Here is a 72,089-nt window from a genome sequence, read left to right as displayed (position 1 = left end):
AGGAGAGAAACTTGAAGCAATCCCATTAAAATCAGGGACTAGACAAGGCTGCCCCCCCTCCATATCTTTCAATACAGGTCTTGAAGTCCTAGCTAGAGCAATGAGACAACATAAGGAGGTCAAAGGGATACAAATCGGAAAGGAAGAAGTCAAACTATCACTATTTGCAGATGATATGATAGCATACTTAAGTGACCCTAAAAACTCTACTAGAGAACTCCTACAGCTGATAAACAACTTCAGCAAAGTGGCTGGCTACAAAATCAACTCAAGCAAATCAGTAGCCTTTATATACTCAAAGGATAAGCAGACTGAGAACGAAAGGAGGGGAAATGACACCCTTCACAATAGACACAAACAGCATAAAGTATCTTGGTGTGACTCTAACCAAACAAGTGAAAGACTTATATGACAAGAACTTCAGATCTCTGAAGAAGGAATTCGAAGAAGATCTCAGAAAATGGAAAAATCTTCCATGCTCGTGGATTGGCAGGATTAATATAGTTAAAATGGCCATCTTGCCGAAGGCAATCTGCAGATTCAATGCAATCCCCATCAAAATCCCAACTCAGTTCTTCATAGAGCTAGAAAGAGCAATTCTCATATTCATCTGGAATAACAAAAAAACCAGGATTGCTAAAACTATTCTCAACAGTTAAAGAACTTCTGGGGTATTCAGTATCCCAGACCTTAAACTTTACTACAAAGCAATAGTGATAAAAAAAATGCATGGTATTGGTACAATGTGAGGCAAGCAGATCAATGGAATAGGATTGAAGACCCAGAAATGAACCCACACACCTATGGTCACTTGATCTTCGACAAAGTAGCTGAAAACATCCAGTGGAAAAAATATAGCCTTTTCAACAAATGGTGCTGGTTCAATTGGAGGTCAGCATGCAGAAAAATGCAAATCGATCCATTCTTATCTCCTTGTACTAAGCTCAACTCCAAATGGATCAATGACCTCCACATAAAACCTGACACACTGAAACTAATAGAAAAGAAACTGGGGAAGACCCTTGAGGACATGGGCACAGGGGGAAAGTTCCTCAATAGAACACCAATAGCTTATGTTCTAAGATCAAGAATAAATAAATGGGACTTCATAAAACGATAAAGTTTCTGTAAGGCAAAGGACGCTGTCAAATGTACAAAACATCAACCAACAGATTGGGAAAGGATCTTCACCAACCCTAAATCTGACAGAGGGATAATATCTAATATATATGAAGAACTCAAAAAGATAGAACAAAGAGAACCAAATAACCCCATTAAAAAGTGGGGTACAGAGCTAAACACATAATTTTCACATGAAGAACTTCAGAGGGCTGAGAAGCACCTTAAGAAATGTTTAACATCATTAATTTTTAGGGAAATGCAAACCAAAACAACCCTGAGATTTTACCTCACACCAGTCAGAATGGCTAAGGTCAAAACCTCAGGAGACAGCAGGTGTTGGCGAGGATGTGGAGAAAGAGGAACACTCCTCCACTGCTGGTGGGATTGCAAGATGGTACAACCACTTTGGAAATCAGTCTGGCGGGTCCTCAGAAATCTGGGCATGACACTTCTGGAGGACCCTGCTATACCACTCCTGGGCATATACCCAGAGGATTCCCCAGCATGCAATAAGGACACATGCTCCACTATGTTCATAGCAGCCCTATTTGTAGTAGCCAGAAGCTGGAAAGAACACAGGTGTCCCTCAATGGAGAAATGGATACAAAAAAAATGTGGTATATTTACACAATGGAGTACGATTCAGCCATTGGAAGCAATGAATTAATGAAATTTTTAGAGAAATGGATGGAGCTGGAGAACATCATACTAAGTGAGGTAACCCAGTCTCAAAAGATCACTCATGGTATGCACTCACTGATAAGTGGATATTAGCCTAGAAACTTTGAATACCCAAGACATAATCCACATATTACATGATGTCCAAGAAGAATGGAGGAGTGGCCCCTAGTTCTGGAAAGACTCAGTGCAGCAGTATAGGTGAATACCAGAACAGAGATGTGGGAAGGAGTAGATGGGGGAACAGGGGGAAGGAAGAGGGCTTATGGGATTTTGGGGGGTGGGGAGCCAGAAAAGAGGAAATCATTTGAAATGTAAATAAAGAATATACAGAATTAAACATAAAATAAAATAAAGGAAAAAAGAAATTACAGTATTAAATAAGTATTTAGATATCCCATTCTGAGAGTGTAGATACAGTTTTGCTTGTTGTCAGAACAAACGTGAACATTAAAATGCAAGTAATTCTTAAATTACTAACACAGAGAACTCGAGTTTAACAAAGATTGCAATAGTTAATGACCTGAGACCTCTATCAACTGTAGGCTAAACCTAGTGGATAGGCCTATACATGATAATAATTATGGATAGCAAAGCCACTATAGAAACCAACATATTTATCCTGCTTTTAATGTTCTGCTTTTCCTTTACTATAACCTACAAATTTTTGTACTATATAAAAACAAAAACAAAAATCTCTGAACTTGGCAGCCTAAAATTATACAGTTTTATTTCCATGACTCTTTGAAAGTATTGATTACTTTTCATTTGTATGCCAAAATATTATTTATTATAGCTGTATCTATAGACATGCAAAATTTTTTCAATGATCATTACTTACTTACCTGATAGGTGCTTTTGGTTGTTGCATGTAGATTAATTGGAGCAAGCAACCACCAAGTATATGCAGTTCATGTGAACAAACTCCCCAAGTATGAGACTTCCTTAATGTTGACTAGAAACTTCTCATCATTTATATTTTGAATCTCACATAGTATTAATTCATCCACAGTCTTCAGATCCCAACTGATACAGACTGGTCCAACTCAAGAGATTAGTAATAACCTCTATGCCTAAATATCATAGTGACAGGAGACTTGGTTTCCATCATTAATCTAAACCATTAAGATAATCAGCATTTCAAAGACAATAACTTATGTAAATGGAAATGAGAAGTTAAGAAAAGAAAAATTAAAGTCAGAAAATCAGATACTGATTAATTTACATTCTTAAGTTTAAAATTCTTTTTAAAAACGAACCTTTCTTTATTTTATTTTTTATTTTTATTTTAGATGATAAATGTTTTGCTTACATGTATGTCTGTGTAACATGTGCATATCTGGTTTTCACAGAGGCTAGAAGGGGGCATAGGATTCCTTGGGAATGTAGTTACAGATGGTTTAAAGTATCCACACATGGATATGGGGAACCAAGCCCAACTACTGTGGAGAGTATCCAGAGCTTTTAATTGCTTGGCCATCTTTCTAGTCCCTCATGTCTTATTTTTTAGTGTATCAAATTTTTGATTACTCAACTTCAGCATAATGGAAGAAAAACTAGTTTCTTTTTGGTGCATTGGATTGCATTTCTTATAATATCTCACTGAGTTTCAACTGCACTGGTCTTTAATTAACAAGATATTCAAATTAACTTTTTTCTCTTTTGATATAAAGACAAACTAATATTTGTGCTTAAATGTGTCATTGCAAAACAGTTAAAATGTTCCATGGTAAATGAACTTTCAGGGGTGAATTCACAGTCTGGATTAAATTATGCCACACAAGTACATCTTAATTGTGTTTTATCAAAAATCAAAATATTAGGAAGGAATGAAGACATTTAAATTTGAGATTTTTGCTCTTTGACCAAAGCTTGCATTCACATGGAGAACAGGTTACAGAATGTGTATGTAGCATTCTATTTATAGGCATGATTTATCTTTCAGGAAGTTATAATATCAAGCGGTGAAATTCGAGACAATTTTATATAGAATATAACTGATCTATTAGGGAATATGCTCTTGATTTGATGGAATTCATCGCATCATAAAAACTTATGTGGGGACAGTGTATTTCCCCTCCAAATACCAAAGAATATAAAACATTTAAAGTTGTTAAATATATGCACAATAAAATTATCAAAATTGGAAAGTTAAAAGTTTGGAAGGAGTGGGCTTTGCTCAGGTAAAGGCTCAATAGAGGCCACAACAAAGGAAAAAGGACAGGGGAGATGTTGGGGGGGGGAGGTGAGACTGTGTTGGGTAGAGGGGCATATGCATGGTGGCAGGGGGTGGGAGGAGGGGTAGGGAATCATTAAGAAGGGGGTGTTTTGGAAGGAGGGAATTGGGAAAGGTCTTACCATTGGCAATGTAAATGAAGAGGATACTCAATAAAAATAAATTTAAAAAAAAGTTAAAACCTTCCAGATAGCTTTTTTGTTGCCCCTAAAGTACAAAGATAGAGATGGGATCACATGTGGTGAAGGTGAGGCTACACTTCAATTACTCACCTATTCGAGTATGAAAACCATGAAGACAATAGATGAATCGCTATTCAAATTTTCAGACCATGACAATAAATAATTCATTCTTGCACCTTTGAAAACACATAGGAGGAAATCAATAAACAAGAATTGCTTAAGCTCTGTGTATGGAAAACAAAGCCTTTATTTTATTTGGAATGACTACATACTTTCTCATATACAAATGCATTTATCTCTGTCACACATGTGTGTGGGTCACATTCGTCAAGCTCAGGGGCAGATGTGAGGCACAGGCACTATGCAGACACCAGGTGGTGACTGACTTAAACTCAGTGCTTCACACAGGACTTGACTGACACTTTTAAAAATCTTTGTGGGTTTATATCTGCTTCTTTGTAAGTGGTTACATGTATGCATGGATGCTTTATAGAGAGAGTACTAAAGAATATAAGAAGTGTTATAAATAAGCAAAAGGAATGAGAAAAATACAAGCACCAATAGCCTATAAACTGGAAAGATTTTTATTTTTGTGTTTTATTTACATACCAGTGATTCAATATAAAGAAAAAGTATTCATTGTCTTATAAAATTCAAACTTTACTTTATGTTAATGATACTATTCATGATATCTCCAATTTAAAAACATGTTTTTAGCCCCGAGAAAATGGCATATACTAAGCATGTAAAAATTGTGGGTTTGATCTATAGCACAAAAAGAATTAATTACAGAAAACTAATAAATACATATTACAGTAACTAATAAATACATATTAAATAAAAGCAGGGATTATTTTTAAGAATTTTTCAACATTTTCTTTCTCTTTTAATTTTTTATTAAATTATTTTATTTATTTACATTCCAAACATCGCCCCCTTCTAGGTCCCCCCTCCCTGAGTTCGTCTATCCTTCTGCTCTTCCTCTCTAAGAGGGTGCTCACCCATCCAGACACACAGCCCCACCTCACCTGCACCAGGATCCATCTTCTCTGAGGTATCATGTTTCCATGGAATTAAGCATATCCTGTTCCTCTGAAGCCATACAAGGCAATCCTCTGATACACATGTGCCCAGGGCTATGGACCAGCCCATGTATGCTCCTTGGGTTTTGGCTTAGTCTCTGGGAGCTCTGGGTCCAGGTTCCCCTCACCACTACTGGGGGATGTTTTAAACTAGATTAGGCATGAAGGTTATTATATGTGGGTTCTAGGGATCAAATTTAATATATACAAAATCTTTGTGTCAATGCCTCTTTTGACATTGTTATTCTTCCTCTGGAATTGCATGCAATCCCCTTCAGCTCCTTCAGTCTATCCTCCAACTCTTCCATATTGGTCCCTGACCTCAGTCCAGTGGTTAATTATACGTATCTCCACTTGTCTCCGTCAGTTGTTGGTATAGCCTCTCAGAGGACAGACATAACAAGCTCTTGTTTGCATGCACAATATGGCCTCAGTCATGGGGGATTTGTTGTGTGCACATGGGATGCATCCCAAGTTGGGCCATTCACTGGCTAGCCTTTCCCTTGGTCTCTTCTCCATTTTTGTCTGTGCATTTGCTTTAGATAGGAACAATTCGGATACTTTAAAGATAGGTGAGTAGTCCCCGGCCCCAACTGGGGGCCATGTCTATACAGCAGGTGGTCTGTTCAGTGCCATCTCCACACAGTTGGGCATTTCTAATATCATCCCCATTGAGTCCTGGTAGCCTTTCATATCCTAGATCGCTGAGACTTTCTAGTAGTCACCCCTGTTCCCTAATTCCCACTGATATATATTTTGACTCATTCTCCTGGTACATAGGGTGTCCTTACTGTCTCTTCCTATACCTGCTCCTGCTTTTACCATCCCCCTTTCTGGGGATGCTTTAAACTAAATTAACCATGAAAGTTATTATATGTGAGGTCTGGAGATAAAAGGTAATATATACAGGAAAACTTTGTCTAAATTTTGTGAAGGAAATATAAATATTTTCTAAATTAAATTACTGTAGTAAAGTTAAATAATCTTGTATTCACAGGTTTTTCTATATTTATCTTTATTATGCATTTTATTTGATTTTTAATTATTTTTATTCAGTCAAGTTGTTGGCCCCAGTCTGACATCCCACAGTTTCTAATCCAATTCCTCTTCCACCTCATCTCCAAGAGAATGCCCCCTTGCCAGGCCTCCACACTCCCTGAGGCCTCAAGTCTCTCAAGTCTCTCAAGGGAGCACAGCAGCTCCCACTGAGGCTGGACCAGGAAGTCTTTTGCTGTACATGTGTCAGAAGCCTCAACCCAGCTCATGTATGCTGCCTGGTAGATGCTTCAGTGTCTGAGAGATCTCAGGGTCTGGGCTAGTTGATACTGCTGGTCTTCCTATGAGGTCGCCCTCCTCCTCAACTTCTTCCAGCCTTCTCTCATTCAACAACAGGTTTCCCTGACTTCAGTCCAATGGTTGGGTTTAAGTATCTGCCTCTGTCTCAGTCAGCTACTTGTTGGGCTTCTCAGAGGATAGCCAGTCTAAGGTCCTGTCTATAAGCACACCACAGGATAAATAACAGCATCAAGCCTAGGATCCTTGTGATGGATCCTGATTTGAGCCTGTCACTGGATCTCCTTTCCCTCAGTCTCTTCTCCATTTTTGTCCCTGCAGTTCCTTTAGATAGGAACAATCCTGGGTCAGAATTTTTGATTGTGGGAAGAAAACTTTCTTCTGGAGTTGGATTCTGAGTTCCCTCTGCTCACTATTGGGCATTTTATCTAAGTCCTTCCTTTAAGTCCTGAAACTCTCTCACCGCCCAGGTCTCTGATACTTTCTAGAGAGTCTCTACACTGTCTACCTCCAGAGGTGGCATATTTCTATTCATGATGCTGGCCTTCAGTGCTTCTCTCCTGTCCTCCCATGCCTAATCATGTTCCTCTTTTCCTGTCTCCTCTCCTTACTCATCCTGGTCCCTTACTCTCCTTGCCTCTCTTGATTGTTTTCCTCTCCTTCCCAAGTGGGATTGAAGCATCCTCACTTGAGCCCTTCTGCTTGTTAACCTTCTTGAGTTGAATTGATTGTAAACCAGGTATTCTGTTCTTTTTGGCTCATATTCTCTTATTAGTGAGTACATATCATGCATGTGCTTTTAGGTCTGAGTTATCTCACTCAGCATAGCATTTTCTGGTTCCAACCATTTGCCTACAAAACTCATGATGTCCTTGTTCTTAGTAGGTAAAAAGTATTCCATTGTGTAAATACACCAAATTTTCTGTATCCATTCTTCATTTGTGGGTCATTTGTGTTGTTTCCAGATTCCAGCTATCTCAAGTAAGGCAGCTATGAACATAGTGGAACATGTGCATCCGTGGCATGTTGGAGCATCTTTTGGGTAATGCTGCCGCTTCAGGTAAATCTATTTGCAACTTTCTTAGGAAATTCCACATTGATTTCCAGAGTGGTTGTCCCAGTTTGCAATCTTACCAGCAAAGAAGCAGTGTTCCTCTATCTCCACATCCTGGCTAATATGTGCTGTCACCTGAATTTTTGATCTTAGCCATTCTGGTTGTTGTAAGATGGAATCTCAGGGTTGTTTTGATTTTCATTTCCCTCATGACTAAGGACTTTTTGTTCATATATTTTTTAACTTATGTTTTCAATTTTATTTATTTATTTATTTTATTTATTTTTTATACTCCAGATGTTATTCCCCTCCTGGTATAACCCTCTAACTGTTCTATATTCCATACTTACTATCCAGTCCCCTGTCTCTATGAGGATGTCCCCACACTCCTCACACTCCGCCGTACCTCTAAACTCCCTGGGTCCTCCAGTCCCTTCAGGGTTGGGTGCATCTTCTCTGACTGAAACCAAACCGGGAAGTCCTCTGCTGTATATGTGTTATGGACCCCACATCAGATGGTGTATGCTGCCTGATGGTCATCCGGTGTCTGAGAGATCTCGGGGATCCAGGTTAATTGAGACTGCTGGTCTTTCTACAGGGTCACCCTCCTCCTCAGCCTCTTCCAGCTTTCCCTAATTTAACCACGGAGGTCAGTAGCTTCTGTCCATCGATTGTGTGCAAATATCTGCATCTTTCATCTGCTCATTGGGTCTTTTGGAGGGCAGTCATGATAGATCCCGTTTTGTGAGCGCTCCATAGCCTCAGTAATAGTGTTGGGCCTTGGGGCCTACCTTTAAGCTGGATCCCACTTTGGGCCTGTCACTGGACTTTCTTTTCCTTCTTTAAGTGCTTCTCAGCCATAGGAGATACCTCTGAAAATTCCGTGTTAGGTCTATGCACAAATTTTTTTGATTCTGTTGTTTAGTTTTTTGGAGGTTAGCTTCTTGAGTTCTTTATATATTTTTAATATTAGTAGCCCTCTATGGGAGGTGGGGTTAATGAAGATTTTTCCCCATCTCCATGTTGCTTATTTGTCCTACCAATTATACCCTTAGCCTTACAGAAGCTTTTCAGTTTCATGACATCCCATTTTCCCATTTATCAATCCTTGATCTTAGAACCTAAGTCATTTGAGTTCTGTTTGGGAAATTTCCCCACAGGCCAATGAGTTTGAGGCTCTTTAATCATTCTCTTCTGTTAGATTCAGTGTACCTGGTTTTATGCTGAGGTCCTTTGATCACTTTGACCTGAGCTTTCGTGCAAGGTGATAAATATGGATCTATTTTCATTCTTCTATGTACCAACTGTCAGTTAGGCTAGCATCATTTATTAAAGACACTTTCTTTTAGTCATTGCATATTTTTGGCTTCTTTGTTAAAGATCAAGCGTCCACAGTGTGTGGTTTTATTTCTTCAATTCTATTCCATTGGTCAACCTCTCTCTCTCTCTGTACCAATACCATGTAGTTTTTAATCACTATTGCTCTGTATTATAGCTTGGGATGAGTAATGGTGATTCCCCCAGCAGTTCTTTTATTGTTTTTGATATCCTGGGTTTTTTCTTTTTCCAAATGAAATTGAGAATTGCTCTTTCCATGTTGTTGAAGAATTGTGTTAGAAATTTGACAGAGATTGTGTGAGACCTAGGATATTGGTATTAGTCCTTGGTGTTCGGATAGGATGCATAAGATTATTTCAGTCTTCTTGTATATGTTGAGGCTGGTTTTGTGACTAATTATATGGTCAGTTTGGGAGAAGATATCATGAGGTACTGAGAACATGGTATATTCTTTTGTTTTATGGTGAAATGTTCTGTAGATATCTGTTAAATCCATTTGGTTCATAACCTGTATTAGTTTAACTGTGTCTAAACTAAACTGTATTAGTTTAGTTTCTGTTTCAATGACCTGTCTATTTGTGAGAGTGGGAAATTTAAGTCTCCCATTATTTTTGTGTGTGGTTCAATGTGTGTTCTGTGCTATAGCAAAATTTCTTTTACGAATATGGGTGCTCTTGCATTTGGGGCATAGATGCTTAGAATTAAGATCTTTCTCTTGGTGAATTTTTTCTTTTGTGAATATGAAGTGGCCTTCCCCATCTTATTTGTTAATTTTGACTGAAAGTCTATTTTATCAGATATTAGAATCTCAACTCCAGATTGTTTCTTAGGACCATTTGCTTGTAAAAGTATTTTGTAGCCTTTTAATTTGACATAGTTTCTGTCTTTTTTCATTGAGGTGCGTTTCTTGTATACCGCAAAATGTTGGATCCTGTTTGCATATCCAGTATGTTAGCTTATGTTTTATTATTGGGAAATTGATTCCATTTATGTTGAGAGATATTAAAGAGATGATTGTTAGTTTCTGTTATTTATTTTGTAGATGGCATTGTGTGTGTGTGTGTGTGTGTGTGTGTGTGTGTGTGTGTGTGTGTGTGTGATTCTATCCTTTTGGTTTGTTGTGATATGATTAATTTCTTGGTTTTTTGTTTGGTTGTTTGTTTGGTTTGGTTTTTAGAATAAATAACCTCCTCATGTTGTAGTTTTCCTTCTAGAATCTACTGTATGTCTGGATTCATAGGAAAATATTATTTTAATTTAGTTTTGTCAAGGAATATTTTGGTTTCTACATCTATGATGACTGAGCATTTTGCAGGGTATAGTAGCCTGTGTTGGCATTTATATTCTTTATAGTCTGTGTAATGTCTATCTAGGATCTTCTAGTTATCTTTAAGGTATATGTTGAGAAGTCTGGTGTAATTCTAATGGGTCTGCCTTTATATTTTACTTGGCCATTTTTCCTTATAATATTTTCTTTTAATATTATTTCTTTGTTCTGTGCACTTAGTGTTTTGATTATTATGTGATGTGAGGATTTTCTTTTCTGGTACAATCTATTTGGTGTTCTTTAGGGTTCTTAAGCATTTATGGTCATGCCTTTCTTTTGGTTGGGGAAGTTTTCTTCTATGACTTTGTTAAAAATGTTTTTTGGTTCTTTGAGCTGAGAATCTTTGCTCTCTTGTATTCTGATTATGCTTAGGTTTGATCTGTTTTCCTAGATTTCCTAGTTGTTTTCCATTGTTAGTTTTTCATGTTCTGTATTTTCTTTGACAATTGTGCCAATATCCTCTATGCTATATTCCATGCCTGAGATTCTCTCTTCTATCTTCTGTACTCTGTTGGTGAAGCTTGCCTCTGTACCTCCTGACCTCTTTCTTCGGATTTCCGGTTTCAGGGTTGCCTCTATTTGTGATTTCTTCATTGTTTCTACTTTTACTTCTTGGACTGCTTTGTTCAATCCTTTCACCTATTTGATTGTGTTTCCCTATTATTCTTTAAGGGATTTATTCATTTTATCTTTAAGTGCTTCTACCTGTTTACATATGTTTTACTATATTTCTTTCAGTGAGTTATTTATATCCCACATACAGGATTCTATTATCTCATGAAATAGAATTTTAGGTTAGGATTGTGGTTTTCAGGTGTATTGGCATGTCCAGGATTGCTGAGGAGGAAGAACTGGGTTCTCATGGTGCCAGAGTATATTGGCATCTGTTGCTTACTGTCTTATGCTTACCTCTCACAGTCTGGTTATCTCTGTTCTTAACTGGCCTGGGTGTTCCTGTCTGGAGCCTGCAACCAGGTTCACTGGGTTGCTGCAGGTCTCTTGGGAGCAAGCCAGGGAACTTGGGTGCTAAATATCTCTTGAAAGACCTGCAGCCCTGGCTGCAGCAGATCTCCTGGGAGGTCTTCAGACTGTGGGGGTCTTAAGAAAGGCATATATACCAATGATCTATTGCCCTGGCTGCAGTAGATCTCTTGGGTTGCCTTCCTACTATGGGGGTCTGTTGCCCTAGGTTCAGCAGATCTTCTGGGATGTCTTCTGATTGTAAGGTCTTCAGAGGAGCAGACGCACTGATGATCTCCCCAGGCAGAAGGTGCAGTCTACAAGGAAGGTGAAGTTTGGATGGAGATGATGGGTTCCAAGCCTGCTGGGCTCCTTGGTGGTATCAGCTGCTATTATTTGGGAGGGTCCCTTACCTGTTTCCCTGAGTATAGCACATCTATCTCCTGGCAGGCCTTCAGACTATGGGGTCTCTGGAGGATCAGATATGCTGATGATCTGTGCAAGTGGAAGGCACAGGCCAGAAGGCTTGTACTCCTAGTTTTATCAGACCTCATTTGTATATACTTGTTGCACTCAGACAGCATATTTATGCCCCTGTGTGTCTCATGTTTCTGAAATACTTGTTAAATTTTGGTCTATAACTCATTTTACAGGATCACAAAGAGAATCATTAAATGTATCATGTTTGACTTAATGCTGCTTATCACAGTCCTAGGAAACAGAGATATGCTGTTATGAATATCAGTATTCTCATCTTTGTGATGATGTCATTTTCTATTGATTAATGTCTGTCAATTATTTTCCATTCACTTACTGATGGACTTTCGTCAGCTTGTCATATTAAACAACAGGTCACTAAAGATGAAAATATGAATGAAGAAAAGGACACAAAATATATTCACATCTAGGCTTCAAATATAGATAAAACATAGTGACACCATGTAATCTCTCAGAAGAGCTAAAATAAAATGACTATGCAAAATATGTACAAGGTTGTAGAATAATCAAGTTTCAAGATAATTAAAAAGAATGTAAAGTATTACAAATTTAGGCAACAGGTTCTTAAAAGACTGAATGATTATCAACAGTTTGATCTAGACATTTCTTTCTCAGGTAGAGAATTGAAAGCAGATATCATGCAAAATCTACCCCATGGATTTTCTTTCTTTAATTACTTCTCTAATTTTTGAGGCTATAATATAATTTCATCATTTTCCTTTCATTTTCTTCCAAAATCTCCATGTACCTCTTCTTGTTTTTCAAGGAAAACCAGACTATTTCTGGTGCTAATATTTTCTTAATCACCTGTAAATTTTTTTTTAACTTTTGTGCAGGGTTAAAGTGTCCTGGGTAGTTTTCCCATTCATTCCTGCAAAATGAGACAAATTATATAAATCTATACACAAAATGGAATATTACAAAATAACTGAATGTGATGAAAAAATGACCCATAATTATCAATAACTTTCAAAAATAGCTGCAGTGATTCATGCATTTGTATATATATATATGTGTATATATATGTATATGTATGCATATATAAAAATAATATATGACTGTATTTTTATATTATTTTAAGAAATTCACCCTAATGTCTCAATTTCAATGTTAACAGTAGACACTGGAATCTAAGAAGGGAAAAGAAAAAAGGACAATATACAAGAGAATGTGAGATTATGTGTATGTAACTTGTCTTCATTTCATATAGTTTCATGTTTTATTCATGGAAAAAAATAACAAATTGATAAAACATATGTTGTTTATTCTACATTTTCTCTTTCTCTCTCTCTTTCTCTGTATATATATATATATATATATATATACATATATATATGTATATATATATATATATATTGAATTCCATGTAGTCCACATCTTATTGTTTTATCCTAACCATTTCTACATGTAAGTTTCTTTCATTACAGCTGATTTTAATATTCCTGATGAGTCCTGCTACTTAGGATGAATCATTCCATTATACTTAATTATTCTTTTTGAGATGCCTATTTATTATTGATGTCTGTTTGGCACATATCATTAGGTAAATGAATGATAACTCCTTTTTTTGATTCTTTTAGTAAGAAGGCTTTCAATGTGAAAAATCATGGGCCATATATGTAATTAAATACAGAGAGGTAGACATAGGGCTTAGATTATAGCCATGAATATGTGTGTGTATATAAATATATTCTATTTTCTAACTCAGCCTGAGGAGTACTACCCAGAACTTTTCAACCTCCATGTTTGAGAAGCTACACATGTCGTTTATACAAACAGCCTGTGCTGTTCCTGTTTAGAACCCAACCAACTGCAACAACAAAATTGTTCATATAATTTCTGAGAACTGATTTTAAAAGCAAAAACAGTATGAAAGTTCATAACAGTTTTATCTTCTCCAAAATTGTTCAGTGGTTAAGGACACTGACTGCTCTTACAGTGAACCCAATTCTAATCCCAGCACCTACAGGCAGTTCACAACTGTCTGTAACTCCAAGATCTGACACTCTCATGTTGACATACATGCAAGCAAAACACATATGTACACAAAGTTAAGGTAAATACTTTTAAAAAGATAAACACATAAAGCAAAACAAAATAAGAATTACAACCACCAACAAAAAATTCTCTTGTATACATACTACATTACAAAAATGCTTTCCAATTATAATTGTTGAATTCAATGCCCACACAGAGATCTTAAAAGAAATCCCCAAGCACCATAAAAGAATTAAAGTGGTTTAGAGAAGACACAAAAGCAAACTACTCAGTGATGTTAAGGAGAAGGAATGCTTCAGTGAGGCCCAAGAAAACACAAATATAAGGCAAAAAGCTATAAACAAATGAAATAGAAAAAGCTAAAAAAAGAGCTGAAAACACCATTCAAAAGAAAGAAACATTGAAGAGAGTTCAACCCAAAATGAAGGTAGAACTGAACAGGCAATATAGTGATGTAATGCAATAGAACTAAATAAGTCATATACTATACCTCCAACAGAACAAATTTTTGTGAGATTAGTAATTATGAAGTTTTAATGAGAATATATAAAACAATTTATTTCACAACTTAAGTAACTGTTGTTTCCAAGTATAGTGATTATCATACTTGCCTCATACAATTTAAGGAAGTGAGTTAGAGGGCCAACATATAGAAAGTTCATTAATAATGTGTAATCTGTTCAACTTTTCAGAAATGAAGAAAGAATTCTTTAAAAAGCATGTCTAAAATTTCTACTCCCGTATTTTTTTTTACTACTAACAAACAATGCAATGGAATGATGTTCTGAAATCAAAAGGAAATATTTCCATTTGAAAGAAAAATGATAATTAGTGAGTACATTAAATAAATCAGATGAAGACAAATTTGACGTGATTTTACCTATATAAGAAATGAGGCAATCTTTGCTCCTGTGTCTGAGCAGACAGGTGCAGCCAGGTATGCAGGAAACACCTGAGTGTAAGATCACTTGGAGCACAGCCCACCAGGGTCTCACCTGCACCCAGGAGCTGGGCAGCTCTGCCACACCCATCTGTGCACCTAGTCTGCCAGGGGACATTTGCTCTGCAGGGAGTCCCGCAGTTAGAAGTGAGGTCACCATCTTCACTTCTGCAACTTAGTGGGCTGTTACAGCTAGGAATTCAGGGAACATTCTAATGAAATATCACTTGGGATTTAGTCTGCCAGGGCCCCACCTTCACACAGGAGCTGGGCAGCCCCACAGTACTCTGCCCTGGGGACAAGCACCAGCCAGTGACAGCAGGACCAACTAACACCAGAGATAACCAGATGGCAAAAGGCCAATGTAGGAACTTTACTAACAGAAATCAAGGAAATATGGCACCATCCGAACACAATTCTCCCAAAACAGCATGTACTGGATACCCCAACACACCAGAAAAGCAAGATTTGGATTTAAATTCACAGCTCATAATAACGATAGAGGGCTGCAAGAAGGACATAAATAACTCCCTTAAAGAAATACAGGAGAACACAAATAAACAGGGAGAAGCCTTTAAATAATTATAGAAAAACACATCAGATGCAGAAGATATCATAGAAAGCATTGACACAACAAAGAAAATGCAAAATGCAAAAAGCTCCTAAACCAAAACATCCAGGAAATCCAGGACAAAATGAGAAGACCAAACCTAAGGATTATAGGTATAGAAGAGAGTGAAGATTTCTAACTTAAAGTGCCAGTAAATGTTTTCAGCAAAAGAAGAGAAAAAAACTTCATTAACCTAAAGAGATGCCCATGAACATACAAGAGGCCTACAGAACTACAAATAGATTTGACCAGAAAAGAAATTCCTCCCATTACATAATAACTAAAACTCCAAGTGCACTAAAAAAAAAGAAAGAATACTAAAAGCAGTAAGGGAGAAATGTCACTTAACATATGAAGGTAGATCTATTAGCATTACTTCAGATTTCTTTCATGAGACTATGAAAGCCACAAGATGCTGGGCAGATGTCATACAGACCCTAAGGGAACAGACATGCCACCCCAGGCTACTATACCAAGCAAAACTCTCGATTACCATAGATGGAGAAACCTACGTATTCCATGACAAAAAAAAATTTACAAAATATCTTTCCACAAATCTAACCCTTCAAATCATAATAAATGGAAAATATCAACAAAAAGAGGGAAACTACACACCAGAAAAAGAAAGAAATTAATGTTGTTTTAAGAAACCAAAAAGCCGAGAGCCACACAAACATAACTCTACCCCTAATAACAAAATTTACAGGAAGCAACAATCACTTCCCCTTAATAACATTATATCAATGGATTCAATTCTCCAGTAAAAAGACATAGACTAACAGAATGGATACATAAGCAGGACCCAACATTTTGCTACACATAGGAAACTCACCTCAGGCACAAGGACAAATACCACCTCAGACTAAAAGGTTAGAGAAACAGTTTTCCAAGCAAATGTTCCCAAGAAACAAGCTGTGTAGCCATTCTTATATCGAATAAAATTAACATTCAACCTGAAGTAATCAAAAAAGACAAGGAAGGACACTTCATACTCATTAAAGGAAAAATCTACCAAGATGAATGCTCAATTCTGAACATATATGCTCCAAATACAAGGGTACCCACTTTCATAAAAGAAGCTTTATTAAGCTCAAAGCACACATTGCACCCCACACAATAATACTGGGAGACTTCAACACTCCACTCTACTCAATGAACAGATCAGGGAAACACAAACTAAACAGAGAAACAGTGAAACTAACAGAAGTTATGAACCAAATGGATTTGACAGATATCTATAGAACATTCTATCCTAAAACAAAAGAATATACCTTCTTCTTATCACCTCATGGTACCTTCTCCAAAACTTCCCATATACTCAGTCACAAAACAGACCTCTGCAGACATAAGAAGACTGCAATTATTCCATGCACCCTATCAGATCACCACAGACTAAGGCTGGTCTTCAATAACAACAACAACCAAAAAAACAAAAACAAAAACAAAAAGCGGAAAGCTCATATACCAATGGAAACTGAACAACATCCTACTTGGTCAAGGAAGAAATAAAGAAAGAAATGAAAGACTTTTTAGAATTTAATGAAAATGAAACAAATTAAAGACTTTTTAGAATTTATTGTCCCCCCAAATTTATGGGACACAAAAAAAGGATTGCTAAGAGGAAAACTCATAGCTCTGAGTGCCTCCAAAAAGAAACTGGAAAGAGCATACACTAACAGCTTAACAGCACAGCTGAAGGCTTTAGAACAAAAAGAAACAAATATACCTAAGATGTGTAGACAGCAGGAAATAATCAAACTCGGGGCTGAAATCAATCAAGTAGAAATGAAAAGAACAATACAAAGAATCAACCAAACCAGGAGCTGGTTCTTTGAAAAATACCAACAAGATAGATAAACCGTTAGCCAGACTAACCAGAGTGCACAGGGACAGTATCCAAATCAGCAAAATCAGAAATGTAAAGGGAGGCATAACAACAGATACTGCGGAATTAAAAAAATATCAGATCCTACTACAAAAGCCTATACTCAACAAAATTGATAATCTATATGAAATGGACAGTTTTCTAGACAGATAGCAGGTACCAAAGTTAAATCAGTATCAGATAAATGACATAAACAATCCCATCACTGCTAAAGGGATAGAAGCAGTCATTAATAGTCTCCCAACCAAAAAATCCCAGGACCAGATGGGTTTAAGGCAGAGTTCTATCAGAATACAAAGAAGACCTAATACCAATATTCTTCAAATTATTCCACAAAATAAAAACAGCAGGAACACTTGCCAATTCATTCTATGAAGCCACAATTGCTCTTATACCTAAACAACGCAAAGACACAACAAAGAAAGAGAACTTTAGAATAATTTCATTTATTAATATCAATGCAAAAATACTCAATAAAATTCTGGCCAACGGAAACAAGAATATATCAAAGTGATCATCCACCATGATCAAGATCAAGTAGACTCCATCCCAGGGATGCAGGGATGCTTCAATATATGAAAATCCATCAATGTAATCCACTATATAAACAAACTCAAAGGCAAAACCATATAATCATTTCATTAGTTGCTGAGAAAGCATTTGACAACACCTCTTCATGATAAAAGCCTTGGAAAGATCAGGAATTCAAGGCCCATACCTAAACATAGTAAAAGAAATATACAGCAAACCAGTAACCAACATCAAAATAAATGGGGAGAAACTTGAAGCAAACCCACTGAATTCAGGGACTAGACAAGGCTATCCACTCTCTCCCTACTTGTTTAATCTAGTACTCTATGTGCTAGCCAGAGCCATTAGACAGCAATAGGAAGTCAAAGGGATTCAAATTGGAAAGGAAGAAGTCAAAATATCACTATTTTCAGATGATATGAGAGTGACCACAAAAATTCCACCAGAGAACTCCTAAACCTGATAAACAACTTCAGCAATATGACTGAATATAAAATTATCTTAAACATATCTGTAGCCATCCTATATTCAAAAGATAAACAGGCTGAGAAATAAATTAGGTAAATGGCATCCTTTACAGTAGCCACAAACAAAATAAAGTATTTTGATGTTACTCTAACCAAGCAACTGAAAATCTGTATGACAAGAACTCCAAGTCTCTAAAGAATGAAATTGAAGAAAATCTTAGAAGATGGCAAGGCCTCCCATGCTCATGGATTGACAGGGTTAATAGAGTAAAAAGGGCCATCTTGCCTAAAGCAATCTACAGATTCAATGTAATCCCCATCAAAATTCCAACTCAATTATTTTTTCATAGAGTTAGAAAGAGCAATTTCCAAATTTATCTGGAGTAACAAAAAACCCCAGATAGCAAAAACTATTCTCAATAATAAAAGAACTTCTGGTGGAATCACCATCCTTGACCATAAGCTATACTACAGAGCAATAGTGATAAAAGCTGCATGGTATTGGTACAGTGACATGCAGGTAGATCAATGGAATAGGATTGAAGACCCAGAAATGACCATCCAGTGGAAAAAGACAACATTTTCAACAAATGGTGCTGGGTCAACAGGCAGTCATCATGTAGAAGGATGCAAATTTATCCATTCTTATCTCCCTGTACTAAGCTCAAGTCCAAGTGGGTCAAGGAATTCCACATAAAACCAAATACACTGAATATAATTAGAAGCAAAAGTGGGGAAGAACCTGGAGTACATATGCACGGAGGAAAATTTCCTGAATAGAACACCAATAGCTTATGCTTTAAGATCAAGATTTGACAGATGGGACCTCATCAAATTGCAAAGCTTTTGCAAGGCAAAGGGCACTGTCAATAGGATAAAACAGCAACCAACAGATTGGAACACACATGGTATGCTCTCTCTGATCAGTGGATAATAGCCCAAAAGCTCAGAATACCCAAGGTACAATTCACAGACCACATGAGACTCGAGATGAAGGGAGACCAAAGTGTGGATACTTTGATCCTTATTGGAAAGCGGATCAAAATACCCATGGCTCACACACAACCAATAGAATGAGTGTAGGGTTCCTAGTGAAGGAGCTAGAGAAAGGACCCAAAGAGTTGAAGAGGTTTGCAGCCCTTCAGGAGGAACAGTACTATGTACCAACCAGTAATCTCAGAGCTCTCAGGGACTAAACCACCAAGCAAAGAGTACACATGGAGGAACCCATGCCTCCAGCAACATGGATAGCAGAAGATGACCATTTCAGACATCAACAAAAGGTGAGGCCATTGTTCCTGTGAAGGCTGGATTCCCCAGAATAGAGGAATGCAAGTCAGGAAATTGGGCTGGGGTGAGCAGGGAGAGGGGGATGGGATAAGGGGTTTTGGGGGTCATAGCTCAGAAAGCAGATACCATTTGAAATGTAAATAAAGCAAATATCTAATACTAAAAAAAGGAAAGAAACTTAGAAGAGGGCATAAAAATTGTTGGTTTTGTTACAATCAAATACATATTATACAACTTTAGAATGACTACCAGTTATTACAAAATATCATATTCTATATATAAAAGATAAATCATTATCATAAAATTACTTACTATAGTTCATTTTATAGAAAAATGTGCCCAAGTTATCATTTACAAACATATATTCTGTTCCAAAAACCTTGGATTTATAAATTTATATGCAAATGTTTCTTTGTTAATGAAAACTTTATTGTTATATTTTGTTAAAATCCTGCGGGAGGGGGAATCTCTTGACAACATGGAACTTTCTGAATACTGGCAATAGAATAATAAAGGAGACTCCAGAAACAGCTACAAGTTGAGTGGCTAAAAATAAAATCAAATAACATAGCAAGCCACAGCTTAGAGTCTATGAGATTTCAAAATAACGTAAGGATTTGTATTTTATTATTTGGTTTTACTGTGGAGGCAAAAGTTTAAATAACCTATGGCTTTCACTGCAAAACAAATTCCTCCTCTCTGCAAACAAATAATTTAAAAAGAATTTATTACAAATCAATGGAGCAACATACCTCTGGTTTATTCCACTTGTTACCACACGTTTTTTTAAAAGTGCTGAAAATGGAGGTGAATTTATTACTGCCCATTAAATCTGTAACAGACCATGTTAATTGGATGTCACCCTTTGTTTCTTGCTCACATACTTACCGGCATTAAAGACCATTTGATTTAAGCACACCCTAAAGAATGTGTGGTGTATTTCTAATTTTTAGTAGCTTATAGATAAAGTGTGGGTTCTATCTCCATTAAAACATAGATATTTACAATGCAGTAAAGAATCATTCATCTTTAAAGAACAAAATAATATTTTCCCTTGTAAATTACATTAAATAACCATGTTTTTCTTTGTCAATTGAATGTCATAAATTTTAACTTTCTAGATCTGCAAATATGTCAATGAACAATTATTGGAAAGACATTGAAATTGATTCATAATGTTTTATGAACATAGATTGCTGTTTTCATAGTAGATTAAGAATATAGATATGACAAATTATAAATCATATACAGCATTTAAATATATAAGTAGAAAAAAGCAGTTTAGTTGACACATCTCAAACACTCTCATGATCTCTTACATTGCATTACTAATTTATTTCCTTATTCTATCCTGTTCTACAAAAGATATGTAACTTTATGACAGTCTTGATACACGTGTATCAAAAACTATTCCATCTTTTCAATCACTATTTAGGCAAAAAAATGAATATTCTATCCCATCTCCTACCCCCTGCTTTTATGAAGGTGCTCCCCCACCCATACAACCACTCCCACCTCAGGGCCCTGGCATTCCTCTTCACTGTGAAATCGAGTCTTCATAGGACCAAAGGCCTGTTCTCCCATTGATGCCACACAATGCCATCCTTGGCTACATATGGGGCTGGAGCCATGGGACCCTCCATGTGTACTCTTTGATTGGTGGTTTAGTATCTGAGAGCACTGGGGAGTCTGGTTGGTTGATATTGTTGTTCTTCCTATGGGGTTGCAAAGCCCTTAAACTCCATCAGTTCTTTCTCTAACTCCTCCATTGGCATCTCCATGCTCAGTTCAGTGGTTGGCTGTGAGTGTCTGAATCTGTATCTGTCAGACTGTCAAAGCCTCTCAGAAAACAGCTATAACAGGCTTCTGTCAGCAAACACTTCATGGCATCCACAATAGTGTCTGAGTTTGGTATCTGTATATATAGGATGGATCCCCAGGTAGGGCAGTCTCTGGATGGACTTCCCTTCAGTCTCTGGTCCACACTTTGTCCCTGTATTTCCTTTAGACAGAAGTCATTCTGGGTTAAAAATTTGGAGATGAATGGGTAGCCCCTGCTCCCAACTGGGGGCCTTGCATAACCTCAGAATAGCAGCTTCTTCTTGATTTCTGCTTTAATGTGGCTAGAGTTCCTTTGCCATAATTTCACTATAACTTAGATTTTATCTCTGCTAGTGAAGTATGTTTCTTAGTGACAACCAAAATGATGGATCCTTTTAAAAAATCTGGTCTACTAATCCGTGTTCTGATTTGAGAACTGAGCCACTTGATATCCAGTGTTAATATTGAAAACTGGATGCAGATTCTTGCCATTTTGTTGAATCTGTGGCATGTGCTTTTCAGTTGTTTTATTTAATCACAAAACTAATACTATAATTTTTCAACTATGAGCTCTTTTGTCTCCTCTTCCTCTTCTTCCTCCTCTTCCTCCACCTCCTTCTTCATCTTCTTCCTGAAGTCTTTCTTCTAGTATCTTCTGTATGTGCTTGCTTAATTAAAATTTCTTTAACATATTTCAATGTAGGGCATATTTATTTGTCTTTTTATTATTATATACAGTTTTGTTGGATATAGAAGCCTGGCCTGGCATCAAACTCAGTGTATATTTTTTCTAAGCTTTTGAAATTTACAGTGAAAAAAAGATACTTGGCTTGCCTATATCTGTAACTTTATCCAAGAATAATATAAAAACTGAGGAAGAAGAAAACACCTCAGATTAAAGGCACAGAAAATATTTTGAACAAAATCATAGTAGAAAATTTTCATAATATAAAAGAAGTTTATCAAATTATAATATGAATATAGACAAAAAATAGACAAAGCCAGGAAATAAATTCCCCTCTTGATTCAATAATAACAAAACACTAAACCATAAAAATAAAAGAATGAATATTAAGGGGCAAAGTCAAATTAATATAAAATCAGATCTATTAGATTAGCACTGAAGTTCTCACTGGAGAATCTAGTATCCAGAATGGTCTGGACAGATATTTGACAAATTAGAAGAGACCACAAATGCCAGCTAAGAATGCAATGTACCATAAACTTTCAATTAAAATAGATAAAGTAGTATGTTATATAAGTCCATTTTAATACAAGATTTATCTAAGACTTTTGGAAGGTTATAGAAGGAAAGCTCTAACCTAAAGCAGTAAACCACATCCAAGAAAATACAAAGAATGAACCATTCCAGAAAATTGAAGAGGGAAACACACACACACACACCACCACCACCACCACCACCACCACAACCACCACCACCACCGCTACCACCACCACCACTATCAACAACAACAACAACAAAAACCACGACCACTACAATGACAACAATGGAAAAACAGGAATCAGTAAATACTGCACATTGATCTTTCAATATCAATCATCTCAATTTTCCCTAAAAAAAATAAACTAACAGAATGGATACCAAAACAGGATCTATATTTCTGCTGTTTCCAAGAAACACAGTTTAACTTTAAGGATAGACAATATGTCAGAGGAAAAGGATTAAGAAAGATATTCTAAGCAAAGAGAACCAAGACACAAGCCAAGGTAGTGATATCTGGTAATATAGACTTCAAACCAAAACAAATCAGAAGAGATAGGGAAAAAACAGTTCATATTCATTAAATTCAAACAAAAATAACTTCACCAACGTATTTGTCAGCTTGCACAAAGCTTAAGTCCAAGTGGATCAAGAACCTCAACAAAAAACCAGATACACTGAATGTAATAGAAGAGAAAGAAGGAAAGATCCTGGCACTCATTGGCATAGGGGGAAATTTCCTAAGCAGATCTCCAATGGCTCATGCTCTAAGAACAAGAATTGATAAATGGGACATCATGAAACTGGAAGGCTTCTGTAAGGCAAAGGACATAGTTAATAAGACAAATTGGTAACCTACAGATTGTGAAAAATTCTTCACTAACCCCACATCCAATAGAGGGCTAATATCCAAAATACATATAAAGAACTCGAGAAGCTAACTACAAAAAAAAATCAAAAAATGAGGCATAGAACTAAACAGAGAATTCACAACTGAGGAATCTCAAATGCCTCAGAAGTACCAAAAGCAATTTTCAAAGTCCTTAGTGATTGTCGGGAGCCATAATGGAATAAGCTAATATACTAGCAGGTGATCATCCTGAAATGCCTGCTTCAGATTAGTATAAAATTTGCGACAGGTGAGTCCCCATTCAGCAAGGCTTTGGGGGACTAATTTTAGGAAGGATTCCTGCTAGTAATATGCTTTTCCTGTTATTATTAAGCATATATAATAATCAATAAGTAATAGCACACCTGTTTGGGGGCATATTTCTGTAGATCTACGACAATATACTGTCTTATAGTGATGCTATGTAGAAAAATAGTTGAGTTAAGTTTTAATGATGATCTTATAAGAATTCCTAAAATTATATCTGTGATTATTAAGTTCTTTTTATACTGGGACTGCTACTAGGATCTTTTTCTGATAGTCAAACCTGCAATGAGAACTCTGCCAGTCTCCCAAGTGTCACAAGTTAATCACTCTTAGATGGCAGCCAGACTTCCTTCTACTCAGAGTACTTTCCAAGAGGTTGTAAAACAATTAACCAAAGGACATAAAAAGAGAACTAGGACATATTATAGGTGTTAGGACAGTAAAATATTGACTGGGTTTATCTATACAAAACTTCACTTATAACTTATGGTTTTAAACTTTCTATGAACCTGTAGAGAAGACAAATGATAGTTGTCTAGCTAGATAATTACTCCTAATGGATATGCATGTAAACATTCTCTGTTGTAAACTTGTATTTCAATGTATGACTTGGTATTTTATGTGAATTTATGATGAAGTTTGTAACATGTGATCATGTATTCCGAAAGATGTTTAAGGGATGAGCACAAAGAGAAGAGAGACCAGAAGTATTTAGGTGAGAGGAGCAGAGCTGAGAGAAGAACTGAACTGAGGAGAAGTTTTAGTCAGAAGAGAACTATACTAGAAGGAGAATGCAGAGTGGAATAACTTAGAAACTATAGGTAACATAAAATAACTAAGAGAACAATGTACAGGAGGCAGAGAAAAAGAGGATAAAAGATGTTGCAGAGAGCAGAAGGAGCAGGCAGGTTTCTCCTTATCATGGGACAGGATAGGTCCCATGGTAAGGACAAAACAGGCTTAGTCTTATTAAGAAAAACAAAGCCTTTTTCTTATAAATATGGATTTAATTCATTTAGCATTAAAAGAGTGGAAGCTTTTTCTTTCTTGATGCAATAAATATTGGAGTCCATTTTTCATCCAGAATGAGTGAGTTCTTTCTGTACCAGTGCTTGGTCTTTTGCTCCATATGCATATGTAAGTATGCATATGTGTGTGTAAGTATGAAATTGTGAGAATGCATGCAATCTGGGCCCAACTGACTGTGTAAAAATATATATGTTTGAAGCTGTATGTATGAATTTATGTGTGATTATGCATATTCACTTATGTAGAAGTTTTTCTTTCTGCAAATGCTATTCTCTTCTCCTGGTTCAATAGTTTATTGCTCCTAACTTCCCCCTAGACTAACAAGCAAGAGGCATCTAGACAGTAGGGAAAATACTCTTACAACTAATTCTTTACTTAGTCTCCTGCAGTTTTAGGATGAAGTGTTAAATGCCTGAGACTGCTGTCTTTGGCTTCAGAGAAACACAGAAGGCAGCTCAGCTACATTAGCATAGTAACTTAGATAAGTAAACTTTTTATTATTCAATTTTATTATTTTTATTATTAAATTTTAGCAACCCTAAATTTTCTGTAAGACAAAGTCTTACCCTAGAAGTTCCAAAGACAAAACCTTACCTGTGCAGATGCTCCTTCCCCCTCCACTGCATCAAGAAGAACCAAGAAGAGAGAAACACCTCTGCTGGGGATGTCTCCTGGCAAGTGATCAGAGAAATGCAAATCAAAACAACCCTGAAATTCCACCTTACACCAAACTGAATGGCTAGGATCAAAACCTCAGTTGACAACACATGTTGGTAAGGATGATGAGGAATTGAATTGCTGGTGAGATTGCAAACTGGCACAATCACTCTGGAAATATATCTGGTGGTCCCTCGGAAAATTGGAAATAGATCTATCTGAAGACCTAGCAATACCATTCGTTTTTTTTTTTTTTTGAAAGGATTAGAAGATGGAGCTTTGTTGGAGGAAGTGTTTTTTGTTTTCTTTTGTTTGTTTATTTATATATTTATTTTATTTACATTTCAAATGATTTCCATTTTCTAGCCCCCCACTCCCCAAAAGTCCCATAAGCCCCCTTCTCTCCCTCTGTCCTCCCACCCACCCCTTCCCACTTCCCCGTTCTGGTTTTGCCGAATACTGCTTCACTGAGTCTTTCCAGAACAAGGGGCCACTCTTCCTTTCTTCTTGTACCTCATTTGATGTGTGGATTATGTTTTGGGTATTCCAGTTTTCTAGGTTAATATCCACTTATTAGTGAGTGCATACCATGATTCACCTTTTGAGTCTGGGTTACCTCACTTAGTATGATGTTCTCTAGGTCCATCCATTTGCCTAAGAATTTCATGAATTCATTGTTTCTAATGACCAAATAGTACTCCATTGTGTAGATATACCACATTTTTTGCATCCACTCTTCTGTTGAAGGATACCTGGGTTCTTTCCAGCTTCTGGCAATTATAAATAGGGCTGCTATGAACATAGTAGAACATGTATCCTTATTACATGCTGGGGAATCTTTTGGGTATATGCCCAGGAGTGGTATAGCAGGATCTTCTGGAAGTGACCGCCATCCGAATTTCTTCAGGTGAGAATTCTTTGTTTAACTCTGTACCCCATTTTTTAATAGGGTTGTTTGGTTTTCTGGAGTCTAACTTCTTGAGTTCTTTATATATATTGGATATCAGCTCTCTATCGGATACAATACCATTCTTGAGAATAAACCCGAAAGATGTCATACCACCATACCACAGGGGCACATGTTTCACTATGTTCTTAGAAGTCTTATTTGTGATAGCCAGATGCAAGAGAAAACCTAAATGTCCCACAACAGAAGAACCGATACAGAAAATATGGTTCATTTACACAATGGGGTACCACCCAGCTAGTAAGAACAAGGATATATTGAGTTTTGCAGGTACATAGTTGGAATTAGAAAATATCATCCTGAGTGAGTTAACTCAGACCCAAAAGGACATGCGTAGTATTTACTCACTAATAAGTGGATATTAGGGAAAAAAAGTACAGAATACCCAAGATACAATCCACAGAACTCTAAAAGGTCAGCAAGCCAAAGGGCTCAAGGAAGAATGGCTTGGTCCCACTTGGGAGGGAGAAAAAAAGCAATCACAAATGGGGAGGGAAGGAGCTTGGAGGAGAAGTGGATGCAGGAGAGGCAGGGAGGGTGAGGGGACCTTGATCTGGTATTGGGTAAGGGAAAAGGCTGAAGTCCTGAGGGCCAGCAGAAAAAAAATGGAAACAGGCAACCTCAAGAGGTAGGACATTTGGGAGACCCTCCAGAATGCACCAGAGATCTGGGAGTTAAGAAACTCTCAGGACTCAAAGGAGGGACCTTAGATGAAATGCACTACATTGAGGAGTGGGAACTTACAGAACTCCCATCAGCAGAAAGATGGGGCATCAAGTAATAGATGGGGGTTGCCATCCCACAGTCAAAACTTTGAACCATAGTTGTTCTTGTCTGAAAGAACTGCAGGGATGGAAATGGAAAGGAGCCTGAGGGAAGGAAGGTCCAGCGATAGACCTAAAGTGGAATCCAGATCAAGCAGAGGCCCAAAGACCTAACACTGTTACTGAGGCTATGGAGAGCTCACAAAAAGGAAACTAGCATGCCTGCAATCTGGAAGACCCAACAAGCAGCTGAAAGAGTCAGATGCAGATTTTTGCACCCAATCAATGGGCAAAAGCTGCTGGTCCCTTTGGTTGAATGACCGGAAAATTAGAAGAAGCTGAGGAACAGGGCAACCCTGTAGGAGGATCATCAGTCTTAATTAACCTGGAACCCTGAAATCTCTCAAACACTGGACTACCAACCAGGCAGCATACGCCTGCTGATGTGAGGCTCCTATCACATATAGAGCAGGAGACTATTGAGTCTGGGTCAGTCAGAGAAGATGCACCTAACCCTCAAGGAACTGGATTCCCCAGGGGAGTTAGAGGTGTGGTCAGGGAAGAGTGGTGGGGACTTCCTTGTGGAGACAGTCTTAGGGAGGAGATTGGATGTGGAAGAGTCGAAGGGTGGAGCAGGGGTGGTAATAAAATCTGGAGTGTAAATAATAAATAAATAAATAAATAAAGTAAAAAGGATGGCATGTCAATTCTTAGCATCCATGAACTAAACAAATGCATCATAAGTTCATAAAGTTAGCACTGCTACTCCTTAAATACCACCTCCCACACCAAAAGTGAAGGACCTTAGTATGAAAGTATGGACTATATGAAGGCCATCCAGACAAAACCTAAACAGAAATTCTGGATCTAATGGATGTTATAAATAAGTGAAGTTAACAGACATTTGTTGACCATTTCCATTGAAACAATAAAGCATATATCTTCTGAGAAGCTCATGTAAGTTTCTCCATAATTGACTATCTATATGGTTATAAAGGAAATCCAGATAGGAGAAAGTTGAAATAACTTTCTATATTCTATCTAACTGCCATAGATAACTGTGCATAAATAAAAATAGAAGGAACAAAAAATCTTACAAACTTATTAAAATCAAAATACTCAAGATCAAATGAAAAATGCATTGATATTGAAATTAAAGACTTTTTAGAATTGAATGAGAATAAATATAAAACAATCCTAAATCTTATGGGGCACAAAAAGTTGAATCTAAGAGGAAAGCTCATAGCACTCAGCACTTTTAAAATAAATATCACACTAGTAACTTAAAAGCACAACTGAAACATTAAGGAAAAAAGAAGAGATAACACCCAAAAGTAGTAAAGAATAAAAAAAATAAACAAACCTAGAACTGAATAAAATAAAATGGAAATAAACAAAAACAAAGAATCAATAAAACAAAGAGTTGTTTCTTGGAGAAATCAATAATATTGACAAACCTTATAAAAAAGTTGTTTCTTAGAGAAATCAATAAGATTGACCACTTTATACAAATTAACTAAATGGCAAAGAAAGAATATACAAGTAAACAAAATTAGAGATGAAAAGGTAGACATAACAACACTAAATAAATCTATAATATCATAAGGGCATATTTCAAGAACGTGCATAGCAACAAATTGGAAAAACTAAACAAAAAGTATGATTTTTGATACATATTACTTGCCAAAAAAGTTAAAAGCGGATAAGCAATATAAACAGATCAATAACACATAGTTAAATAAAAGCAGACACTAAATGTCTCCTAATCAGAAGAAAAGTCCCAGGACAGAGAAATTTAGTTTAGAATTCTAACAGACTTGTAAGAAGAGTGACTGTCAATACTCAGCAATTTATTACACAAAATAGAATCTGGATCCTCCTACAATTTACTTAATGTGGCTTCAGTCACCCTGGTGCTTAAACCACAAAAATACCACCCCCACAAGAGAATATAAACTAATTTCTTTCATACACATAGAAATAAAAATTCTCAAGAAAATATTTGAAAAACAAATTGAAGAATAAATCAAAAGGATGACCCATTGTGGTCAAGTACTCCTCCCTTAGTGATGCAGAAAAGGTTTAACACATATAATAAAAAATGTAACTCTAAATTCCTTCAAAATATGAATGGATAAAGGAAACATAATACATTGATATAATGGGATCTTATTCAACTGTTAAAAAATGAAATCCACAAGTAAATGGATGAAACTAGAAAATCCTCCTGGGTGAGGTAACCCAGATCTGGTAGCTCAAATGTGGTTGTATACTTTTACATATGAATGTTTGCTGTTAAGTGAATAAGAACCAAGCTACAATTATAGAGCTTCAAGGTTAAGTTAACAGCAAAGGGATATGGAGAAAAATAGAACTCCTTAAGAATGGGAACTAGAATAGCCAGATATGAGTGTATGGGGCTGGAGTGGAACAGGGCAATCAGGTGGCAAAGAGGAAAAAAGGAAGAGAAGTGGGAATACTGAAAGAAACAGTTAAAATAGTCATTTGAAGGATAGTATAGAAATCTAATACAGCAAAAGTTTCCATATATACATGTGTGTGTGTGTGTGTATGTATATATATATATATGCATATGTATATATGCAATCTAATTGAAATTATCAAATAATGGGAGAGACAGAACCCCAGATGAACATCTCTTAACATCAAATTTAGCTTTCATTATCATAATTGGGTTACATCAATTGAAATGCATTGCATGGGAACTCTCAAACAACCTGGATTTTTGGCAAGACTATAGTTTATCTCTACAAACTGATGGAAACGTTCTATCATTGAATATAATACCTACACAACTCACTGGACATTTAGATGTTGAACTGCTACCTACATAGTTGCCCCACATCTACGTTCTATTGTCTTTGGTACAGGAAGCTATTCTGCTTGCTAACAAAGGAGAAACATAATTCTAAATCACATCTATATAACCTTTGATCTTCTATTTGCCTGCAAGATAATGCCAGTGCAATGATGGGACAAGTCATGTGTAACAAAGCAATATCTGATTTAACTTAAAGCCCTCTCCACAATGTAGAACACATACCTGACACTGAGTGATCATGAGCCTAATAATAGACACCCCAGAGACTTAGGGTAAAGTGAAATACTACTGGCCTAAAAAGATCAATTAATTAATTGATTGATTGATTGATTAATTAAAATGTTTAATGTGTAGCAATGAAATGACTCCTAATGATGTTTTGCTATGTCATACATCAGAGCCTTGCTCATATGTCATAAGAAAAATGCTTCCTCATGCAGCAATTGGGAATACTGAGAACCAAAGCCAGACAATATGCAGAGAGTGAGAGACTTTGGAACACTCAGCCCTAATTAAGATGTCCCCATAATTCTCTCTTCTCAGGGCTCAGGAAACCTCACTGAGGAGTTGTGAGAAAGAGTATAAGAGGAACAGAGGGTGGAGGGTACCAAGGAAACTAATGTACATCGCACTCATAGAAACTCAGGCAGCAGCATCAAGCATGCATCGGTCTATAACAGATATGGACATGGATAGGAAAGGAGTATTGGACACAGGTCCTCATTCTGAACTCAGAAGCTTTTCCCACTTGATCACTATTTGCAAATAAAAATTTAGTTTTCTCATTTATAGATTCTGAGTATTGTACAGACACAAAAATGTGATATTTGAAGCAACATTGTCTAGGGAAAGAAAGGTGGCCAAATAAATGAAAGATGAGAGTAGAAGGAAGGGATGATATAGTGTTCAAACAGTACAAGCCCAACACTTGAATGAAATTGCCTTTGTAAATATATTACAAAATATAACATATATATATATACATATATGTATATGTATTGCACAAATGTGGATATAAAATTTGTGGTATATATGCACAAAAGAATTACTACCAACCATAATGAAGGTAATTATGATGATTTCAGAATCTTTCTACATATTCCTGGTGTCCTGGAAATCACTATAGACTAAGCTATTTTTGAACTCAGATCCTCCTGTCACTACCTCCCAAGTGCTGGAATTAACAGTTTTCACCATCAAATATCATTTGAAGGACTACTCTAAAAGTCAAATATGTTTTCTCTCATTTGTATGTCATATATTTTACATAGGTATATACGTTCATTAATAATATTTGTGCATATACACATACACACACATATATATGTATGCATATATACTATAGCAGCCTCAGTCAGTCAGCTGAAGGCTTCTGACTTCTGAAGTACAGCAGTTAGTAAAATCTTGAACCTTTGGACAAAGGGGTCTTGTGTGACACTTTGGGTTAGTGTTGCTACCCTACTCCATTGAATATAATGCCTCCTTTATCTCCAATATGTTTGAAGCATAAAACAGCCTATAATCATTATTATGATTTTAGTACTTTCTCAGGTATTATTCTTTATATTCTTCAATGTTCAATAGAGAGAATGAAGAGGAACATTAACATATTTAAAGTGTCATTATTTATAAAATAGATATATACATATGAATAATGCAGATGTAATTCTTGTAAATAAAAGGGTTTAAGGTAGAAGAAATAGTTTTGACCATTTCTATTCTGAAAGACATATGTATCTAAATTTCCAAGTTCTTTCCCAAAACCAAACAAAAGCAAAAAATAGCTTAGGGGATATATGATGACTTATTCCAATTATACAGTCAGACAGACTCTGATATCTTATTATAAGATGAAGAATTCTGTAGAGATATTAAAATCATTTTATCTTATGGTTAGTTATGATTTCTTAGGAAGAAATAAAAGGGTTTGTGGCTTTTCTTTTCTTGGTCTTTTCTTTAAGAACTTTTTAACCATCTACAAATGGAATAGGACTACGTTTCCATATTTATAATGTTTATACTATTAAAGATACAAATTTTAACTAATTTTAATATGTATATTAGGCTTTGATCTCAAGTAAGAATAAGAATATATTATTCACTTCATGTTTTTGCATTTGTTGGTTAAAAAAAAGAAAATTTTTAACATGCAAAATAAAGATATCAATTTAAAATCTTGGTACATTTTATAAAAACAAAAGGTAATGTGGTAAATAATACAGCAGTTAGCCTCAGCTAGCAACATACTGCTTGTTAACCCTGTGCAATAAAAGAGTTTGTTCATACTATGCTTACTCAAACATGACTAACAATTACTACACACATTTCAGGACTCTCCACAGGGCTCCTACAGACTTACTGTTAAAACTGAGGCATCTACAATCACAGTGTGCCACAATAACTAGGAAATACCAGTTCTAATTGGAGATAATGTAGGCATCACTCGAATTTTTTTTAGGTGTTCAGCAGTTGAGTCACAAAGACTGAAAAGCACTCTTAAAAGTTCAGGAACATTGTTGTTTATACCCATCTACAGTACAAACTAAACTTCTTTGACACATTTCTCTTCACACATAGCAAACAACGGCACCCAATAAATGTCTGAGAAGAAATGCTGCTGTTGAAATACTGCAAGTATTCCTGAAATAAGAATTATTGGATATATACTCCAAAGCTTCCCATTCCTATAATTCATATTGCATAGGTCACATAATCACACACTCTCTCTCTCTCTCTCTCTCTCTCTCTCTCTCTCTCTCTCTCACACACACACACACACACACATACACACACACACACACACACACACACACATATATATATACATATATATACATATATATATACACACATGTGTATATACATGTACATGTAAAGAAAATATTAAGACTCCCTTCATGTTTTTTATTAAGCTGTGATTTGTGATAATAATATACTTTAAATAGAAAATAAGCCTATTTTAAAGAAAGGTATTTGGGGCTGTTTAAGAAATATTCCATTAAAGTCATTTTATTAAATAACTTTGACTTCACCTTATCAGGAAAAAATATTGAAATCTATTTTGCTATTCTATTTATTAGCAAATAACGACCAGTAGTTTAACCAAAATAAATGGATTATATCTTATCAAAAGAAGGTGCAAATATTTTCTATTTCCAAAATTTAAGGATACAGGAAAAGTGTTGATGTATATGAAACATTATCAGTGCTAATATATTCCAGTATTTCCTTATTTTCTTTATATTTTAAAACATGCCTATTGTTTCACAGTACACCATAAGCACATCTTCAAAGAGTCATTACTACTTGCTACTTTTAAGACCTATTTGTATGTTCTTTGTATTAATAATGATTTCTTTGCCTGTCATGAGCCTTTTCTCCACTTTCTTCAATTCTGTTGGATAATATAGCATGTTAAATTGATTTTTCTTATGTGCATGTGTTTAAACAGATTACCTATATTACAATTTTAAATTTTTTAATAGTTGTACTTTATTTATTTATTTCCCTACCACCTTGAAGAAAACTCATGTCATTGGTCGTGTATAATTTTTCTGCTGTTTTGTACCCTATAATTTGTATATATTTGTAGCTTTATTGGCTATTTGCCTTATTTTTGTAATAAGAAAGAATGCATTTGAAAACTATTGGTTTATTTACTATCAACATGCATGCTCTGTTCCTTCCAACTGAACTAATCCTTAAGTAAAAGCATGAATGTACAGGACAGTGATGGAGAGCTGATAAGTAGACTGTAACAGAGGGACTACATAACTTAAAGGTACTAAGGGAACTAATTATCTCTTTCCCTTTTGATATAATTAGCCTGAGTGCAATACTCCCTACAACTTGTGTTGATTCACCTCCAAGCACCAATGTTTTTTGGAAGTACCTTATATTTCTGTTTGATGAACAATGGAGACAACGCATAAAGAGATAGATCAGATATACTCCAATGTACTTTTTTTCTTACTCGTTATTGAAAATAATTTATTTCATTTTCTGTTCATATCACCAGTATTCTACCATCCCTTCCCACCTCACCACAAACCTTAGAGGTTTCTTCACTCTTTTTACCAAAAGTTCCTTTCTGGATTTCTGAATTTGCATGTCGTTAAAACAAAGGCCAATTTTATTTTAATTTTTTATTAGATATTTGATTTATTTACATTTCAAATCATATCCCCTCTCCACCTTACCCCACCGAAAACCCCCTATCCCATCCACCCTCCTCCTGCTTACTCCCCACCCCCAATTCCTGACTTGCAATCCCTTATTCTGGTGAATCAACCCTCACAGGACCAATGGCATCTCCTCTCATTGATGTCTGAAACGGTCATCTTCTGCTATAGATGTAGCTGGAGCCATGGGTCTCTCCATGTGTACTCTTTGGTTTGTGGTTTAGTACCTGGGAGCTCTGGCGGTACTGGTTGGTACATATTATTGTTCCTCCTGTGGAGATGCAAACCTCATTAGCTCCTTGGGTCCTCTCTCTAACTGCTCCATTGGAGGCCCTATTCTCATTCTATTGGTTGGCTGTGAGCCATGGGTGTTTTGATCCACTTTACAATAAGGATCAAAGTATACACACTTTGGTCTTCATCTTGTACTTCTTGTGGTCTGTGAGTTGTATCTTGGGTAATCTGAACTTTTGGGCTAATATCCACTTATCAGTGATTGCATACCATGTGTGTTCATTTGTGATTGGGTTACCTCACTCAGGATGATATTTTCTAACTCCATCCATTTACCTAAGAATTTCATGAATTCATTGTTTATAATAGCTGAGTAGTAGTGATCTAGCCGCTGGTCTGTGGCTGAAGTTAAAAATAGTGTTTTTATCTCAATAGCCTAAATTAAACTGAGTAGATTTCCCACAGCTAAAAGGACAAAAAGATAATGAAAAGTTAGGCAGAAGTGAGAGAAATAAGAGGTAGCAATGATAGTGAGTTGACCAACTATCATATATATCATTCTAATTCAAAACTGTCACAGAATAAATAAAATGTCAGCCAGCAATTGACCAATGCAGATGTGGATGATTGGAATCAACCATCAGACTAAGCTCAGAGACCCTGTGGGGAGCTGGTAGAAGGAAAGGAAGATCTGAGGGGGATTGCAACCCCATAGGACAAACAACATCAGCTGGCTGCACTACCCAGTGCTCCCAAGGACTAAATGACCAATCAAGGAGGGATCCATAGCTCCCGACACATGATACCCAGGAAGCAGAGAATGGGTTTTTCTAATATCAATGGAAGGGGGAGGCCTTGGGTCCAATGCCCCAGTGTAGGGGAGGCTGGAAGAAGAGAGTGGGTATGTGGGGGAGCATTCTCACAGAGGCAAAGCGGAGGGAGGAGGGAGGTTGTGGGATGCGGAGTTTGTAGAGGGGTAACCAGGAAGTGGAATATCATTTGAGATGTAAATGAATGAAATCATTAATAAAAAATAAATGAATAAAAATGCAAAAAAAAAACCCCACAGACCTAAAGATTCAACACTGTGATCCACATAAATGCAGTGTGTGGTTAGTCCTCCATGTTCCCATGATGGACCCACATTTGTGAATACAGGCAGCACACATATGACATGGTAGGTTATAAAAACACAAGCAATAACAACCAAAAACAGAGGCCATGAAGATGGATCTGGGAGGAGTTGGAGAGAGATTGCGTGGATGTGATCAAAATACATTGTATGCATTTGTGCATAATATTCTAAAAAGACTAATAGAAATATTACTAAAAAATAATTTGTAGATTCAATTACTTATTTGATTTTATATTAGTCCTTATGCAGTTCCATAAGTCTGGGCTTAGGAAACTTCCTTCCTGATTTGGGGAATGCTATTACTTTTATTCCCTTTTTGTTTCTTCTCATGTCGCTTACACTCTAAAGAGGAAACTATAAAAAACATACATGCCAATTTTAAACTAAATACAATTTAGATTTCAAGCTAATTAAATAGGAAGTTTCAAGTGTCAGAAACTACAAAGAAAACAAAGAGTCCCGCCCATGGCCATACTATATCATTCAAACTCTTCTAAAATAGTAATGTGCTCATCAAATAGTAATATGTGAAGCAGCAGGTACACTGCTGAGCTTTCCTGGTCAAAGATTGGCATTGACCATTGCCTATGCCTGACAAATGGCGATGTTTGTATTCTTACTGTATTTAATGTTGGTTGGCATCATGAATTTGGGCCTCTGGGAAGGCATCACATCAGGACAGGTGCACGCACTGGGACAAAACAGCTTATATCCTTACAAGAAAGCAAAATTCCAAAACTAAGAAGGCAAGCACCACATATTTTCAGGTCATGCCCATTATAGCCTAAAGATATCCCATCTGCTTCTTCTCCAGGTTTTCCCCAATTCCCATTGTCTCATTCTGGGAAAAACTCTTTTAATACATTTGCCTATGCAGATACTTGAGGTTTAACATTTAGAGAGATACAAACTGAAAGTAACAGAGATGTTGAAGTTTCAGAAAACATAATTTTTAAGTATCCATTTTGCACATTTTTAATAAAAAATTTTAAATGTTGGAACATAATATTGACAACGTTAAATAAAAGAAAAACAATGATGATACATTATAATTTATATACAATTACAAAGCTGAAAAGCTGCCCTGAAGAGAAGCAGAACATAGGTTAAAAAGAATTAAACTTTCAAAATTTATAAGCAAACAAGAATAAAGTAATGAGATATAAACACAACTGTAGATACAAGTGAGATATAGCAAACATGGACTTCATTTCTGTATGTTTGAAGAATGAATAACAGACATAGGACGTATTTGACATGCAAGAATAGCCTTGTGAAGCTTTGTGACTGTCAGGCAGAACAAACTCACAAATCTCTTAATCCATTAACATCTGCACTGTCAACTTACTAAAAAAGTAGTATTTTATTTTATTTTATATTATATTATTTTGTTTTTGTGTATTTTTTCCTTTTTTCTTTACTCCTTTTTCATACAATATATACTGATCACAGCCTCCCTTGCTCCAATTTTTCCAGTCCCTCCCCAACATCCCTCTCCCCTAGATCCACTCCTCCACTGTTTTCCTTTAGAAAAGAGCAGGATTTCCAGGATTATCAACAGAAAGTGGCATAACAAGTTACAAAAAGAACCAAGCACAAACTCTTCTATCCAAGCTTAGGAGGAGGAATAGGATCCCATGAGAAGGCAAATGAGCCAGAGACACCCCCATTCCCACCGTTAGTAACTCCATAAAAAACTCAATGCTAAACAGATGACTGATGTTGGAATGTAGCTTGGCGGTCCAAGTGCAAGCTTGCCTAACATGTCCAAAGCCCAGGATTCAACGCTTCGATTGTGGTGATGCTTCCATTTAATCCTAGCACTCTGGACAGTGAAGCATGAGGATTCAAATCTCAGAGTCATCATCGGCTATGTAGGAAGTAGGAGGCTAAGGAGCTGGAGGTAAGATTGGGCTAGAGGAGACCTGGCTCCCTTTCCCTGCCCCCACAATTAGAAAAGAAAGTGAAAAAGGAAAGAAACAGACAAATTATGACAATTATACATTTACTTTAATAAGATTGTCTAAAAACTAAGCAAAATACGTTAGTGTGACATTTACCATATCTTCAGTCATCTGGAAAGATCTTCTGTACTTTGTTCAGTTAGTGAAAAAACTGTAATACATGCAGTGCCATATGATATTATCTAGACAAATGAAACAGTGAAGATAAGGTGAATTCAACACCTGAGTGAACCTCAATGACAGTAGACTGAATTTCAAAGTCAGTCTCATGGTTAGAGCGGGATTATCAATGAACAGCAGACAAATGATGGAATTAGTGTAATCGTAGTTACACACACTTATCAAGACAATCACATCAATGAGCTTAATTTTATGATATTGGTTTTTAAGTGTTAATGAAAATCCCTGAGGACTATTAATCAAATGAAAGCCTCATAAAAGTCAATAAAATAGTTAATATATCTTATAATATCTATAAACTTATTTTATAGTATTGAAAGCATGTGGGGATTTATCACCATTATTGTTATATACTATATAAGTTTGCATATCAGTATTTTTAATATTGGCATGTTTGGCAGGCTTTTTATACCAGTAAACATGTAAATAATGAATATAAAATAATTTATAACCAAAATAACCATAGTTACTAGATATTTTTACATCTTGAATAACTATATATTTCATAATTCTCTGAAGCTCTATTTCATGTAGATCAGAGTATCCAAGAATATTATAATTGATTTTGAGATAAAGAATCATTCAAATTCTTTTTTGAATAACAAGGAAGTATTACATTAATGAATAATGGTTAAAATGACAATGTCGTCAGTGTTGTATTTTATGTTATTTCCCAGTCAGAATAGAAAATATATTTGGGCTATGACCCTGAGGTAAGTTGTTAATTGTCAAACTCATGTAAATTTGGCCAAAACACTATTATGTGCCCCTTCCCCACGATCTTAGTCAAGGATTATAAAATCACCGTAAGTAAGCAAATATTGTCATATAGTTACAAACAAAATGTGGCATTCTGGAAGATTAGTGTTTGATCCTCTGATATTAGTAGAGTGCAGTATATTTTATAGTACTATTTTTTCTCAGCCATGTGCATAAGTGCATGTGTCTACACACACACACACACACACACACACACTCATGACTTCTTATGTGAACAACACACAGGTTCAATGGATATTGTTTTCTAAGCTCCACTAACTGTGGCATACTTTCTTTGTTCTTAATCTGTAATGCTTATTTTCAAGTTTAGACTACCAGAATTTAAAAGTTTCACTTTGTAGTAAAAGTCAAAATGATTAGGCTTTTCATTTTTTTTTTTTGAGTAGTATTCCATTGTGTAAATGTACCACATTTTCTTTTTTTTTTCATTTCTTTTTTTTTAATTATTTTTATTTTCTATATTCTTTGTTTACATTCCAAATGATTTCCCCTTTCCCGGATCCCCCCTCCCCATATGTCCCATAAACCTTCTCTCCATCCCTTCTCCAATCACCTCCCTCCTTTTACTCTGTCCTTATATTCTCTTCAATGCTAGATCAATCCTTTCCAGGATCAGGACCCTCTCCATACTTCTTCATGGGAGTCATTTGTTATGCAATTTGTGCCTTGGGTATTCAGGACTTCTGGGCTAATTAATATCCACTTATCAGAGATTGCGTTCCATGTGTATTCTTTTGTGATTGGGTTACCTCACTTAGGATCATATTTTCCAGATCAAACCATTTGCCTAAAAAATTTGTGAATTCATTGTTTCTAATTGCTGAGTACTATTCCATTGTGTAAATATTCCACATTTTCTGTATCCATTCCTCCTTTGAGGGGCATCTGGGTTCTTTCCAGCTTCTGGCTATTATAAATAAGGCTGCTATGAACATAATGGAGCATGTGTCTTTATTGCATGCCGGGGAATCCTTTGGGTATATGCCCAGGAGAGGTATAGCAGGGTGCTCTGGAAGTCTCATGCCCAGTTTTCTGAGGAACCTCCAGACTGATTTCCACAGTGGTTGTACCATCTTACAGCCCCACCAGCAGTGGAGGAGTGTTCCTCTTTCTCTGCATACTCGCCAACACCTGCTGTCTCCTGAGTTTTTGACCTTAGCAATATCAATTTGCAAATGGAAGTAGATTTGTATTAGCAGGAACAAAATATGCTAGGACACTTTCTATACTACATATTAATCACTATATAACTGAAAACCTCAGGTTTCAAAACTCAAATACAAAATATCAATTTATTCTTATTATTTCCATCAAGGGTTTGTCTGTTGCTATCCTTTGGTAACCAGAAAGTATGGTGAATCAAATATAAATACATTGTTTTGGCAAATCCACAATGTTAACTTATATTAATCAAAGATCAGCCTTGATATTTGAAATAACTATGTATAATACACATGTAGCAATGTCCTGAATTAGATGTCACAGCTAGACATTTTCTATGTCTGTCATGCTTAATGATAGGTAGGCTTTGGTTTAATTGGAATGTACAAAAAGCACTATGATCTTTGTCAGTGTCTTTTAGTGTTGTAGCTATGGCTTTCATAAATCTGCAGGTCCCTTTTCATCCTCAACCTCCATTGTAAGCATCCCTGAAAATTTGGACTTCCATGCTCTGTCTCAAGACATCTTCCTTGCCAGAGGGTTTGACCACTATGTGGCTGACCTTCACATTGGTTTATATCAAATGCTATCATTTTTCTTAATTTTTTTCCTCCTTATTCTGTTTTGCTTTTATTCTGTCTTCCCTTCTCCTGGTCTGAGAAGCTGTTGACATTTACTGCACTGGAGCCTTTCTTTTAAGATTTAATAATATTACCCTCAGTCTTCTATAGTTATTAGTATTAGTATGTCATCAAATATTATTCTGAAATTATAATCAGATGAATTTTTGTAATTTAAATTCTGATCCTAATATAGCCCCCTTCCCAGTATCTCTTAGATACAAAATTGTGTTAAGTCACAGAGAAAACACAGAAGAATACACTCTTCCATTTTATGAGGACATTTAATTTTCTCGTTGTACTCTTCCCTTTTCACTTTCATCTTCTTCTGGATATTATGGAGTGGTCCAGCACTGTGCTGAGTATGGCAATACCACAATCTCAGTGCAGAGGCAGATGAGACAAGCCAGCTACTGCCTAGCCACACAGTGTCAATAAGAAAATTTAGGCTTATAAAATTCAATTGTTCATAGTAGAATAAATTTCTCTTTATTACTATAATATTTAGTCTTGTAAAATCTTGGGATTCATTATCTAATGAAGTGAATATGGTAAATATAGGTAAATGTATTACATTTACATGTACTGTGTATTTTAATGATATTTAAAAGAATGAAAAAATTTTGAGTATAAAATATATGAATATTACTGAACTAGGAAATTTTCATCCTATTGTTGAAAGTAATGGTTCAACTTCATGTTACTATTAATAAGGAATGTAATAAATAGATATATCATATTTGTATGAACTAGTAACATTTCTAAAATCAAAAACAACTTTAATCATATATATTATTTCTTAAAAGACTTTTGCTTCTTTTTTTTTCTTTTAGATAAAAGTGCAACTGACCATAGTTTAACCATTAATCTGATCTACGCCAATCACATTATTATTGTTTCATTTAAAGGATTTATCAATCAATTCTCTACTTTCATTGGGGAACATTTATTCATTACTTTCTCAAAACAAGTGATAAAGAATATGTATACAAATCCTGATTGTGTTGTTTCCCACAAAACATAAGTATGGGAAACAACAATAAAGTTTAAATATCGTATTTTTACAATGAATTTATGATACAAATATTATATATTTACTGTCTTGACAAGAAAGAGCCTTAGTGTATCTGCATGTGGATGATGAGGATAGACCTTCTGAAGACATCAGGAAATTCTCGACATGTTTTCATGCTACTCCATGCTTTTCTTGTTGTGTAACTTTAAACAGAGCCTTAAATAACTCAAGGTATGAAAGCTGAAGTGGAACAATTATTGGACTCAAAGTATTCTCACACTTCTTGTTTGATTACTTTGTGTGAGAAAGATGGAAGCTGAGCTTTTAGAGAGGAAACATCTGTGAATGCAGAGAAGTAGGAGGGACCATGGTGTGTGAAGAAGGGGTCTTTCAATGTTTTTCTCTATCTTTAGCACATGTTCAGATTCTCCTTTATTTTAAAACCCCATGATATTAGAATTGTCTCCTCTCTGTAAACATAATGCAGCAAGTTAAATATTAAGAAGGTATGTTGACTTAAAATTGGAAGAAGCAGTAGATGCTATAATGTTTTCTAGAACATGAAATCTAATTTGACAATAAAAACTAAAACAAGCCAGCATTGAAAGTTTATTTCCCACAACTGGAGACAGAACAGCAGTACACAGCAGGTTATATCTTTCATACTTCTTCAAAACAGCTCGCGGAAAAGTTTCATTTAAAATAACCAGTCAGAAAGAAAAGAGGAAACTATATCTTCCAACTATTTAACTATTTTTAGGAGAATTTCCTTGGATCATAGAGGCAATAAATTATACATTCTAGGAGCAATTATTCTGTAAAAATGTGATTTTATAAAATTTACTTGTAATTTTTTTAACTGACAAGTGGGTAATAAATTTAAGTTGATGGCAAATATATTCCATTTTAATATCCAGGTAAATTTAAAAGTATGTTCTTTGCAAATGTACTATAATTTCTAACTGACTCTAATTGCTTCACTGTAGAGTCTCAAATCCTGGTTGTTATTCCTGGCAAATGCAATGATTTGCAGCCAAGCTTCCAGTCAATTAGGATTGGACAAGTTAGCACAGAACCAAGTCCTGGTTCTTAATTTTTGGGAAACAGATATTAAACCATGCTTTTTGTTTGTTTCATTTTTCTGGATACTGACTTTTTTCTTTCCTTTTTTTGTTTTTTTGTTTTTTTTTTGTTTTTTTTCTTCTTTTTATTAGATATTTTCTTTATTTATATTTCTTATTTTGATTTCCTTTGATATATTTTTTATTTACATTTCAAATGATTTCCCCTTTTCTGGTCCCCCACTCCCTGAAAGTCACATAAGACCCTTCCCTCCCCCTGTTCTCCCACCCACCCCTTCCCACTTCCCTGTTCTGTTTTTGTCTTATACTGCTACCCTGAGTATTTCCAGAACCAGGGGTCACTCCTCCATTCATCTTGTAGCTCATTTAATGTGTGGATTATGCTTTGGGTATTCCAGTTTTCCAGGCTAATATCCCCTTATTAGTGAGTGCATACCATGATTGATATTTTGAGACTGGTATCCTCACTTGGTATGATGTTCTCCAGCTCCATCCACTTGCCTAAGAATTTCATGAATTCATTGTTTCTAATGGCTGAATAGTACTCCACTGTGTGTATATACCACATTTTTTTTGCATCCATTCTTCTGTTGAGGGATACCTGGGTTCTTACCAGCTTCTGGCTATTATAAATAGGGCTGCTATGAACATAGTGGAGCATATATCCTTATTACATGCTGGGGAATCCTCTGGGTTTATGCCCAGGAGTGGAATAGCAGGATCTTCTGGAAGTGAGGTGCCCAGTTTTCGGAGGAAGCACCAGACTGATTTCCAGAGTGGTTGTACCAATTTGCAACCCCACCAGCAGTGGAGGAGTGTTCCTCTTTCTCCACATCCTCACCAACACCTGCTGACTCCTGAGTTTTTAATCTTAGCCATTCTGATTGGTGTAAGGTGAAATCTCAGGGTTGTTTTGATTTGCAATTCCCTGATGACTAATGAAGTTGAGCATTTTTTAAGATGTTTCTCCACCATCCGTAGTTCTTCATGTGAGAATTCTTTGTTTAACTCTGTACCCCATTTTTAATAGGGTTATTTGGTTTTCTGGGGTCTAACTTCTTGAGTTCTTTGTATATATTGGTTATTAGCCCTCTATCTGATGTAGGGTTGGTGAAGATCTTTTCCCAAATTGTTGGTTGCCAATTTGTCCTTTTAATGGTGTCCTTTGCTTTACAGAAACTTTGTAATTTTATGAGGTCCCATTTGTCAATTCTTGATCTTAGAGCATACACTATTGGTGTTTTGTTCAGGAACTTTCCCCCTGTACCAATGTCCTCAAGGGTCTTCCCCAGTTTCTTTTCTATTAGCTTCAGAGTGTTTGGCTTTATGTGGAAGTCCTTGATCCATTGGACTTGAGCTTAGTACAAGGAGACAAAGATGGATCAATTCGCATTCTCCTGCATGCTGACCTCCAGTTGAGCCAGCACCATTTGTTGAAAAGGCTATCTTTTTTCCATTGGATGTTTTCAGCCCCTTTGTCGAGGATCAAGTGGCCATAGGTTTGTAGGTTCGTTCATTTCTGGATCTTCAATCCTGTTCCATTGATCTGCCTGCCTGTCACTGTACCAATACCATGCAGTTTCTAACACTATTGCTTAGTAGTATTGCTTGAGGTCAGGGATACTGATTCCCCCAGAATTTCTTTTGTTGTTGAGAATAGCTTTAGCTATCCTGGGTTTTTTCATTAAATTCTAAAAAGTCTCTGATTTATTTCTTTATTTTTTCTTTGGCCAAGGTGTCATTGAGTAGATTATTGTTCAGCCTCCATGTGTATGTGGGCTTCCCTTTTTTTTTGTTGCCATTGAAGACCACTCTTATTTCACAGTGATCTGATAGGAGGCATGGCATTAGTTCAATCTTCTTATATTTGTTGAGGTCTGTCTTGTGACCAATTATATGGTTGATTTTGGAGAAGGTACCATGAGGTGCTGAGAAAAAGGTATGTTCTTTTTGTTTTAGGGTGAAATGTTCTATAAATATCAGTCAAGCCCATTGGTCCAAAGCTTCAATTAGTTTTATTGTGTCCCTGTTTAGTTTTTTTTTTTTTTTTTTTTTAACAGAGCTGAGGACCGAACCCAGGGCCTTGCGCTTGCTAGGCAAGCGCTCTACCACTGAGCTAAATCCCCAACCCCTTCCCTGTTTAGTTTTTGTTTTCCTGATCAGTCCATTGAGGAGGGTAGAGTGTTGAAGTCCCCCACATTTATTGTGTTAGGCGCAATGTGTGCTTTTAGCTTTAGTAAAGTTTCTTTTACGAATGAGGGTGCCCTTGCATTTGGTGCATAGATGTTCAGAATTGAAAGTTTTTCTTGGTGGATTTTTCCTTGACCAGCAAGAAGTGTCCTTCTGTGTCTCTTTAGATGACTTTAGGTTGAAAGTCAATTTTATCTGATATTAGAATGGCTACTCCGGCTCGTTTCAGGAGACCATTGGCTTGTAAAATTGTCTTCCAGCCTTTTACTCTAAGGTAGTTTTTGTCTTTGACATTTAGGTATGTTTCCTGTAGGCATCAAAATGTAGGGTCCTGTTTCCTTATCCAGTCTGTTAGTCTATGTCTTTTTATTGGGGAGTTGAGTCAATGAGTAGTCATGATATTAAGAGATATTAAGGAATAGTGATTATTACTTCCTATTATTTTCGATTTTATTTTTGTATTTGAATGGTTATCTTCTTTTGGGTTTAAATGAAAGAAGGTAACTATCTTGCTTTTTCCAGGGTGTCGTTTTCCTTGTTGTATTGGAGTTTTCCCCCTATTTTTCTTTGTAGAGCTGGGTTTGTAGAAAAATATTGTGTAAATTTGGTTTTGTCATGGAATATATTGGTTTCTCCATCTATTGTGATTGAGAGTTTTTCTGGGTATAGTAGTCTTGGCTGACATTTGGGTCCTCTTAGAGTCTGCATGAGATCTGCCCAGGATCTTCTAGCTTTCATGGTCTCTGGTGAGAAGTCTGGTGTGATTCTGATAGGTCTTCCTTTATATGTTACTTACCCTTTTTCTCTTGCTGCCTTAATATTCTTTCTTTGTTTAGTACATTTGGGGTTTTGATTATTATGTGACGAGAGGTATTTCTGCTCAGGTCCAGTCTGTTTGGAGTTATGTAGGCTTCTTGTATATTCATGGACATCTCTCTTTTTAAGTTGGGAAAATTTTCTTCCATAACTTTGTTGAAGATATTTGCTGGCCCTTTCAGCTGTAAATCTTGACTCTCATCTATACCTATAATCCTTCAGTTCGGTCTTCTCATTGTGTCCTGGATTTCCTGGATGTTCTGGGATACAAGCTTTTTGCATTTTGCATTTTCTTTGACTGTTGAGTCAATGGTTTCTATGGTATCTTCGGCATCTGAGATTCTTTCTTGCATCTCTTGTATTCTGTGATTGATATTTGCATCTATGGCCCCTGATTTCTTCTTAAGGTTTTCTATCTCCAAAGTTGTCTCCCTTTGTAATTTCTTAGTTTTTTCTACTTCTGATTTTAGATCCTAGATGGTTTTGCTCAGCTCCTTCACTTGCTTGTTTGTGTTTTCCTCTAATTCTTTAAGAGATTTTTGTGTTTCCTCTTTCATGACTTCTGCTGTTTGACTCACTTTCTCCTGCATTTCTTTAAGATTTTTTTTGTGTTTCTTCTTTATTGGCTTCTATCTCTTGAGCCTTATTCTCCTGAATTTCTTTAAGTGATTTTTGTGTTTCCATTATATGGGTTTCTAGCTTATTCATGTTCCCCTGTATTTCTTTAAGAGATTCATTTATGTCCTTTTTGTGTTCTTCTAGAAGCATCACGAACAGTGATTTTAAATCCAAATCTGGTTTCTGGTGTGTTTGTGTAACCAGGACTTGCTGATGTTGTAGAGTATGGATCAGACTCTGCCATATTGCCTAGGTTTCTGTTAGTAGCATTCCTACATTTGCCCTTTGCCATCTTGTTCTTTCTGGCATTAGTTGGTCTTGTCTCTGGCTGGTATTTGTGCCTCCTGTGAGGCTATATGGCTATTTCTGCAATACTGGATGGCTGGGTTTCCCATGTTACAGATTGCTAATGTGCTGCCGTCCTCTTGGGTGCCCTTGCAGCCCTAGCGTACCTTGCCCCAGGTTGTTTGTGTGAACCACGCGGTGCCCATTTGCTCCTTCAGTGAGTGCTGATGGTCTATGCTGCTGTGGGACCTTTCCTGAGTGCTGGTCACTCTGCTGGGCAGCCTATCTCCCAACCGAGTTGGTGTACACAAGACTAGCCTAGCTGCTGAGGCCCTGAGTCTAGGCCAAAGCCTAGCAGGCTAAGGCCTGAGCAAAGTTCCCCTAGGGCTATGACTGTTAATTGGTTCTGTCAGGTGGCCAGGATGACAGCCTGCAAGTGCTCCTTGAATGTGCTGGGAGAGTCTGCTGGGCTAACAACCTCCTGGCTGGGTTGGCATACAGATGGCCCTCTGTGCAGTCCAGGTCTTGGGGGCAGTCCAAGGCCTGTCCATCTTAGACCCCTGCTATGTTAGCCTCCAGCTATGACTCTTAGCTGACTTTGCCTGCTAGAACTCTCTCTGGTGTCCTGTAGTCAAAATGGCAGCATGCGTGCCGGGCTGGGCAAACAACCTCCTGGCCGGTTTTGCACACCGATGGCTCCCCGAACAGCCCTGGGCCTGGGTACAGGCCAACGCCTGTCTGGCTTAGACCCCCGCAATGTTGGCCTTGGGTTATATTTGTGTACCTCAGTCTTTCTGATTTCTCTGGCGCCTGAGATCCAAGATCGTGGAGAGACTCTCGTAACTGACTGGCGGGAGGCAGAATTCTGAAGTAGCTCCTGTGGGGTGAAAGGCGCTGGCTGGCCAGCGAAGGTCAGTGGTAGCAGGCGCAAGGCCTGCCTGGACCCTGTCACCTTGGTTCCACTGCTGATAGCCCTTCCGCTGGACCAGCTGCTGCTGCTGCTGCTGCTGCCTTTGCTGCTGCTGCACCCGCCATGGATACTGACTTTTTAAAGGAAAGAAAATTACTTTTATTTTAAAATCTGCTTAAAATCCCACTGAAATCAGGGACCAGACAAGGCTGTCCCCTTTCTCCTTATCTTTTCAATATTGTACTTGAGGTACTAGCTCAGGCAATTCGACAACATAAGGAGGTCAAAGGGATACAAATTGGAAAGGAGGAAGTCAAACTATCATTATTTGCAGACGACATGATAGTCTACCTAAGTGACCCAAAAAACTCCACTAGAGAGCTCCTACAGCTGATAAACAACTTCAGCAAAGTGGCAGGTTATAAAATCAACTCAAGCAAATCAGTGGCCTTCCTATACTCAAAGGATAAGCAGGCTGAGAAAGAAATTAGGGAAATGACCCCCTTCACAATAGCCACAAACAGTATAAAGTATCTTGGGGTGACTCTTACCAAACATGTGAAAGATCTGTATGACAAGAACTTCAGGACTCTGAAGAAGGAAATTGAAGAAGACCTCAAAAAATGGGAAAACCTCCCATGCTCATGGATTGGTAGAATCAATATAGTTAAAATGGCCATTTTGCCAAAAGCAATATACAGATTCAATGCAATACCCATCAAAATCCCAACTCAATTCTTCACAGAGTTAGAAAGAGCAATTATCAAATTCATCTGGAACAACAAAAAACCCAGGATAGCTAAAACTATTCTCAGCAACAAAAGAAAATCTGGGGGAATCAGTATCCCTGACCTCAAGCAATACTACAGAGCAATAGTGTTAAAAACTGCATGGTATTGGTACAGTGACAGGCAGGAGGATCAATGGAACAGGATTGAAGATCCAGAAATGAACCCACACACCTATGGCCACTTGATCCTCGACAAAGGGGCTGAAAACATCCAATGGAAAAAAGATAGCCTTTTCAACAAATGGTGCTGGTTCAACTGGAGGTCAGCATGCAGAAGAATGCGAATTGATTCATCCTTGTCTCCTTGTACTAAGCTCAAATCCAAATGGATCAAGGACCTCCACATAAAGCCAGACACTCTGAAGCTAATAGAAAAGAAACTGGGGAAGACCCTTGAGGACATCGGTACAGGGAGCAAGTTTCTGAACAGAACACCAATAGCGTATGCTCTAAGAGCAAGAATTGACAAATGGGACCTCATAAGGTTACAGAGTTTCTGTAAGGCAAAGGACACCATCAAGAGGACAGATCGGCAACCAACAAATTGGGAAAAGATCTTCACCAATCCTACATCAGATAGAGGGCTAATATCCAATATATATAAAGAACTCAAGAAGTTAGACTCCAGAAAACCAAACAACCCTATTAAAAAATGGGGTACAGAGTTAAACAAAGAATTCTCACCTGAAGAACTTCGGATGGCGGAGAAGCATCTTAAAAAATGCTCAACTTCATTAGTCATTAGGGAAATGCAAATCAAAACAACCCTAAGATTTCATCTTACACCAGTCAGAATGGCTAAGATTAAAAAGTCAGGAGACAGCAGGTGTTGGAGAGGGTGTGGAGAAAGAGGAACACTCCTCCACTGATGGTGGGGTTGCAAATTGGTACAACCACTCTGGAAATCAGTCTGGCGGTTCCTCCGAAAACTGGGCACCTCACTTCCAGAAGATCCTGCTATACCACTCCTGGGCATATACCCAGAGGATTCCCCACCATGTAATAAGGATACATGCTCTACTATGTTCATAGCAGCCCTATTTATAATTGCCAGATGCTGGAAAGAACCCAGGTATCCCTCAACAGAAGAGTGGATGCAAAAAATGTGGTATATCTACACAATGGAGTACTATTCAGCCATTAGAAACAATGAATTCATGAAATTCTTAGGCAAATGGATGGAGCTAGAGAACATCATACTAAGTGAGGTAACCCAGACTCAAAAGGTGAATCATGGTATGCACTCACTAATAAGTGGTTATTAACCTAGAAAACTGGAATACCCAAAACATAATCCACACATCAAATGAGATACAAGAAGAAAGGAGGAGTGGTCCCTGGTTCTGGAAAGACTCAGTGAAACAGTATTGGGCAAAACGAGAACGGGGAACTGGGAAGGGGTGGGAGGGAGGACAGGGGAAGAGAAGGGGGCTTACGGGACTTTCGGGGAGTGGGGGGGGGCTAGAAAAGGGGAAATCATTTGAAATGTAAATAAATTATATCGAATAAAAAAAATTAAATTAAAATAAAATAAAATAAAATCTGCTTAAATGCCTTACAACACAGCAGGATTAATAGGTTATTCACGTTAAAGATCTAATAGAGGGATTCTTGCATGTCCCTAGTACAAATTCAGACTCAATAGCTGTGCCTGTTACTCTGCTCTGATCATTAAGCATTGGCTATATGGGGTAATGATTTTCACTGCTCCTATATACACATATAGTTATATACTATGTACATACATACTTACATGTGTGTGTGTGTGTGTGTGCCATGTGCTAGTTGAAATGAAATACATAGAAAATACCTAATACTCGAGGCCTAAATCACTGCTCCTACATATACATATAATCACATACGTACATACATACTTACATGTGTGTCTGTGTGCCATGTGCCAGTTGATTTGAAATACATTGAAAATACCTAATACTGGAGGCCTAAATCTATGTTAGGAAAATTTATTATGGCAGGTGCCATGCAATAGGATGTAATGATGACATAAAACAAAAATGAAGGTTATGTATATCTTGTAGCTTCATCAGTCTTTACAAAGATTTTAATGCCATGAAAGTAGGTGAGTTGAATCCTACATATTTCAGTGCCTGTCAGCTGTTGGATGAGGAGAATACTGAAATGGAAGCTCAGATGCTATCTGTGAACCTGAAAGCAGAGGAATGATTTCCTGGCGTTTTTCCTATGGTCCAGCAGGAGGTTTCCCACCAGGACACCAGGCTGAATGATGGACAGCATATTTGAGCAGTCTCAATGGCACAGCATCCTCACACAGTGAAAGATATAATAAGATCTTCACCTCATTGACCTTCAATTGACCAAGACCAAGGCTTTCTCACATGTGTCTCTGAGTTAAAGAAATTACTCAGAATCTATGAACTTAAAGAGAGAATGCCAATGCATGGCAGAAAGCTCTGTACAGGACTTATTGTTAGTAAACAGCCACTAAAAGTGAGAGGCAAGCCTGTCTACCAGAGGACCTTTAATCTGCCACAACATGACATTCGTATCCTAGGACTGAGACACCCAGAGGAATGCAGCAAAATCAGAAGGACAAGAAGTCTGAATTAATGTCATAGAGCTTCAAACTGAAAGTTTGAAGTTACCATATAGTTTCAAATCAGAGTCAAAAATTCCCCCTTAATATAGATATAATTAAAATCAATCATCTAATAAGAAAGGAGTGGGAAGAGGAGGGTGCAGTTGAATATATGAACAGAGCTATATATAAGGGATGGACAATGCTGTATGTTTTTGATTCTGGGATTTGAGTTCAGTGTTTTACATATACATAAAGTAAGCAAGCACTTCATTACTGAATTCAATATCAAATTTTAACTTCAGTACCTAGGATCCTGATGTCTGTTCTGGCCTTTGTAGGTACTACTAACATATGGTGTACAGACATATTAAGTCTGCACTGTGAGCTGCTTTATGTGGAATGTGAGAAGCAAACTCAGGTCCACAGCAAAAGCAGCAAGAAATCTTAAATAGTAGGTCATTCTTCTAGCCACAATCCAGCTCTAAATATTAAAGATTTTCCCTAATGTTTGTTTGAAATATTTTTGCATATATATCCCATATTTTTCCTAAATATCATTGAACCCTATATCCAAATAATTCCTTATGAAAAATGAAAAAAACATCTAGAAATAGCTATACTGTAAATAGTTATTTCTTAAGCTTACCAAATTAGGTAGAATCACCGTTTTTACTCATTAGAGTAATACTTTGATCATTGTAGTATCTTCCTTCATTAAGAGAAATGCAAATAACTAAAAGTTCACCAAATATTACTCATTGCACTACTGTAAAATATCACAATATAATTTGTTGAATTTAAAATGTCAAATATATATTAAATCAATTAAAATTATATCATTGTTATAAAAGTCAAATTATTCAACTATTATTGTAAAATCATTTGGGGATTTGTATTTATTGCAGAAAACATTACTTGGAAAAAACACAGTAACATCTAACTATAGAAAACTGTTTCATAGGTTTTTAATTTCCAGGTTTGCCTCCATTTGTGCTCTCTTTATTGTTTCTACTTCCAATTTTTGGTCTTAGACTGCTTTATTCAATTCCCTCACCTGTTTGATTGTGTTATACTGTATTTCTTTCAGTGAGTTATTTATATCTTCCTTAAAGGACTCTATTATCTTCATGGGATAGGATTTTATGTCAGCTTCCTGATTTTCAGTTGTGTTGCTATATTCAGGACTTACTGTGATGGGAGAACTGGGTTCTGATGATGGCCACATTTATTGATTTCTCTTCCTTATGGTCTTGTGCTTGCCTCTGGCCATTTGGTTGTCCCTGTTATTTGCTGGTCTGGTTGACTCTGTCTGGAGTCTCCCTTTTTTGTCTCTGGGTTGCTTCAGGTCTCTTGATAGGCCTGTATACATGGCTATGGCAGACCACCTGTGGGGCCTTTCAACTGGGGGGCTTTTCACCAGGGCAGAGAAGCTGCTGGTCTTTTACCCTGGCTGCAGCAGTAGATCTCCTTGGTGGCCTTCAGACTCTTGGATATTTAGAGGAGAAGTCCTGCTGTTGTACTATGTGAGGATGTTCTCCAGTGGTGGTGGTGGTGGTGGTGGGAGTGGTGTCTGTTGACTGTGGTTTCTGTTTCCCTGTGTATAACAGAATTCCAGGGAGGCTTTCAGTTTGTTGGGTCAGTTGCCCTGCATGCCACAGATTGCGCAGGATGTATACAGACTGTGGTGTCTGTTGCCCAGTTGCCCTGGGTACAGAAGCGCTCCTGGGATGACTTCAAGCTGTGGTGTCTTCAGCGGAGCAGACAAGCTGGTGACAAGTTGCTCTGTTGCTTTGTCTCTTGGGATGCCAGTTGCCTTATGTACAGCAGACCTCCTTGGATGTCTCAGGTTGTAGTGTCAGTTGCCCTGTGGGCAGCAGACCTCCTGTGATGTCTCAGGCTGTGGTGTCAGTTACCCTGAGTACAGCAAATCTTCTTGGCTGGTTCAGGATATGGTGTCTCAAGGGGAGCAGACTAGTTAGCAGTCTGCCCAGCATAAAGGACTGGGTGGAAGGGAAGGGGTCTTTAGGAAGGGTCGGGTGGCATTGTTGGGTGGTGATAGGTCCCGAAACTGGCAACCTAGAGATTGGGAAAAAAATCTTCACTAATTCCACATCCAATAGATGGCTAATATCCAAAATACGTAAAGAACTCAAGAAACAACCACCAAAAATCCCAAACAACCCAATCAAAAAATAGGGTATAGAACTAAAAAGAGAATTCAAAACAGAGGAATGTCAAATGGCTGAGAAACACATAAAGAAGTGTTCAAAGTCCTTAGTAATCAGAGAAATGCAAATCAAAACTACTCTGATATTCCATCTTATACCAATCAAAATGGCTAAGATCAAAACCTCAGGTGACAGCCTATGTTGGCAAGAATGAGGAGAAAGAACTCTCCTCCATTGCTAGTAAGACTGCAAACAGGTACAACCATTCTGGAAATCAATCAGGAGGTTCTCAGAAAATTGGAAATATCATCCTAAGTGAGGTAACCCAAACACAAAAGAACACACATGGTATGCACTCACTGATAAGTGGATATTAGCCCAGAAGCTTGGAATACCCAAGACACAATTCTCATATCAAATGATGCCCAAGAAGAAGGAAGAACAAAGTGTGGATATTCTGGTCCTTCATAGAAGGGGGAACAAAATACCCACAGAAGGAGATACAGAGACAAAGTGTGGAACAAAGTCTAAGGGAAGGACCATCTAGAGACTACCCACCTAGTGATCATGCCATATACAGTTACAAAACCCAGATACTATTATCGATGCCCACAAATACTTGCTGACTGGATCCAGATATAGCTGTTACCTGAGAGGCTCTGCTAGTGCATGACAAATACAGAAGGGGATATTCTCAGCCAGCCGTTGAACTGAGCACAGGGTTCCCAATGGAAAAGCTAGAGAAAGGACCCAAGGAGCTGAAGGGGTTTGGAGCACCATAGGAGGAACAATGATATGAGGCACCCAGTACTCCCAGAGCTCCCAGGGACAAAACCATCAACCAGAGAGTACACATGGTGTTACCCATGGCTCCAGACATAGGCAGCAGAGAATGGCCTTGTTGGACATCGAAAGGAGGAGAGGCCCTAGGCCCTAGAAAGGCTTAATGCCACAGTATGGGGGAATGCTGGGACAGGGAAGCGGGAGAGGGTTGATGGGAAACAGGGGGAAAGGAGATGGGTTATGAGATTTTGGGGTGGGTACCAGGAAAGGGGACAACATTTAAAATGTAAATGAAGAATATATCTATTAAAAAATAAGAAAACAAAATACAAAAAACCAAAAAAAAAAAAAAAACCCAAAAACAAAAAGACCTAAAAAAAATAAAAGACTCTGGGAGTGATTCCTTAGAAAGTCCTGCAGCTGATATGCAATACCTATGATTTATAAGGTAATGTGATTGAATAAAACAAGAAATTATAGATCTACTTTCGAAAGATATGCAAAGAGAGAAAAAGAGAGAGGGTGACAGAGAGAACACTGAGATTTTAGTATTCACTTTTAATATAACAGGATGAATAGCTAGTGTTCTTAGTGTTTTAGAAAGTTAAATCATTCAAACAGTAATCTGTAGTAACCAAGAATCTCATTTAACTGACAAGCCTCTGACCAGGGCTCCATCAACTTCATCCTTCCAAACACTACTTCAATTAAACATAAAATCTTGCAAATTATAAATACTGCCATTTTTGTTAAAGTTAAGACAGTTCCCGAGCATATTTTAAATATGAGATCTATTTCAGCAACTGCAATTGATGACAATATTTCTATTTTATGCTCTCCTGCTCTGAATTCTAGCCTCCTAAAGATCTTTCATCTCCTTTTAGTGCAATTTACTTAAGAGCTTTGAACTGCCTGTTCACTCAAAATGCATTTTTTAAGTGATGGATTTTTTGGCAAGCTTTTAGTTTCACTTCCAGTGATAAAAACGAACATATTGGCTAAAATTTCTGTTTTAAATAACTGTACTAATAAATTCCATGTTGCTTTTGAATCATTGAATTATTCCCCATTTTCTGATGATTGGGGATGGTTGCCCCTGTCCTCACTGCCAGATTCTACATTTTGGCTTCCTTTCTGGATTTCATTATTTCTGCTGTATCCTTTAGATTTTGAACTCTGGGAGCATTTCAGAACTCCTTAATTTAAAAAAAAAAACAGAATTATATTGAATTATTAAATATCAATTTTAAATATATGATGATACACCTATAAAATATACCTATAAATGTTACATTTAAATAAGTCTGATATTTTTACCAGAGACTGCGATGATCTATGAATTTGAAAACAAGTTATCAAGTGTTTGTATAGTTCAGAAAGCAAAAGAATATTATACTTTTATCTTTCTATTCAAATTAAAGCAACCATTAAGACATAATGTAAGTGGGCATCATGGTTTTCATTTTGTAGGATCAGCGATTTATAAAAAGTAAATATTTTTATTACATAAACAAGATACATTGAGTATAATAGAAAATTTCTTTCAGCACAACTTTTGTCAGCTGTTTGAAGCCACTTATATATGTAACTTTTATCACAATGATTTTTATCTCAACAAACTTGAAATAATGTTATTTAGTGGGTTAATGTTTACAAAGCATAAAGTCCTGTTAAGTTCTCATCATCTCTATTTTGCGGGCAGCAGAGTGTAGCTGGGGACAAGATGTGCTACTTGTGGACAGTGTGTATTCATTTGGGCCTCCAGTGGGTCTTTATTGTAAGATGTTTTTCCTCTCCATTCTCTGTGTTCTATGGAGATTTCACACACACACACACACACACACACACACACACACACATACAAACACACAATGTCCTCAAACTCTAGGCCTTATTTCTCTGACTTTTTATCTGAAGATCTCCCTTCTCATGAAAAGAATATGTCAATAACTTGAAAGTCATTTTTAAGTTTCACCATCACATTTATCTATTTATTTATGTTTTTAATCTTTGTTTTGCAAAGAAGTTTCAGGAAGGATTTCACACATTCTGTCTCTTACCCACCACTTCCTGTGTCCCATTCATTCTAGCAGCGTCTTACCTTTTCTCTCCTATAAATTAAAGATTTCTAATTATAGAATATCAAACATGATTCTTCTGCAAACCAAACAGTACTAATAGAAACATGTCTCTGACCTTGGTTTTCTCTCTAGTTTTTTATTATTGTTTGGTAATGTTAAATTGGCTATGTGTTCAGGTGTTTGTTTTATTCTGCATGTTGTCTTTGCAACATGTATATGCGGTGTCGACGGAGACATGAAAGGGGCATTGGAACCCTTGGAACTGGACTCTCAGACAGTCAGAAGCAGCACTGGGGTGGTTGGAATGGAACCAAGGTCTTCTTGAAGAGCAGAGGTGATATCTACCACTGAGCCATGGCCCCCATACGTGACTATAGTCTCATTACATTTATCACAATCCAGTTGTATGTTTGCTGTCTCCAATTTTCTACCTACTATTTTCTCATGAATTCCACTCTTATAAAATATTTTTTCTTTCACACAAAAGCTGCTTGCTGTTCCCCTACTGAATGAAGATCTTCTGTGATATTCACACTACTACTAACTGTTAATCCTCTGACTTCCAGCCTTTTCCTATAACACTTGATAAATCTTATAAGTAATTCCTTCTTGCAACAATTATGATCATAGGTTAAAATCTAATATTTCTTTATTCATCATTTAATAGCTTCTTGATTTTATTCTCTTATTGGTCATACCCTCTTAGAGTTCTTTAATGTTGAGATCATTTACTCAACTGACCTAGTAATATTGGAATGCTTCATAATCTTTAATGTTCTATGGAGATCACAACCCATATCAGAATTTCATATTCCATCTGTAAACTGAGGTCTCCAGAATTATATATGCCACAAAGCATTTCTTAAGTGGAAGGTTTATCCAAATTCTGTTCAATACTCAAATCTTGATTCTCATACGTTAAGTGTATCTCATAATTCTTATAAGTTAGTTGGGGTTACTATTGCTGTGTTTCATTACATAGTGATGAAACACTATGACCAAAAGCAAGTTGGGGAGAAAAGATTTATTTAGCCTATACTTCCACATCATAGGCCATCACCAAAGGAGGGCAGAACTAGAACTCAAGAAAGGCTGGAACTTGGAAGCAGGAGCTGATGTAGAATCTATGGAGGAGAGTGGCTTACTAGCTTGCTTCCCATGGCATGGTCAGCCTGTTCTCTCCTGTTCTCTCCTGTTCTCTCCTGTTCTCTCCTGTTCTCTCCTGTTCTCTCCTGTTCTCTCCTGTTCTCTCCTGTTCTCTCCTGTTCTCTCTCTCTCTCTCTCTCTCTCTCTCTCTCTCTCTCTCTCTCTCTCTCTCTCTCTCTCTCTCTCTCTCTCTCTCTCTCTCTCCATTTTTTCTGCCAGACTGGCCACTTGGCCATCCAGCAAGTATACTTTACATGTTTTCATGCTGCAGGGCTTTTGCAAGAAATGTTTTTCCTTAGACAACCATATTTAAGTTTTGGTCCCATTCTTAGTGATAACTTCTTTACTTAAATTAAATTTGAACATATCTTTGCACTTCATCCTCTGTGAACTTTGCTTTGTTCTTACATACTTTTCCCTTAAATAGAACAAGAAATGTGCATTTAATCCTTCCTTTCCTTTATTATGATGAAGAATTGAGAATTGCCATAGAAATCTTCTGTTCACTAAGTATTATCCGAGGCGATGTATGTAAAACCCTTAGTACAGAGTAAGCTGGCAAGAAGAACATCATACTAAAAAAGAAAAAGTGAAGTTACATCCAGTTTACTTTTTACATTATTTTTTTTAATTTTTGTGTGGTTTTCCCTCTGAGATACTTTCAGGTAAATAACAGTCATACATTTTTGGGAGGAGACAGAGTACCCATTTTATGATGCCTAGCATACTTCCCTCAGCACTTCCATAGCTATAGGTATAATTTTATATGGTATATACTTTATATCCATATTAGTTATTTTTTATATCTCCATTCTTGTGCATTGCCTCATGCACATAGACTATTAATATACTTGTTCATATATAAATATAAAAACTCTTAAGACCTTCAACAATTATACTTCATAAGTTGGTGATAAAATTCTACATTTATGAGAACATGCAAAGGAAATTCAGATTTCTCCAACTTTTGAAAGTGTTCTGTAAGCCACAAGTATAATATTCAATGGTAAAGCAATATTCAGAGCCCATTCATTGTATCCATTTATAGGGATTGTAGCTTTTGCCTTTATCTATAGGCTCGAGGGGACATTTGAACCATTTCCTGCAAGAGAATAGACTCTGTTAAATTAAAGCAAACTTTTAAGAAGCAATATATTACATTTTAAATCATACCCTAATGTTTAAGTATGTCTTTTAGATTTAGAATAAAAATGTTTCCTCAATGTTAACATAAATAATTCAGTGCAACTTCCTATGTCTTTCCTTCACTATATATCTTAGTGATATGAGAAATTGCTCCTTCTCATTATGAAAATTCCTATGTGTTCTCCCTACATCTAATCCTCCACAAATTGCATCATATTGAGAAAAACCAAAGAAGTCAGGTTTATATAGTTTGGGCTTTCCAAAGCAAATTTACAGAAACTATGCCACAAAGATAATGTTCTCCCATAACCTGCCCTTTAGATTTTTGCTACTGTATATTCTTGAAAGAATTGCAAAATAGACACTGTGCAGTGGGAAAGTGTGAGGTCTTCCCTGACTTGTACAGCAGTAATTTTCTATAATAACATAGCAGGGGAGGAAGCAGGCTGAGCTGCTTCATTGAATAAGTTTCCACATAACTGCTGTAAAGATATTATCTTCTGAACAACTTTCTTCTTCCTTTCCACATCTGAACCTTTCTGCACTCCTATCTGAAGAGCTATTAGACACTGATTGCTGTGGAAAAAGTGAGAGCTACTATTTTTAGGGGGATGCCTACTGTACATTTCCTGTGACTGACTTCACACAAATGTGCATATGGGCAAAACTAATTCAGTTCATGGTGTTATGAGAAAAAAAATAGGAGTGGCGGTGGTTTGGGAGACCCATTGTCTACATCTGTACTTGTTCTTCAGTCCAAAGGAACCATTTGGAACCATAAGAGTGTCTCCCTGTAGAAACCTTCTGAGGCTCCAAAACTATTCAGCTTGGAATCATATCCCACCAATCCCATCATAGTTTGATCAGCCTGCCATCCCAGTTGGTCTGCCTGTGACACAGCTTGAAGAGATTAGTTGCTTGCAGTCTCCAAGTCCTTATTGTCTACCACTGGGGTCTCTCTTTGGTGTGGAAGACCCTTGAGAGAACTAAAGACCATCTTGATTTCTCAAGGAAACCTTCTGAGGCCCCAAGACTAACCAGTTAACAAGCTGGGCCCAAGTGAGGGTGCTTCAAACCCACTTGGGATAGAGAAGAAAGCAACCATTGGGGGTAGAGGGGGAAAGGGACCTTTGTAGGGAGGGGAGGGGGAAAAGAGGAACATGATCAGGTATGGGGGGTGGCAAGAGTGAAGCTCTGAGGGCCAGCAGAAAGAAAGGAAATATGCAACCTAAGAAGGTAGGAGGAGAGGAGACCTCCAAAAATGTCTGAGAGACCTGGAAGATAAGAGACTCTCAGGACTCAAAAAGAGGGACTTTAGATGAAATGTCCTCCAGTGGGGAGAGGGAACTAGTAGAGCCCACCTTCAGCAGAAGGACAGGGCATCAAATGGAAGGGTGGGGTTGCTATCCCACAGTCAAAATCTCAAACCTAAAATTGTTCCTGTCTTAAAGAACTGCAGTGACAAAAATGGAGAGGAGACTAAGGGAAAGCAAGTTGAGTCACTTGCCCAACTTGAGATCTGTGGGACCCTGAAAGGCAGCCTGTCTGCCTGTTGAGCTAGGTTTAAACCCCAGTTACCCAGCAGGTGATCCTGCAAGGGATGGAAGGCTTTTGCCACGTCCCCAGCTCTCCATAATTCTGTGGCCATTAGTCATGTAGGGCAATTCCCCAAGGCCCTCCACAGGTAGAAGTGACCACAGATCACATAGCCTCAAGACAGAATTCCATTTTAATGAGGTACCAAAAGGCCTAAAGGGCTTAGCCAATTAAACTCTCCTTCCCAGACACTCCTGCCTGCAAAAGGTATTTAATCTCAGATCCACCCTGAGAAAGAGGGTATGGTTTCACTCATCACAGCTCTCTGCCATGGCAATAAATGCTTTAAAAATATAGATTGCCTATTCTAATTGGGACCTGCCATGGGGAACAATGGAGCAGGTCTTTCTCTAAAAAGCCACTTCTAACCTCATAGGAAGGCCTCTCAGCACTTCCAGGCACAGTCACCACCAAGCCAACCTACTGCTGAGCAAGCCAAGGACTCTCTCCTCCCCTAGGGAATCAGCTGGAGCTCTCCCCCTGCCATTTTCCCTTCATTCCCAGGCTAGAGCCAGCCCCTTAGGCCTCCACTCCTTTCTAATCTCTTATGCAACATCCAGTAACATCTGCAGTGTCCAGGAGATAGAACCTGCCTTCCTCTGCTTCTGTGAAGCCTGGGGACCCTCAGGCCAGCCTCTTTTGGTTTCCCAAGGACCGCAGACAGCACCTCCCAATCCCCAGAGCTGGGTCCTGCTGCTTCTCATAGCCCAACTCCCTCCCAGCTGTGGTATGGGGTACATGTAGTCAAACTTCCTGCTTCCAAATGGCCTAGCTGCCCAAGCCCTGGGCCAGACACAAAACACCATTTTAACACAGAGAGAGCCATCCCTAGGGGAGGGTCCACAAAGGCCTAACAAAGAAAAAGACCTTCAGACCAATTTCCCTTATGAATATTGATGCAAAAATACTCAATAAATTTCTCACAAACCAAATCCAAGAACACTTCAAAATGATCATTCACCAAGATCAAGTAGGCCTCATCCCAGAGATGCAGGGATGGTTCAATATACAGAAATCCATCAATGTAATCCACTATATAAACAAAGTCAAAGAAAAAAAAGGAAATGTGATCATTTCATAAGATGCTGAAAAAGCATTTGACAAATTTTAACATCCTTCATGATAAAAGTCTTGAAAAGATCAGGAAATCAAGGCTCATACCTAAACATAGTAAAAGCAGTATACAGCAAACCAGTAGCCAACATCAAACTAAATGGAGAGAAACTTGAAGCAATCCCACTAAAATCAGGGACTAAGCAAGGCTGCTTTCTCTCTCCATATCTATTCAATATAGTACTTGAAGTTCTAGCTAGAGCAGTTAAACAACAAAAGGAGGTCAAAGGGATACAAATTGGAAAGGAAGAAGTAAAAATATCACTATTTTCAGATGATATGATAGTATATTTAAGTGACCCAAAAAACTCCACCAGATGGACAAGGACCTCCACATAAAGCCAGACACTCTGAAGCTAATAGAAAAGAAACTGGGGAAGACCCTTGAAGACATCGGTACATAAACATGAAAATCTTACTAATTTATCTTAATCTCACTATATATATTTGAAGTTACTATAATACTCCCCTAGAAGAATATATTGAGTTCACTTTTGAGTTGGATCCAACTCTAAGTATCAGACAATCAAACTTTCTTTATATTTATAGCTCAGAATTGTCCAAGAGACAATATAGACTGACTCCATTGGCCTTGGTTTTCTCTCAAAATTTGAAAGTAAGTTCTTACTGCTGCACACAAACAACTGAGACATAGAAATTAGACCAATTAAACTGAAATAAAGGGAAAAACAGTTTAAAGTCTTAACCTTTAACACCATAACATTTTGCCACCTATAGGGCACAGCAATTACCAGTATGGCAGACTATTTTCAAATGCATAATAATGATAGATATCTGGGTGGTAACTAGTTGTTTTCTACTCAGTAGGAGGGGATTAATATCTGGTACTAACTACCTAGTCATGATAGGAGAAGATGTGGCATCTAACGAGACTGCTACTGCTACATCCCTAAACCAGTATAATTTTAAACTGCACATTAAAAGTATATCTTTTTTTTCTTTTTTTCCTTTTTTTTAATATATTTTTATTTATTTATTTATTTATTTATTTTTATTTACATTGCAAATGATTTCCCCTTTTCTGGGTCCCCACTCCCCGCAAGTCCCATAAGCCCTCTTCCATCCCCCTATACTTCCATCTACCCCTTCCCACTTCCCTGTTCTGGAATTCCCCTATACTCTTGCACTGAGTCTTTCAAAAGTATATCTTTATACTCTCAAATAATTAAACAGATGGAACAAGTAGAAATAATCACATATAGTACAAATACAAAGAAACAGCTTTCTTTTTCTAAAAGGGAGCACAATCTAATTGATTTATTGACAAAACAACCCATAGGCCTAAAGCTCAGGGAAGATTATGGAAGAGCTACAGAGATACTGAAAGAGCACTGAAAAGGAAGATCAGGACATTGGAATGAGATGATTGGGAATGATCAATGTACATTTTACATATATATACATATACATATACATATACATATACATATACATATACATATACATATACATATACATATACATATACATATACATATATATATATATATAACAAGTATATGTTGAAAATACCATAATAAAGCTCACTAGTTTATATAATTAGTAAATGTTAATAAAACAAAAATAAATAAGTAAATAAGTTTAAATAAAATATCTGCATACAATTAAAATAAATATGATTAATCCTACATATGGAAAAGAACCTGCCATCAAATATCTAAATGTAAGTATAAAGGTAAATATAATATAAATATCTATCACCTCCTGTCTGTTTCTCTCTTTTATATAAACATACATACACAAACACACATTTTTCTGAAAAATAAGAAGAGAAAATCGTAAGATATGAGTTAGAAATATGGTAAATTTTATATAAATTCAACAGAATGCATTTTTACAAATATTATCTAAAGGATGACATGTGTCTTTGTTATATGAAAGCTATATGTGACATTATTGACTGTTAGCAATTTTGTTAGAATATGTACCATTTTTATTCACTTCATTTATATTTTTTAAATTGATGCATTATAATTTTAGCAATTACATATGAGTCCTTCTATTCAACATTTTCAAACACACATCTTATATAATTTAATATTGTATAAATTTTCACTTATTCTTCAGTTCTTCTAGAGATCTTAGGTTTCTATTGCAAAAAAAGAATGAATACTAATGAGACTTTAGTGAATTGAATTTAAATTATTTATTTATTTTGTTAGTATAACATTCAAAAAGTATTATTTATCATTCAGCTTTTTAAAGATTTTTTATGCAATTATTTGTATATTTTGGTAGGTGTGTTGTACATATGTATGCAATACCTTCAGAAACTAGAAAAGATATGGGATCTTTGTACCTGTAATTACAGTTGGTTGTTAGACACCTAGATTAAGTTATAAGAAAATGAATACCAGTCCTCTACAATATTAACAAGTATCTTTGTTTTATATTTATTAATTTGTTGTGAGACTCACATTATGCAGATCATTCCTTCTCATCTCCTATCCCCTCATATGCACCCTTTGCCCTTGCAACCTCTCTTCTCCAAAACACCACACATACACACGTGCACACACACACATACACACACCATCACCACCACCACCATCACCACCACCACCAACAATACCAACACCATCACCACCACTACCATCACCATCACTACCAACAACAACAATACCAACAATAATACCAACACCATCACCACCACCACCATCACCATCACTACCAACAACAACAATACCAACACCACCACCACCAACAACAACAAAACAAAGCATAGAAAACATACCATCATAGAAGTTTTAGTATGTCACAATGTGTCCAACAGGATACCCCTCCATCCACATATCTTCACTTGCGAATAGTCACTGTAATGTGTCATTGGTCTCCATGGAGAACTCTGGTTTCTGTGATACCATCAATATTGGATGCCCATCGGGATGTCCTACAGTGTTGGATCAACAAGACTGGCCATTTCACACATTTGCAGAGAAGATAGATTCGAAGGGGGTCCAATCCAAAGGCCCAGGTAGTAGCAGAGCTAGTCAAACCATCAGCTCTCCCTTATCTGCTCCAGCAGGGCAAACTCCCCAGCACTGCTCCAGAAAGGCCACCCAATACCTCAATCAGAAAGAGTCAGGATAGGGTAGCAAGTAACATTAATCACACAGCCTTCTTGGTTGCCCCATTAGCTAATTTATAATGAGTCTGGGTTTTTAAAATTATTTCATTTTTTCAATTACTCGATGAATAAAATTTAATGTGTTTTAATAAAATTTTAGAAGTTGTAATGTTGGCTTAGGCAGTCTGGGAGCTTGCAGCATGGCTTGCTCCTGTGGCCCGGAGCTTGGGTTCAAGTCCTGAGACCTCTGGCGGGAACACTCAGATCTCTCTGCTTCCAGATCCAGATCAGTCTGGGCGGCAACACCACATCTCCAGGTCCTGCAAGAGGCAAGAGGGGCTTCCGGGCGGCCATCGGGGAGAAGTCGGTGTGTTCCAGTGAATCCAGCAGGCTACAGCAGGAGCCTTCGGGTGCCTGCTTCGGGAGCTGAAGCCCTTGCAAGGGAAACACAAAAATCATTGAAAGAAATCCAGAAGAATACAAAAGCCAATAATGAGAAAATGCAAAAAACACTTAAAGAAATACAGGAGAACTTTGGTCAACAGGCTGCAGTTAAAGAAAATGCAAAATGCAAAAAGCTTGTAACCCAAAATATCCAGGAAATCCAGGACACAATGAGAAGACCAAACCTAAGGATTATAGGCATAGATGAGAGTGAAGATTTACAACTTAAAGGGCCAGCAAATATCTTCAATAAAATTATGGAAGAAAACTTCCCTAACCTAAAGAGAGAGATGCCCATGACTATACAAGAAGCCTACAGAACTCCAAACAGACAGGACCAGAACAGAAATACTTCCCATCACATAATAATCAAAACACCAAATGTGCTAAACAAAGAAAGAATATTAAAGGCAGTAAGAGAAAAAGGCCAAGTAACATATAAAGGAAGACCTATCAGAATCACAGCAGACTTTTCACCTGAGACTATGAAGGCTAGAAGATCCAGGGCAGATCTCATGCAGACTCTAAGAGAACACAAATGCCAGCCAAAACTACTATATCCAACAAAACTCTCAATCACCGTAGATGGAGAAACTAAGATATTCCATGACAAAACCAAGTTTACCCAATATCTATCCACAAACCCAGCCCTACAAAGGATAATAGGAGGAAAACACCAATACAAGGAGGGAAACTTCACCCTGGAAAAAGCAAGATAGTAACCTTTCATCAAACCCAAAAGAAGTTAACCAATCAAATTTAAAAAATAAAGTCAAAAATGACAGGAAGTAACAATCACTATTCCTTAATACCTCTTAACATCAATAGACTGAATGCCCCAATAAAAAGACACAGACTAACTGACTGGATACATAAACAGGACCCTACATTTTGCTGCTTACAGGAAACACACCTCAGGGTCAAAGACAAACACTACCTTAGAGTAAAAGGCTGGAAGACAATTTTACAAGCAAATGGTCTCAGGAAACAAGCTGGAGTAGCCATTTTAATATCAGATAAAATTGACTTTCAACCCAAAGTCATCAAAAGAGACTCTGAGGGACACTTCTTGCTGGTCAAAGGAAAAATACAACAAGAAGAACTCTCAATCCTGAACATCTACGCTCCAAATGCAAGGGCACCCTCTTTTGTAAAAGAAACTTTATTAAAGCTCAAAGCACACATTGCACCTAACACAATAATTGTGGATGACTTCAACACTGCCCTTTCCTCAATGGACCGATCAGGAAAACAGAAACTAAACAGGGACACAATGAAACTAACTGAAGCTTTGGGCCAATTAGGTTTAACAGATATATATAGAACATTCTATCCTAAAACATAAGAATATACCTTTTTCTCAGCACCTCATGGTACCTTCTCCAAAATCGACCATATAATTGGTCACAAGACAGACCTCAACAAATATAAGAAGATCGAACTAATCCCATGCCTCCTATCAGATCACTATGGAGTAAAAGTGGTCTTCAATAGCAACAGAAACAACAGAAAGCCCACATACACGTGGAAACTGAACAATACTCTACTCAATGATACCTTGGTCAAGGAAGAAATAAAGAAAGAAATTAAAGACTTTTTAGAACACAATGAAAATGAAAACACAACATACCCAAATCTATGGGACACAATGAAAGCAGTGCTAAGAGGAAAACTCATAGCCCTGACTGTCTCCAAAAAGAAAATGGAGAGAGCATACATTACCAGCTTAATGACACACCCGAAAGCCCTAGAACAAAAAGAAGCTACTTCGCCCAGGAGGAGTAGAAGGCAGGAAATCATCAAACTCAGGGCCGAAATCAATCAAGTAGAAACAAAGAGAACCATACAAAAAATCAACAAAACCAGGAGCTGGTTCTTTGAGAAAATCAACAAGATAGATAAACCCTTAGCCAGACTGACCAAAGGGCACAGAGAAAGTATCCAAATTAACAAACTTAGAAATGAAAAGGGAGATATAACAACGGAAACTGAGGAAATCCAAAAAATCATCAGATCCTACTACAAGAGCCTGTACTCAACACAACTGGAGAATCTGGAGGAAATGGACAATTTCCTTGACAGATACCAGATACCAAAATTAAATCAGGAACAACTAGACCATCTAAACAGTCCCATAATGCCTAAAGAAATAGAAGGAGTCATAGAAAGTCTTCCAACCAAAAAAAGCACAGGACCAGATGGCTTCAGTGCAGAATTCTACCAGACCTTCAAAGAAGAGTTAACACCAATACTCTTCAAACTATTCCACAAAATAGAAACAGAAGGAACACTACCCAATTCCTTCTATGAAGCCACAATTACGCTGATACCAAAGCCACAAAAAGATCCAACAAAGAAAGAGAACTTCAGACCAATTTCCCTTATGAACATTGATGCAAAAATACTCAATAAAATTCTTGCCAACCGAATCCAAGAACACATCAAAACAATCATCCACCATGATCAAGCAGGCTTTATCCCGGGAATGCAGGGTTGGTTCAATATACGGAAATCCATCAATACAATCCACTACATAAACAAACTCAAAGAACAAAACCACATGGTCATTTCATTGGATGCTGAAAAAGCATTTGACAAAATTCAGCATCCCTTCATGCTTAAAGTCTTGGAGAGAACAGGAATTCAAGGCCCATACCTAAACATAGTAAAAGCAATATACAGCAAACCGGTAGCCAGCATCAAACTAAATGGAGAGAAATTTGAAGCAATCCCACTGAAATCAGGGACCAGACAAGGCTGCCCCCTTTCTCCTTATCTTTTCAATATTGTACTTGAGGTACTAGCTCGGGCAATTCGACAACATAAGGAGGTCAAAGGGATACAAATTGGAAAGGAAGAAGTCAAACTATCATTATTTGCAGACGACATGATCGTCTACCTAAGTGACCCAAAGAACTCCACTAGAGAGCTCCTACAGCTGATAAACAACTTCAGCAAAGTGGCAGGTTATAAAATCAACTCAAGCAAATCAGTGGCCTTCCTATACTCAAAGGATAAGCAGGCTGAGAAAGAAATTAGGGAAATGACCCCCTTCACAATAGCTTCAAACAGTATAAAGTATCTTGGGGTGACTCTTACCAAACATGTGAAAGATCTGTATGACAAGAACTTCAAGACTCTGAAGAAGGAATTGGAAGAAGACCTCAAAAAATGGGAAAACCTCCCATGCTCATGGATCGGTAGAATCAATATAGTTAAAATGGCCATTTTGCCTAAAGCACTATACAGATTCAATGCAATACCCATCAAAATCCCAACTCAATTCTTCACAGAGTTAGAAAGAGCAATTATCAAATTCATCTGGAACAACAAAAAACCCAGGATAGCTAAAACTATTCTCAGCAACAAAAGAAAATCTGGGGGAATCAGTATCCCTGACCTCAAGCAATACTACAGAGCAATAGTGTTAAAAACTGCATGGTATTGGTACAGTGACAGACAGGAGGATCAATGGAACAGGATTGAAGATCCAGAAATGAACCCACACACCTATGGCCACTTGATCCTCGACAAAGAGGCTGAAAACATCCAATGGAAAAAAGATAGCCTTTTCAACAAATGGTGCTGGTTCAACTGGAGGTCAGCATGCAGAAGAATGCGAATTGATCCATCCTTGTCTCCTTGTACTAAGCTCAAATTCAAATGGATCAAGGACCTCCACATAAAGCCAGACACTCTGAAGCTAATAGAAAAGAAACTGGGGAAGACCCTTGAGGACATCGGTACAGGGAGAAAGTTTCTGAACAGAACACCAATAGCGTATGCTCTAAGAGCAAGAATTGACAAATGGGACCTCATAAAATTACAAAGTTTCTGTAAGGCAAAGGACACCATCAAGAGGACAAATCGGCAACCAACAAATTGGGAAAAGATCTTCACCAATCCTACATCAGATAGAGGGCTAATATCCAATATATATAAAGAACTCAAGAAGTTAGACTCCAGAAAACCAAACAACCCTATTAAAAAATGGGGTACAGAGTTAAACAAAGAATTCTCACCTGAAGAACTTCGGATGGCGGAGAAGCATCTTAAAAAATGCTCAACTTCATTAGTCATTAGGGAAATGCAAATCAAAACATCCCTAAGATTTCATCTTACACCAGTCAGAATTGCTAAGATTAAAAATTCAGGAGACAGCATGTGTTGTAGAGGGTGTGAGAAAGAGGAACACTCCTCCACTGCTGGTGGGGTTGCAAATTGGTACAACCACTCTGGAAATCAGTCTGGCGGTTCCTCCGAAAACTGGGCACCTCACTTCCAGAAGATCCTGCTATACCATTCCTGGGCATATACCCAGAAGACTCCCCACCATGTAATAAGGATACATGTTCTACTATGTTCATAGCAGCCCTATTTATAATTGCCAGATGCTGGAAAGAACCCAGGTATCCCTCAACAGAAGAGTGGATGCAAAAAATATGGTATATCTACACAATGGAGTACTATTCAGCCATTAGAAACAATGAATTCATGAAATTCTTAGGCAAATGGATGGAGCTAGAGAATATCATATTCAGTGAGGTAACCCAGACTCAAAAGGTGAATCATGGTATGCACTCACTAATAAGTGGATATTAACCTAGAAAACTGGAATACCCAAAACATAATCCACACATCAAATGAGGTACAAGAAGAAAGGAGGAGTGGCCCCTGGTTCTGGAAACACTCAGTGAAACAGTATTCAGCAAAACCAGAACGGGGAAGTGGGAAGGGGTGGGTGGGAGGACAGGGGAAGAGAAGGGGGCTTACGGGACTTTCGGGGAGTGGGGGGCTAGAAAAGGGGAAATCATTTGAAATGTAAATAAATTATATCGAATAAAAAAAATTAAAAAAAAAAAAAACTCCACCAGAGAAATCCTACAGTCCTAAACCACTCCAGCAAGGTAGTTGGATATAAAATTGATGCAAACAAAATCAGTAGCTTTCCTTTACTCAAAGGATGAACAGGTTGAGAAAGAAGTCAGGGGAATGACACCATTCACAATAATCACAAATAATATAAAATATCTTGGTTTGACTCTAACCAAACAAGTGAAAAGTCTATATGACAAGATCTTCCAGTCTCTGAAGAAAGAAATCAAAGCTCTCAGAACTCTTACTCTCTTGCACTCTTGCTTCCCTCTTGCTTTCATGGGTTCTTTTCTTCCCCCCTTACCCCTCTTTCCACACACTCATGGCTGGCCTCTACTTCTCTACTCTCTCCTTCTTTCTCTACTTCTGCTACACTCTTAAATCTCCTCCCCATGCCTTGAATAAACTCTATTCTATACTTAAAAACAAATCCAATAAGATGGAAAGGTTGCCCATGCTCACGGACTGACAGGATTAATATAGTAAAAATGGCCATCTTAAGGAAAGTAATCTACAGATTCAATGCAATCCCCAAGAAAATTCCAACTCAATTCTTCGTAGAATTAGAAAAAGCAATTCTCAAAATCATTTGAAATTACAAAAAAACTCAGGATATCAAAAACTATTTTCAATAATAAAAGAACTTCTGGAGGAATCACCATTCCTGACCTTAAGCTGTACTACATAGCAATAGTGACAAAAACTGGTATGGTGATAGGCAGATAGATCAATGGCATAGAATTAAAGACCAAGAAATGCACCCTTACACCTAAGGTCACTTGATATTTGACAAAGAAGCTAAAATCATCTAGTAGAAAAAAGACAGCCTTTTCAACAAATGGTGCTGGTTCAACTGATGGTCAGCATGCAGAAGAATGTGAATTGATCCATTCTTATCTTCTTGTACAAAGCTCAAGTCCAAGTGTATCAAGTATCTCCACATAAAACCAGATACACTGAATCTAATAGAAGAGAAAGTGAGGAAAAGCCTTGAACATATGGGCATAAGGGAAAATTTTCTGAACAGAACAGCAATGGCTTATGCTCTAAGATCAATAATCAATCAATGGGACCTCATAAAATTGTAAAGCTTCTGTAAGGAAATGACATTGTCAATCAGACAAAAACGTCAACCAACAGATTGGGGAAAGATCTTTACCAGTCCTATATCGATAGAGGGATAATATCCAATATATATAAAGAACTCAAAAAGTTAGACTCCAGAGCACCAAATAACCCCACTAAAAAATGGAGAAGAGAGCTAAACAGAGAATTCTCAACTGAGGAAACTCAAATGGCCAAGAAGCACCTAAAAAAATGTTCAGCATCCTTAGGCATCAGAAAAATGCAAATCAAAACAACCCTGAGATTCCACCTCACACCAGTTGGAATGGCTAAGATCAAAAACTCAAGTGACAGCAGATGCTGGCAAGAAGGTATTGAAAAAGGACAACTTCTCCATTGTTAGTGGGATTGCAAGCTGGTACAACCACTCTGGAAATATGTCTGGTGACTCCTCAGAAAATTTGACATAGTACTACCTGAGGACCCAGCCTAATTGTCCTCTGCTATATATACTCCACCCAGCAGCTATTGGAAAGAGACATGAATAATCACAGCAAAACATTAGGTAGAAGTTGGGGAGTCTTAAGGAAGAATTGGAAAAAGAATTGAAGGACCCAAAGAGCACGGGGACTCCACAGGAAGACCAACAGTGTCAACCATCCTGGATCTTTGAAGGCTTCCAGATTCTGAATCACCACTCAAATAAGGAGCACATGCTAGACTTAGGCCCACTGCACATAAGTAACAAATACACAACTTGGTCTTCTTGCAGGTCCTGAAAAAAGTGGAGCAGGGGTTGTCCCTGAGCCTGTTGGCTGCCTACCTGTGGATCTGGAGCTACTAAATGGACTGCCTTGTCCACCCTCAGTGAGAGAAGATTCACTTAGCTAGACCTGCAGCAACTTGATGTTTGTGTCTGGAAGGAGGGGGTGCAGGCGAAGGTTAGTGAACCAGATAATACTCAAAGAGCAGTGAAAAGGAAGGAAGACTTGTGAAAGGGACTACTAGGAAGAGAGGAAGGGCTGAAATCAAGTTTTAAAGTGAATAAATAAATTTTAAAAATACAATATAGTATTTAAAAATACAAAAAATATGAAGCTGGAAGGGAGGTATATTGGAAATTGGGAGTGATAATGGAGATATAGGAAAGGAGTGCTAGATGTGATTTAAAAAATAGTCTATTAATGCTAAGGGGATGCTTGACATTGAGTGTATGTACTGCTCTTACAGAGTCACTACTCAGCTCCAAACAACCATACTAGAAATCTCTAAATCACCTGTCATTCCACTTCCAGAGGATTCAATGCACAATTTTGACTCCTACTTAAATCACATATTCATGTCTAAAGTAAAGTGAAATAAATATGAAACTATCCATTTTATACATCTACTCACTTGTTAAAGACTAATAAAAAAGAAATTCAATATTCACTTTATGCCAATTTACTCTTTTAAATAAACCATTGTTCTCATTGAGTAAACTAAATATTTAAAGCTAAATATCTGTTTAAATCTTCAGATAAAATTCAACCAGTTATCCAATAAGTGTAGAGAGAATAGATGAAAGTATTTGAGTACTTGAGGCATAGAATAGGAACCCAGTTTAGAATGAGGATGGATGACTTTGGGGAAAGTCCAGAGTATCTATTAGGAGGGGTGAATTAGCATTAATAAATGAAACATATAATGAGATTTAATGCACAGCCATTTTTTGACATTTTTGGTGAAGTCTGAAAGGATCTAAGGATAATATCCATAATAACTGACCTTGGTTGTCAAGACGAAATAAGTTTGATGATTCTAGGATACATGCTTCAGTGGTATAACCTGCAAACATCAAACATAAACACACAAACATTACAGGCAGCATAATCCTTGTTAATGCAATGTTCTCCAGAGCAAAGATCTTTTGATGGTTCAAAAGAATATATATATATATTTCATTAGTATTTACTTTATAAACATATATATACATATATATGAATAGATAGTGCTCTGTTATACATACATACATATAGATTCATATATTACACATACATATATATGTACATATAGAAGTTTGTGTATGAATTCTAAATAGAAAAAATAACTACACATATATGCATACATCCCTC

This window comes from Apodemus sylvaticus, chromosome 18 (genome assembly GCF_947179515.1).
Source record: "Apodemus sylvaticus chromosome 18, mApoSyl1.1, whole genome shotgun sequence".
Taxonomy (NCBI): Eukaryota; Metazoa; Chordata; class Mammalia; order Rodentia; family Muridae; genus Apodemus; species Apodemus sylvaticus.
The sequence above is the reverse complement of the archived record's forward strand: the minus strand, read 5'-3'. Positions refer to the sequence as shown.